General features: G+C 33.5%; 2 protein-coding genes across 2 annotated transcripts; both read right to left on the bottom strand.

Annotated features, from left to right (window-relative positions):
* Positions 1 to 22,423: 22,423 nt before the first annotated feature.
* On the bottom strand, positions 22,424 to 31,794 carry LOC120177574 (diacylglycerol kinase 4-like; the record flags this gene model as incomplete). Its single annotated transcript, XM_039183673.1, is given in 12 exon segments — positions 22,424 to 22,625; positions 22,731 to 22,847; positions 22,983 to 23,070; positions 23,261 to 23,338; positions 24,323 to 24,393; positions 25,197 to 25,216; positions 25,219 to 25,278; positions 25,792 to 25,867; positions 30,664 to 30,751; positions 30,952 to 31,037; positions 31,122 to 31,259; positions 31,651 to 31,794. Coding segments are annotated over 12 exon segments (1,125 nt in total), but the record flags the coding sequence as incomplete, so codon positions are not given.
* Positions 31,795 to 31,820: 26 nt separating this feature from the next.
* LOC120177575 (diacylglycerol kinase 7-like) lies at positions 31,821 to 32,250 on the bottom strand. The gene has a single exon (XM_039183674.1). It carries the CDS (start codon positions 32,220 to 32,222, stop codon positions 31,821 to 31,823), a length of 402 nt encoding a protein of 133 aa, XP_039039605.1. The 5' UTR covers positions 32,223 to 32,250.
* Positions 32,251 to 72,089: the final 39,839 nt, after the last annotated feature.

Here is a 72,089-nt window from a genome sequence, read left to right on the forward strand (position 1 = left end):
AAATTGAGAAAAATGTTTACATCTCAAGAATGAAAAGATAGTAAATAGTCTAAGAAACCCAAGGAAAAAGAGATGTTGATACTATTTTGATACATTCCTTTTGGAACGGTATTGTATATGCATTGAAGTTAATTGGTCTTTTAGTTTGTATACTAAGAAAAATTGAGGGAGAGGAAAAAAGTTGTCATGAGATACAGATATGAAGTTATGGATTGTGCTAAAAAGCTATTGTATCTTCATTTAATGGAAATAAGTCCAAGTACTCTTAAGTCTTTAAAATTATAGACAAGAGATGAAAATCCCAGCTATTGGCCACCTTCTTAATCTTGAACACTATATAATAATCCTCGATCTAAGCAATGTGAAGAAGTTATAAACGGCTTGTATAGATGTATCCTAAGGTTGGTCCCTACAGAAGATTATGGAAGAGTTCACTACTTACAAGCAAGTACATGGACTATTTCGGAATTCAATGACTATTAAACATAGGAAGTCTAAGGCTTAGAGTAAAGAAACTTTAACTATTTACAAAACTTTATCTAAATCTAATTTTTATGTTGTAACTGAGAGGTGGAAATGTTATAATTCTTCAACAACTGGTTTACAACAATTTTCCCTAAAAGTTTGAAGCCTTACCCAAAGTCATCTCATACATTTTCAGGGCCCTAAGCGAAATCTCAAAAATATGCATTTATAAAATGAAAGTATATTTCATTACATTGAATAATTAATTTAATATTACATAGAAAAATGATTTACTGAGTTAATCGATTAACGGAATCGGCCAAGAGGGGGTGAATTGGCAATTAAAAATTTGGTGGAAGCTTTTGCAGAAAATTGAAAGTAATTGCACAGCGATTTAGAGTGGTTCGACTTTCTCAACCAAAGTCTACGTCCACTACCTTAGCTATCCACACTAAGGATTTTCAAACAAATTCACTAATTTGTTCTTTCTTTTGAGGACAAAGAGTAACCTTACAACTCCCTCAAGAATTATACCCCAAATTCTTGAGCACACTCTTTTTCAAAGAGAAATACACAAATTTGCAAACTTACAAGGAAAACCTCACAAGGTAAGATGTTTGCACAATTCTAGAACAAGAAAAGAACACTAAAAAATAATTACAAATGAGCACAAATGGTGTTCTTGAAAGAAAAATTGGCTTGATTTGCACAAACTTGGTGTTTGATACTTTCTCTCTTGTTTTTCTATAATTTCTTGTTGATTAAAGGCTTCAGAACTTGTTTAAATACTCTCTCAATTGATTCTGAACGTTAGGAATGATTAGTGGAGTCAATGGAGCCGTTTAAGTGTGAAAACCATTAATACAACAGCTTGGAGTGTGGGGGAATCGGTACCCCTCATGGGGAATCGGTTCCCTAAGTGTAAAATTCAAATATTTCGACCGTTAAACAGGGGGGAATCGATACTCCCTGGGGGGAATCGGTTCCCTCCGAGCATTCTATTTTTATCGGAGCAAAACCATTCAGGGGGGAATCAGTACCCCCTTGGGGGGGAATCAGTACCCCCTTGGGGGGAATCGGTTTCCTCTGGACAATCTGGAATTTCTGGCTTTGAAACGGTTTGAAATACTTTGTAAAATTGTTTTGAAATTATTTTAACATTAAAACTTAATTTTACACCTGAGTAAAGATTAAAAATGACATTTGAAAGATTTGGAGTAATATTTTGATATTCTAATAATTATATCGAATATACTTAGAAAATATTTTTGGAAAATCTTAAAATTCATTTATCTTAATTTGTTATATCGAAATATCAAAATGTTTTCAACAATCTCCCCTTTTTTGATATAACAAAACATTTTAGTAATTTTAAGATTTTGAAATCAAGTTTTGAAATTACTCCCCCTTACTCTAACACTTCTCCCCTTTAAAAATCACTTTAATATTTCTCCCCCTTTTTGTTAAATCAAAAAGACCTTTAAAAGATTTTAAACAAGTTTTTGAAAAACAATTAGCCAATTGATAACTAAATATAGCGTAAGCTGCTAAGATCATAATCAAGAGAAAGATTATCCATTAGTTCCATAATTCAATATTCATAAACAATGTGAAATGGCAAAAATTGGTCATAATGCAACTAGTATGTAAATGATGCAAAAATAAACATTAAGCTCAAAATGAAAGTGAAAATCAAACCAAATATATAAAGATGTAAGTTTAAATATCCAATTATTCAAAAAAAACACCCAAAATAAAACAATCCATGAACATCAAAATGTTTCACAATTAAAAGTTCTGAGTTCGGGACGATAAACACATTGACCTAAAGACCGAGTTTGATAAATAAATTACTAAGGTGACAACCATAAACCAAGGTTTCTATATTCTTGGAAGGAACAATGTTTATAGAAACTCACTAAAGATTATATGTGGTAGATTAATCTTCTTTTTATGTTGGATACAATATATTCACTACATATCTATGTTCCTAAGGGAGGAGTACCTACCTCCGGATGGTCTAAACCACCAAGAGATCAAATAATAAAGGAATCTATCACGATGAGTTCTTAGGGTACTCTCACTATCCTTAGACTTATAGGGTGAATCCTCAGTCTCGTTTTCATTAAACCTGAGTTATCTAGTCCAAAATGGGTAGCGATTGTGCCGGAGTCAATAAAAATGAATTGTCCTAAAAGATAGGATCGAATTCTTAAAGTTTCAGATCGACGCTCGTTTTGGACACATACCACATTGGAATAGAAAAATGCGGACTAATTGATGATAAACCAAAGGTTTGAGTTTAAAGAGTTTATCAAACTTCTAGGATTTAAGAGTAGGAAGATATTGGAAGTTCATATCTTCTATAGCTTGGATCGAAGGGATACGTTCTTCCCAGATTTTGTATGACTCAAAACAAGTATGGTACATACGGTATAGATCTTGTCCACAACCAGGTCCGTTGAAACAAGAGTTCATAATGGTCATATTTGGGTTATTTGGATTGGGTGGAGGAATAAGAGGTCGATTTTGACTTGAGCTACTAGACAATGTCCTAGGTCATTTAGGATTTGACATGGTTTAAGAATCAGAATAGAATATGTAACCTGTAAATTTAAACACATGTATGCAATATAATCAAAACTCAAATGAGTCCTCAATATTTCAAGGTTCTCTAAACTGAATGTTAAAGGGGAATGTTTTGAAAAACTATTTGGAAAATAATGTTTGAAAATCATAATACGCATAGTTTTTATAAAAACAACATAATTGAATAAAAAACATCAATTAAAGCAACAATTCTTTATTTTTTTTATTTCGAAATTTAAAGATAGTTTTAAAAAATTGAGTGTTTTTGACGAAATTGGTTGTAAAATCATCATATAACCAATGCCCGATGTAATGTTCATCTTAGAACTAATCAAAACTAGTCCTAAGTTCAACAATCAATGAAATAGAGGATTTTGAAATATTACCTTGAAAATTTGGATTTTATGAGAATATGATGTTGTTTGCAAGGATTAGAAGTTGAAGAACGATCTAATTCTGACTTGTATTTGATGATTTTAGCAAAAATGGAGATTTAGAGAGAAATAGAGGATGAACGACGTTTAAGAAAGAAGAGAGGTTTTGAGAGAATGGGTTTTCTGGTCGTGATATATCCAGAACCTGTGAGGGGTATCGATTCCCTCAATGATGGAATCGATTCCCATTCAAAGGGGGAATCGGTTCCCTTATGGGGGTATCGATTCCATCTGCCAAATATTTAAAAAATCTGTATTTTAAACATCCCATAGTGCTAAAATAATTAATCCTAGTGGTATTGGAAACTCATATTCCGAAAATTAACTATGTTCAAATAATCAAATTTGTCATTAAACATCATTTGAACAAACAATTAATTTTCACTAATAATCATAAACTCCCCCTAACTAATAACAAGAATGCAATCAAAAATATTATTTTAAGCATTTTTCATTTATTCTTAAAAGTGCTAAAAATTATTTTTAAACACTAAGTGAAGATAGGTCAGTTAAACCTAATTCTCTCCTAAGTGTCCAAAATCATTCCTTATCTAAAGGTTTTGTAAAGATATCCGCTAATTGATGCAAAGTATCAACAAATTCTAGAACTACATATTCCTTAGTGACATGGTCTCTAATGAAGTGATGTCTTATTTCAATGTGCTTAGTTCTAGAGTGTTGGATGGGATTTTTAGTGAGACAAATAGCACTAGTATTGTCACACTTGATAGGAATGGTACCTACTTCAATTTCATAATCAAAAAGTTGTTGTTTCATCCATAAAACTTGTGCTCAACAACTACCGGCTGAAATGTATTCGGCTTCAGTGGTAGATAATGCAACACAATTTTGTTTCTTTGAAAACCAAGAAATCAGCATATTTCCAAGGAATTGGCAAGTACCGGAGGTGCTTTTCCTATCTAATTTGCATCCTCCATAATTCGCATCAGAAAAGGCATGCAAGCTAAAGCTAGAGTCTCTAGGATACCAAAGTCATAAACTAGGAGTGTCCTTAAGGTATCTAAAGATTCTCTTAACAGCTAGTAAATGTGATTCCTTAGGACATGATTGAAATCTAGCACATAAGCAAACACTAAACATAATGTCTGGTCTACTTGCAGTTAGATAGATCAAAGAACCAATCATTGACCTATATAATTTAACATCCACACATTTACCTCCTTCGTCCAAGTCAAGCTTTGTAGAAGAGCTCATTGGAGTGTCATGAGGTTTCCCATTTTCCAGACCAAACTTCTTGAGCATATCTTTGACGTACTTAGCTTGATTGATGAAGATGCCATCTTTTTTTTTTGCTTGATTTGGAGTCCCAAGAAAAATGAGAGCTCCCCCATCATGCTCATTTCGAATTCGCTTTGCATTAGCTTAGAAAATTATTGGCAAAGAACATCATTAGTAGAATCAAATATTATATCATCAACATAAATTTGAACTACTAATAAATCTTTACCTTTATGCTTTAAAAACAATGTAGTGTCAACCTTCCCTTTTGAAAAACCTTTTTCAATTAAAAAATTTGACAATCTTTCATACCAAGCTCTAGGAGCTTGTTTTAAACCATAAAGTGATTTTGTCAATTTAAGAACATGATCCGGAAATTTTGAGTCTTCAAAACCTGAAGGTTGTTCCACATACACTTCTTCTTTTATAAAACCATTTAAAAATACACTTTTAACATCCATTTGATATAGTTTAAATTCATGAAAACATGCAAATGCTAATAACATTCTAATTGTTTCCATCCTAGTTAGGGGAGCGTATGTTTCTTCATATTCTATACCCTCTTCTTGAGTATACCCTTGAGCAACAAGTCTAGCCTTGTTTCTCACTATATTACCACTCTCATCAAGCTTATACCTAAATACCTATCTAGTACCTACAGTAGATTTATTACTAGGCCTTTCAACTAATGTTCATTCTTTACTTCTCTCAAATTGATTTAACTCTTCTTGCATAGCCATAATCCAATGTTCATCATTTAATGCTTCTTTAATATTCTTAGGCTCTATGCATGAAATAAATGCAACATAATTACAAATATTTCTAAGAGAAGATCGAGTTGTTACCCCTTTGGATGGATCACCTATAATCTCACCATCCTTGACATAGTTGTACTCTCTTGGATAAGATACTTCCCTTTCTTCAATGGTTGGATTCTCGTGAGGATCATGAGTTTCCTCATCTTTCATTTCTTCCTTTGATGATGATTCTCCAACGTCATTTCTAACGTCATTTGTATTTATAATACCTACATCATCATTAACACAAGAATCCTTCCTCAGAAGGAGATTATCATCGAAAACAACATGTATAGACTCTTATACAACTAAAGTTCTTTTATTAAATACTCGATAAGCTTTAGAATTTAATGAATAACCCAGAAAAATTCCTTTATCACTTTTAGCATCAAATTTGCCAATATTGTCTTTACTGTTGTTTAAAACAAAACATTTACATCCAAAAGGATGAAAATAGCTAATGTTAGGATTTTTATTTTTAAAAAGTTCATATGGAGTTTTGTTAAAAAAATAGGCCTAATCATTACTCGATTAATAACATAACAAGCGGTATTTGTGGCTTCTGCCCAAAAATATTTTGGCAAATTGTTTTCACAAAGCATGGTTCTAGTCATTTCTTCTAAAGTTCAATTTTTCCTCTCAACAACTCCATTTTGTTGAGGGGTTCTAGGTGATGAAAAATTATGGCTAATACCATTAAAATTACAAAACTCAGTAAATCCAAGATTTTCAAATTCAGTTCCATGATCACTCCTAACACTAGTTATAGAGTAACCTTTTTCGTTTTAGATTACTTTTGAAAACGTGATGAATTTTTCTAATGCTTCATTTTTAGTACTTCAGAATAGAACCCATGTATATCTAGAATAGTCATCTACCAAGACAAATGCATATTGTTTTCCACCCAAGCTAGTAGTCCTAGTTGGCCCAAAAAGATCTATATGGATCAATTGTAATACTATACTAGTTGATACGTCATTAATGGATTTAAAAGAAACTCGCTTTTTTTTTCCTTTAGCACAAGCATCATAGATTTTATCATTATCAAATTTCAGTTTAGGCAGCCCTCTTACTAAGTCTTCTTGAATTAACCGTTGCAAAACACTCATACTAGCATGTCCTAGTAGCCTATGCCATAACCAACTATCATGCTCATCCTTTGCAACTAGGCATAAATTATTCATTTCTATAGAGTCTAAATGCACCATGTATATGTTTCCTATTCTATGACCAACAAGCATAATCCTATTAGATGCAATGTCAATGACTTTACAACCATTAGTTTCAAATATGACATTGAATCCCTTATCACATAATTGACTAATACTCAAGAGATTGTGCTTTAATCCATTCACATATAACACATTTTTAATTTGTATGGAAGAGTTATTACCTATTGTACCTATACCTTCAATGTGACCTTTTGAATCATCACCAAAAGTCACTTCTCCTCCATTTTTGGCTTTAAGCTCTATGAACCGGTTTTTGTCCCCGGTCATGTGTCTCGAGCATCCACTATCAAGGTACCATGAATTTATATTTGTTTCCCGTGCCTTGTAGCAATGCTCCTTTTCCTACAAACATAGATTAATTTTTGATTTTTGGTACCCAAATTCTTTTGGGTCCATATTCATTAGTTTCCAAAATCCTAGTCCCCTTAGGTATCCATTTGTGTAGGATATCTTTATCTTTAGTAGTAATGAGTTCTTTAGGAACCCACATACTTCTAATGATTTTTCCATTAGAGGTTCTTCAGGGACCTCTATGATTGTAGTTTTTAAAACTTTTTCTAACAAAGTTGGATTTTGAATTTTCTCCTTTTTCAAAACGTTTTGTTCCAACTTTATCAAAAGAAGCTTTAAGATCATCAATTTTCTTTTGATGATCATAATTGATCTTTGAAAGTAAATTTTGCAAAACTGAATTTTTCTTTTCAAACTCTTCTAGTTTGATTTTCAAATCTTTGATTTTACTTTCAAGATCGTTGTTGGTTTTGGATATGAGTTTATTTTCATTTTCAATTTTGAAATATCATTTTTATGTTTTAAAAACAATTTCTCATAATCCGAAACCAACCCATTATATTCCTCTAATAGCTCATCATAAGATAAATCATCAAAATCAGATGAGTTAGAGGTTACCTTAGAATCTTCCCCGAATGCCATCAAGCACAAGTTTGCTACTTCTCGTTCCTCTTCATCGGAAATGTCTTCATCGCTCCATGTAGCCACATGAGCCTTGTGCTTATTCTTTGATTGACCCTTTCTCTTTAATTGTGGGCAATCATATTTGACATGCCCTGGCTTTTTACATTCATAGAAAATGATCGGGTCCTTCTCTTTTGGTTCATTTTTGAGGCCTTCATTTCGTTTGAATTTTCTTCCTTGGTAAGGTCTCATCATTTTTCTGAACCGTTTGGCAAACAATGTCATTTCCTCATCATCGTCATCTTCATTCGAATCACTCTCATCTTTTGTGGATTTGAGAGCAACTCCAATGTTTTTCTTCTTCTCCTTCTCCTTTGGTGTCTCGTCAATCTTATCGAGGTCCACCTCATCTTCAAGCATCATTTCATGAGTGAGGAGGGAACCAATTAGTTCTTCAAGAGTTAAGGACGTTAGGTCCTTAAACTCGATGATTGTCGTCTTCTTTGATTGCCATGATTTTGGAATGGAGTAAACTAACTTCCTCACAAGCTTTTCATTTGAAATGATCTCTCCATATGATTTGAGACCATTGACAATCGTTGAGAATCTATCCATCATAGCTTTGATATCTTCATTTGGTTTCATCCGGAAATTTTCATAGCTGTGCGTTAGAATACTAATTTTAGATTTATTTACCTCATCGGTACCTTCATGAGTGACTTGAAGTTTATCCCATATTTCTTTGGCGGTTGTACAAGATGAAACTCTTTCGTATTCATCTGGTCCAAGAGAATAAAATATGATATGGATGGCTTTGGAGTTGAGCTGGAACATTTTTGTCTCTCCTTCACTCCACAATCTTGGATGAGTGAGAGGTTTGATGTATCATTCTTCTACGACATTCCATGTTCCCATGTCACTTGCTTGAATGAAGTACATCATCCTATTTTTCCAATAGGCATAGTTAGCCCCATTGAATAAAGGAGGCTTGTTGACAGGCATCGAATCGAGACCGGAGTCGAAGTTTAAAGTAGAGGCCATTGATGACTTTGATTATCGATGTAACTCTTCCCGAATCGACTCAAGAGGAGATTAAACCTTCAAATGAGTTAGGCTCTGATGCCAATTGTTGAGTTAATCGATTGACGAAATCGGCCAAGAGGGGGGTAAATTGGCAATTAAAAATTTGGTGGAAGCTTTTGCAGAAAATTGAAAGTAATTGCACAGCGATTTAGAGTGGTTCGACTTTCTCAACCAAAGTCTACGTCCACTACCTTAGCTATCCACACTAAGGATTTTCCAACAAAATCACTAATTTGTTCTTTCTTTTGAGGACAAAGAGTAACCTTACAACTCCCTCAACAATTATACCCCAAATTATTGAGCACACTCTTTTTCAAAGAGAAATACACAAATTTGTAAACTTACAAGGAAAACCTCACAAGGTAAGATGTTTGCACAATTCTAGAACAAGAAAAGAACACTCAAAAGTAATTACAAATGAGCACAAATGGTGTTCTTGAAAGCAAAATGAAAATTGATAGGAAAATTGGCTTGATTTGCACAAACTTGGTGTTTGATGCTTTCTCTCTTGTTTTTCTATAATTTCTTGTTGATCAAAGGCTTCAGAACTTGTTTAAATACTCCCTCAATTGATTTTGAACGTTGGGGATGATTAGTGGAATCAATGGAGCCGTTTAAGTGTGAAAACCATTAATACAACAGCTTGGAGCGTGGGGGGAATCGGTACCCCTCATGGGGAATCGGTTCCCTAAGTGTAAAATTCAAATATTTTGACCATTAAACAAGGGGGAATTGATACTCCCTGGGGGGAATCGGTTCCCTCCGAGCATTCTGTTTTTCTCGAAGCAAAACCATTTAGGGGGAATCGGTTCCCTCTAGACAATCTGGAATTTCTGGCTTTGAAACGGTTTGAAATACTTTGTAAAATTGTTTTGAAATTATTTTAAGATTAAAACTTAATTTTACACTTGAGTAAGGATTAAAATGACATTTGAAAGATTTAGAGTAATATTTTGATATTCGAATATTATATCGAATATACTTAGAAAATCTTTTTGGAAAATCTTAAAATTCATTTATCTTAATTTGTTATATCGAAATATCAAAATGTTTTCAACATGATTAAATTTTGTAAAAATATATTATTTTGATAAGAAAACACCTTAAATACAATAAAAGAGAATAAATATAAAAACATTGAATGCATGTATGATACATAGCTTGATTTTGAATAATAAATAAATAAAAAGAATTGTATAGTATTTTATTGTTAGATTGAGAATGAAGAAGACTAAAAATTAAAGAATATCTGATAAATTGAAGAGTAAGATTTGGAAAAACAGAAAAATGATTAGATTTAATTAAAAATTGAATGAATAAATAAGAGAAATGAAAAAAGATGGTAAAACACTAAACATTTTATGGAATTATAAAATTAAGGGTCCTAATTATAAATATAAAAAATTGGTTAAATTTAATTCAAAATAAAATGAATTAATAAGAGAAAGGGAAAAGAGGGTCAAAAACTAAAAATTTTATGAAATTATAAAAATTAGGGACCCTGATTATAAATATAAAAATAAGGGCCTTAATTATAAATACAAAAAAATTGGGGACCTTGAGTGGTTGCTCAATGTGCTTCCCCTTAGAGTCAGCCTTGGGCTTACCTGTACTGCATCAAGATGTGAGAGATACTGGAACATTTTTTAGCATATGAGTTATTGTTGTTAACTAAATTTATTAATTAGAAATGTTAAGTTTTTTATCTTTTGATAATTATAAATTGAATAAAGTTCTCTCTTTGTATCATAGATTCATATCAAAAGGAGAAATAGGCTCACACAATCTAGGCTAAAAGACTTGGTGTATGTCAAATATAATCGAGCATTGGTTCAAAGATTCAAGTTATGTGATGAAATTGACCCAACAGCTTTGAAAGTTTTGATGACAACAATGAATGGTTGACTGAACGGATATATAAAGATGTTCAAGAAGAGTTTGTATTTGAAGAGAATGAAGAATTTACATAGGGACAAGTTGTGACTGATCATTACAAGAAATAACATCTTTAGTGACCATTTAATGGTGACAGAAATTATATTTAGGCAAAAAGGCATCAGAGCCCGTTGAACTTTAAAAAATCAATGTAGCCCCAATCATTTTTTTATCGATGTGGCCCTCCAACTTGAAAAAAGAATTCAATGTAACCCTTTGACCAATGTTTTATGTCGTTAACCAACATCTACGTTACTTTATGCTGACATGGCACGTCAAGCAGTCCAACATCATATTTTTAGCTATCAATTTGGCCCTCCAACTCACAAATAACTCAATGTAACCTTTTGACTCCATTTAATGCAGTTGTAAATGGGAAAATTACATCATTCATCTCTCAATTATCTTCTTTCTCCCATTTTAGTCACTAAACTTTAAAAGTTTTTAATTCTAATCCCTCAAATTGCTTCTATTTTAATCATCATGACTTATTTTAATAATATTTATGTATGATTTGGTATTCATTATTCGTATTTCATTAATATGTGATTAAAATAATATTAATTAAATTAAATTTTCAAAATTGTGATTAAATTAATTACCATAAAAATTTTAATCATATGGGGTTTAAACTTTTCTATGAAAAGTTCATCTTGTTCTTCATCATTTATTGGAATCCAAACCCAATTCCCATCTAGACTTTGTCGCGTCAACCGTCGCTCACCAGTAACGGAGAAGAGAAAGTTAGTCTTTTCCGAGAGTTTATAATTTTGAAATTTTAATTTAATTATAAGTTTGGGAATATTTTTTATTTAATCACAATTTTAAAATTTTAATTTAATTAATATTATTTTAATCATATATTAATGAAATACAAATAATGAATGTCACATCATACAAAAATATAAATAAAATAAGTCATGATGATTAATAGGAGCAATTTGAGGGATTAAAATTGAAAACTTTTAAAGTTTATTGATTGAAATGGGATAAAGAAGATAATTGAGTGATGAACATTGAGTTATTTTATGAGTTGGAGGGCCAAATTGATCGCTAAAAATATGATGTTGGGTTGCTTAACGTGCTATGTCAGCACAAAGTAACGTAGATGTTAGTCAACAACGGAAAGCATTGGTCAAAGGGCTACATTGAATTCTTTTTTCAAGTTGGAGGGCCACATTGATCCAAAAAAATGATATGGGCCACATTGGTTTTTTTTTTTTTTTTGAAGTTCAAGGGGTCTCTGATGCCTTTTTTGCCTTATTTTTATCACTTTTAAAATGAGTAATTGTGATTTATTTATATTTGGTAGGTACTAATTTTGATAATTTTAGAAAACATTACAAGTATCTCGTTACTAATAGTGTTTTATTGTGACCAAAGCAAGTTTTCATTATTAATTAGTCACTAATAAAATGCTTAAATTGGCGCCAATTTATTTTTCATGGGAACAATTGTAATAGTGATAATATATTAAGTAGTCACTATTATTATTCATAATTATGATGAAAACATTTTGTCACTATTCTTAGTTGGTGATTTGTGACGACATTTTTTTTGTTATTATTGAAGTGAATTCTTATGTCCTATTTCTATTTTTTCACTATAAACTTTGATAGTGTGATTTAATATTCAATTATTATTTTTTCAAAAAAATTGATTATTTGTATATATAATTTATGATCTTTATTGAGATGAATGTGAATTTTGCAATATCAATTAATTATTAGTACTTTTTGTTTAATTTAGGACCTCTACCATTAGGGGTTAATACATTGTCAAATATTTTTATTTTATTTTAATAAATATAATTTAAGGACACTTTGATATTATTTTAGGTTTAAATCTTACATTTATATGTTTATATTTTAAAACCAACCTAATTATTTTTTATATTTTTTCCTCCACAAACAATTTCATATGATTAATCATAGAAAATTCAATTAAATTATTATAATAAAAATTAATATTATAATTAATATATTTTCATAAAAAAATAAAATTAATTTCTACAATAGTTTAACATATTATTTTATTTTGTAAAAAATAAATATTTATTTCTTAGCATGGTGGTTGGGTGTTGCACTCTTCACCTAAAGATCCCAGATTCAATCATTTTAAAAGTCATATATTATATAAATTTATCGAAAAATAACATGTGGAACCAATAACTTGTTAGTCTAGCGAGATGATGCACTAAATCCTTTAAGTAAATTAGGTTGAAAGCTCGCTCTCGCCTATGTAGTACCCGATTCAGATTAGTCGATTAATAAATTGAATATTGGTGGTTATACAAAAAATAAACATGTAGAAATATCACATCAGCTATCGTTAACGAATAACTAATTGATGACAATAATTGTAACGCAAATTCCTAAAGAAGATTGATACATCAAAAAATGTAATATATACTATAATTGATTTCATAATAATTTTTTAATCAATCAATTTTATTATGTTGTTGGGATAAAATATTTGTCACTAATAAGAATGATATTAGTTTCTAAATTTTTGTCATTGTTATTAATATTTTGCTTAATTAGAAAATAAGTGTCAAAAACTATTTTTTCCAAAGACGTGTCCAAACTTTTTTTCGATTCATCCAGGTGTCTAACGTTACAAACATTATCACTTTAGGTGCCTCGACCGTAACATTCGTTAAAAACTTTGTTAAGTGACACGTGTCATAATTTAGTAATTTTTGAGAATTTTATTTTTAAAAATTTAAAAATATTATTATATTTTAAAAAATAACCTTAATTTCTCTTAAATTGAAAAAGCCCTAAATAACTAAAAAAGCTAAATCCCTAACCTTAAGCTGACACCGATGTTCTTGTCGGTCATGACCACTGCCGCCAACATTGTCCTTACCATCTTCCTAGTCTAACATTGTCATCCTTATCACCAATTGGTCGTCGAGATTGTGTGGGGTCGCAATTTGTAGTGTTGAGGTTTGTTGAGGTGCACACATCAATAGACTGTCGATTGGCTCCTATTTTGGTATATTTTCATGGGGTTATCGATCTTCAAGTGGAGGTTCATCGAGGAAAAAGGGTAGCTGTCAGTGTAGGTTTAGGGTTGAAATTAGAAATTTATAAAATTTTGGGTTTTTTTAAAAATTTTCAAAATCTTGGGGTTTTTTAAATATAATAATATTTTAAATAACATTTTTAAAATTATCATAACATGACGCATGACCTTTAGCAGCAAAATTTAACAATCATTATGGCCTAACCTACAATGGTATGTTTGTAACGTTAGACACATGGATGAATAAAACAAGTTTGGGTACCTATTTGGGGAAACGATATAGTTTGGGCATTTATTTTATAATTAAGTCTTTATATTTATATATAAAAAAATATAGTCGTAAAAAACATAAATAATCATGAAAAAAATTCATTAAATTCGTTACTAATATAATAGTAACAGAGTTATTAGGGACGACAAGTGATGACTCAAAAATAATTACTATGATATTCAGTGACTACATTCGATAATTTTTGTGACCAGTCTTAGTGTCACTGAAAATGCAATTTCTTGTAGTGGCTGCTGGACTTCATAAAGAACGATTTAACTTGAGATAAAAAAGGAGCCCATGAGAATCCCCAAGACAAGGAGATGAGGAAGAAGATGAGGAAAACTACGAAGGCTACCACTACGTGGAGTTTATATGAAGGAAAATTTAGCCAAGATATATGATTATATATGATGTCATATTATCATATATCATTTTGACATTATTATTTAACTAACCTTGTCTATTTAAAGTATAAAAAATTTCATATTGCATGATATAGAGGCAAATTTAGCTGAGAAAGATGATTATATATGATATCATATTATCATATATCAATTTTAGATTATTATATAACTAAATTTGTCTATTTAAAGTATAAAATTTTAATATTACATGATAAAATGAAATATCATATGCTTTCTGATTAGAAAGTTAAAGGTAAATAAATGAAGAGCTTTTCTTGAACTTATAGTCCTTTTTAAAGTGCTAAATTTTCTTTCTTGTTTAGTACTCTGCTTTATACATTCTTCTTGATTGGTTCATATTGAAGTTGAATATTCAAAGAATCTTATTATTTGTATCACTCAAAATTTTATTGAATGTAAAGAATTTTGAAGTGACACTTAATACATGAAATACTGATGATGAATACTCTTTGGTGTTTACATTGCATGAATTGTTCTTATTACTTGACTATAAAACTAAAAAAACATGTATATCTTTTCATTTAAAAAATTACGCTTTACTTCAATAAGGCATGTGTGTTACGTCTTGGCTATAAAACCTCTATCACCTCAGTGTGTCTTACGTCTTTTTTAACATTTTTTGCACCTTGAGATATTGTATTTTGATGAAATAGGGCATTGGTTTCAAAACTCATGAGAAATGTAACACCCTCATACCGATGCAGGTGACCTAATCCAATCTGAGGTGTCATATTAGGGACATCAGAGTGACCCAGACTGAAAATCCTGGAAATTTTTAAAATTTTCATTTATCCATTTAAAACTGTAAAATAATTTATAGATAAAATACAAGTTCATAACAACATTATTTTATTAAAAGTAAAATTCAATAATATCCAATAATAAACCAAATTTTAGACTCTAATATAAAAACATAATACAACCTACATGTCCCCTAATCACATACACCATACTCCGCAAGCAACGCTGGTGGAACTCCTTTATTGATGTCGATAGCTACACTCGATCAATTTTTTTAACCTGAAATGGTGAGTAAAGAGTGAGCTTAGGGAAGCTCAGTAATACAGAACTACTAGATGAATGCAATAGGTCATCGGGTATATGGTAAAGCATAAATTCCTTAGCGGGACAGTCATCATCAGATTCTAGCGATGAATTCAAATTCCATTAGCTAAGTCTTCAATTAAAAACATGAATTTACAGTATGAATGAAGTATTTAGAGAGAGAGACAAGTTCAAAAGATTGAATTGGTTCATGTTGAAGTTGAACATTCGAAGAATCTTATTATTTGTATCACTCAAAATTTTATTGAATGTAAAGAATTTTGAAGTGACACTTAATACATAAAATATTGATGATGAATACTCTTTGGTGTTTACATTGCATAAATTGTTCTTTTTAATTGACTATACAACTGGAAAAAAAACATGTATATATTTTCATTTCAAAGATTACGTTTTACTTCAATAAGTCATGTGTCTTACGTCTTTTCTTTAAAACCTCTATCGTTGTAGTGCGTCTTACATCTTTTTTAAAAGTTTTTACACCTTGAGATAGTGTATTTTGATGAAATAGTGCCTTGGTTTCAAAACTCATGAGAAATGTAACACCCTCAGACTGATGCAGGTGACCCAATTCGATTTGAGGTGTCACATTAGGGCTATCGAAGCAACCCAGCCTGAAAATCCTGGAAATTTTTAAAATTTTCATTTATCCATTTAAAACTGTAAAATAATTCATAGATAAAATACAAGTTCATAACATCATTTATATATTAAAAGTAGAATTCAATAATATCCAGTAATAAAACAAGTTTCAAACTCGAATATAAAAACATAATACAACCTACATGTCCCCTAATCACGTGCACCGTACTCCGCAAACAACGACGGTTGAACTCTTTTACTTATTTCGGTAGTTGCACTAGATCAATTTTTTTAACCTGAAATGGTGAGTAAAGAGTGAGCTTTGGGAAGCTCAGTAATACAGAACTACCAGATGAATGCAATAAGTCATCGGGTATATGGTAAAGCATAAATTCCTTATTGGGACAATCATCGTCAGATTCTAGCGGTGAATTCAAATTCTATTAGCTAAGTCTTTAATTACAAAGAGGAATTTATGGTCTGAAGGAAGTATACAAAGAGGAAGTATTAGCTAAGTACTCAGAAGATTGAATTGGGGAGTTTAGTGTGTTCCAACAAAATAGACAAATGTGTACATATCATTTAAATACATTAGTATTTTAAAACATATTTTTAAAACCACAGTAATACCCTCCAACCGAACACCGATATGCAACTTCTCTAAAACTGCATCCATAAGTACTTACCCTAAGCACACAACAAAAGAGCCACTATAAGGGAATACCTTGGGGCCTATGGGCCTGCCCAAGGGTTTCCTTAGGTCCGTAAGGATTTACAAGCATGATCAGAGCTGAACCTCCGTAGTCTAGACTCCTACCCATACAGTATCCAGTAGAAATTAGATTGAGCAATAACTTTAATATCAAAATCATGATCCAACAGAATGTTGTAAAAATGACAATGCAATTATTTAATATCAAAATCATGATCTAGTAGAATGTTGTAAAAATAACAATGTAGTAACTTTAAATGTTGTGATTGATTAACAGGGTTATTTTTACTTTTAGGGACAAACCTTGTTTTTTTCATCATACAAATATTTTTGTAGTTTCTTATCCAAGTATTTCTAACATTTAACCTTTAACGAAATTAATTAGAATTTATGAGTCATGAGATTAATTGATTTACTCATTAAATCATTGAACTTAGATTTATCTCTTTTCGATCTTTTAGTGCCTTACTTGAGCTAATTGAGTCTTTTGGGGTTTACTATCTTTATATTGTATTCAATTCGAGTCCATCAATAATTAACTCTATGTAAGTGACCAATAACTCCAATCATGCATTAACAAAACACCAACATGGACCATAAAACATGCATAGGATAGTAAAGTATTACCTCGAGTTACGAGCCACATCGATTAACCAACTAAACTTCGTTTGATCGCCCTCGAACTTTAATTCCACGTTCCAAAATATCTCGGATACATGGCAAAACCAATTACATTATAAACGAAACTTAAACGTGAAAATTTGTATTGAATCGGGAGATAAAATGCTGAAAAACAGCTTACCAAGTTTGAATTGGCAAAACAAACTTCGAAAAACATAAAATATGGCTTTTCAGAAAATTTAACTTTTTGGTCAAGGTCAATGCTTGTCAAATTCAACGGTCAGTCAAACTCAGTGAGTTGACTCGGATGGTCCCGGTTCGATCTTACTGGACTGGTTCTAGAAGGTTCCTATATCAACAAAGGAGCCACACGCGAACTGTCGGCACGTGGCGGCGCATGTGGCTATGATAGGGCCATTTTCAACGGTCTGATTGCTCTAATTACATTACTACACTACAAGCAACCCATTTCAAACCAGATAACAAGTCAAATCCACACTGAAATAACTGAAAAATAATCAAAAGCTTACCCTGGTGTCATACGAAGGAATCAGAGATGGTGGAACAACCCATCAGTTGGGTTTTGCTCAGAACGACATGAAGAGTTCCATGATACAAGCGATGAGGCAAGCGGACGGTCAATAGGGCTGAAAATTGCGAAAAATAGTACAGTGGTCGAGGTTTACTTTGAAGCTTCAAACTCCTATTCACGACTAACGACAGTGAAGCTCGACAATCAGCTAAAGGGGCTTTGGTCGCGCGACAGCAACAAGCGCGATTTTAAGGGCGATGCACAACATCGCCGGTCGAATATGGTTCATCAGAGCTTCAACAGTGATTAGGGGGTTTTAGTTTTTGGGATTTTGTTTTGAAAAAAGCTCGATTTTGATTAGAAGGTTTCCAATGTCTGATTCGAATCAGACTTAAAATAAAATTTTCATAATAAAATGAGTGGAATAGTGCCTAGCCTAAATGGTAAGGGTATGACACCTGACTACTTATATGGCCTAGGTTCAAACCCTTGAAACATTAACTATTCATTTTATTTTTTTCACTACAGACAGAAAATGGGGAATTTAATGTTTAAATCCCTAAACTTCTTGTATATATTAAAACGAGCTACAAAATTTGAAACTTTGAAATTTGGTCCCTAATTTCTTTAAATTAATTTTTATTTCAAAATGGGGTTGTGATAAGAAAGGTTTTGAAATTTTTGATACAAATTATTTTGGGTTTTGAAATCACTACTCAAGATTTCGAAACCTTTGAGACATTCTATCCAAAGCTTTAAAACTCATCTTGAAGATTTTGAAACTCTCAACCTAAATTGGTTAAATTGCTCATTTAATTCTCTTTTGATGTTTTGTATTGTTTAGGGACTTCCAAGTTATTATAATTGATAATTCATTCCTTGATAAAGTAATTTATGATGTTTTAAATAATGAAATATTCCTTTTTTTCAATTAGAGTAGGATCAAGTTACAATAAATTAATTTGATATATTTGACTCAATTTTTAACTAAGGGTCTGTTTGTTTGAAGGAAACAATTTATTTTCCCGTTTACCAATGTTTGGTTTAAAGAAAAGTAGTTGGTCAAAGTAAAACGTTTTATGGTCAAAGGAAAACAATCCCTTTTTTCCCGTAAAACAACTCATGGTCTTGATAATGGTAAGTCATTTTCCAACATGACCTTCAAAGCTCTTACCCAAAATCATCCGATCAAATACAATCACCGACTTCTCACCGGCGACATTTTTTTAGGCCAACGTTCATCTTCTCATGTAACAAAATCCCCTTTTATATATGCCTCCATGTTTTAATCTTAAATCGATTCTTCCGCCCAACGTCTCACCCCTCTCGTTTCATAGCCTTCTATCCCTCTCGTTTCACAGCCTATTAACCCTTTCTTCACCTGGTCAATCTCATAATACCCTCTTTGTCAATGTCTTTAGTACCTTCTCCATCGGTTAGCAAAAGCTTTCGCGATTGAGTCATATGCTAAATTTTCCTCTTCTTTCTGAGTGGCTGTGAACCAAAATACAAGATTGAGTTCTATTTGAAGACTCTCCCTATCATCCCGTAAGTAGCAGTCGAATTTAAATACTTTTTTTCTTTAATCCTAGGTTTGAGGAAATCTTAATGAACACTTTGAAGTTTCTAATGTTCTATTTATACTTTGCATTCAGTCTTAATTACTTATTTTTTGACAAATCTATCTCATGAAGAGTTGTTTTAAACATGAAAAAAGAATTTAATTTGGATCTCGTCCTTTTAAAACCTTAGTACATGATGAATTTGTACAATGAATTTTTATGAAAGTGTTTTTTATGAAGTTACAAAGCATCTGAGTGGTCATTTAGGCTTTATGTTGACTAACGAAGAAAATTTATAAATAGTGAAAATCTTTCAATGTATACCTTAGTGTGATATGAGCAGGAATTCAAATAAACTAGCATACTTTTTATCTAACAAAACACTTCAGTATAATGATTTATTTTCTACGTTCGAATGCTTGAAAAAAATTATATAGAAACTGAAATGGTTGTGTTTAAACCATGAGAGGATTGAAACTTGATATTGTTTCTATGAAAGATGGTTATAATGTTATGAAAAAATAAAAATCTAGCGGTGTCTTGACCTTGTCATAGTTCTTCATGGGCAAATAGATTTAGTAGGCTGGTTTTCTTTACAGTGTGAATTGTAAAACTATCAATTTCCAACTGAACCTGTCAATTTTAATGATTCAATATTACAGTGCCTGAAACATTTTATAGGATGATGATCAGAAATCGAAGAATTTGAGTTGATGATGTTTTTTGCCTAAGGTGGAGAAAATGAAGACCGTAAAATTAATTACTCAATAAAACACTAGTAACAGGACCGTAGAATTCAAGGGGTTAAACTAAAGACTCCTCATGAACTGCTGGAAATACTAAAAGATTGATGCTTTGTTTGTTTGATGTTCCCTATATTGAGTTGATGATGTTGTCATTGAACTTTAATGCAAAGAAAAGGAATGCTTTGTTCTTCCTTGGAATAAATGTACAACATAACTCGCATCATTTTCTAGTGTTTATGTTGTGAGCTCTGTTTTTGTGCAACAAGGTTGGTGGTCTATTTATGATTTTACTATCAAAAGCAATGTGGCAACTTCATATGGATCATTGAACTTTAATGCAAAGAAAAGGAATGCTTTGTTCTTCCTTGGAATAAATGTACAACATAACTCGCATCATTTTCTAGTGTTTATGTTGTGAGCTCTGTTTTTGTGCAACAAGAAGGTTGGTGGTCTTATTTATGAATTTTACTATCAAAAGCAATTGTGGCAACTTCATATGGAATATGATAAGGTAGTTTTTTTTATTGAATTTAGGTGCTCATATTACATTAGACTCGTATTTTTTACTAGGGTGTGAGTTCTTTCTGTAATGTATCCTTTAGTGATGTGGAATGTCATTATTTTCTAAAATGAATTGCACAAAATATGACAAACATGCTCAATCAGCAGAACTTATTATGGATACTCAACTTGCTATGTATGTTTTCTATGATTTTGGAATTGTTGCAGGTGGTTCAAGAATGTCTTTGGTGTATATGATGAAGAGGTCATTGATGCTATCAATGTATTTTTAATAAATTATCAATATAAGTATATCAATTGAAGCTACCTATAACATTAATTATAAGCTAAAATATAAATTTATAATAATAATTTTAGAAAATAGAAAAACACGAGAATAATTTATAAAATATGTATGTTTGTTAACGGAAAATAGATTTTCAAAATTGTTTTCAGAAAAAATTACCAAACAGTGAAAAACATTTTACACTGCATCATCCAAACAACAGAAAATGTTTTCTGAAAATGTTTTCCATAAATGTAACTCATTTTTCAGAATCAGTTTTTCGGAATTCATTTTGGGTGAAACAAACATACCCTAATATTAGATCGAGGGTGTTACATAAGATGACGAAACTGGGATGCCCATTTTGACTTATGATGACCCTGTTTTGATTGATAATAACCTTATTTTAATTGATGATGTCCTTCTATCATATCAACCTCTATTTCACACGCATGGAATATATTATGGTGCAATAAGGGTTTTTGAATTCTTAAATATGATATATTTAACTCTATGTCACTTGACTTTTTTCTTGGTACACTTAGATGAATTGTCCATTTGAAATCAATTTAAAGAAAAAGATGTTATGCTGGAAATTAAGGGTTATTGCAGCAAAGGTTATGTAGATTGTTATGTTAAGCAAAATATAATGATGTTTAGTTTTGATGATTGAGATAAATTGTGTAATAAGCTTCTAGTATTATTACAAACAATGAAATGATTCATCTCAAGAGCTATTATGAACTATTTGAAGTACATATTGATGTACACGTACACCCCAAAAAGTCAACTCTTCCATGATAAGAGAATATTCCATCAATTGTTCTGGTATTCAAATCATACATATTGATATCCATTCTATAAATGTATGATCCAAGTCAATGATACGTAGTTGTATGAAAAATACAAACAAATATTATTCTTGGCAATTGCAAAAAATGATGACTGAAATATCTTCTAAATTGTTTTTGTCAAAGTCCATCATCCAATAAGATGAGATTTGCTTGATATCTGATACATCAAAATATATTCCATCCACAATTAAATGATTATGAAGTCGTTGGATGTCTTTACATGCATATCTTGTATTTTTTTTTGTCATATTGCAATAAATAGTATACATCAATTTTAAAATAAAGAGGTTTTGTAATTAAATTTTAAACATGAATAATTTTTAGTTTATAACATTCAATTATATGTGCGTATCCAATTTTTTTTTTTTTTTTTATGTTTTCTTTAGTTTTAACTACATATATTGAAACATGATATGAACTGGTTCAATTAAACTTCGATACATGGTTAGACAATATAAAAATTCACATATTTTTGGCTTAAGCCACTGTTTGGGGAAACAAATACAATTTACAACTTACAAGCCCAAGGTGAGAACCATGATGGATGATGCTTTACAGAGATGGTGTTAATGATTACCCAATTGCCACTGTCATTCTCCACTTATCATTACTGACTGAAATGGCACTCTTTTAATTTCCACTATGGTGGAATTCTCCCTACTCATCGGCTGTTTCCATGGCTCCCCATCCATCTGCAAAAATGTATCTCTCCATTCCCCTCCCCTTAACTCCAGTCGAATCGATGCCGCCTGAAACACCAAAGGAACAAAGTTTAGTCCATCCCATTCTTTTACTCCAACATTATTTTTAACCAACTTCGATTCGTTACCATGAAAACTTCCTGGTTACAGTACCTGTGCGATGTGTTTTGCAGATATCAGTTCAACCATTACAAATGATGCATGCCATCCTTGCTTTAAGCAAAAAATTTCCAGAAGACCATCATCGACATGGGCCTCAACAAAGCCTCTCTGAAAAAAATAAACAATGAAAATTGGGGCCAATTGTTTTAGATTTAGAACTCAATCAAGCTACTCCATTATCGTAAGTCGTACATTGATCCATACAAGAGTATTATCAAGTAATCTGAACAAAATGTACCATACTTTTTCCAAATACTCTGGCTTTAGATTGCCCCATGGGTTTCGTCCACTTCCATAACTATGAAGATTTAAAGCAACAATTGCCCTCACACTAAAAGAAAATAGCATACTATTAGCGAGTGATAAATCATAAGCCTAGCAACAATTTCCAATACAGTTTGTTATGTATAAGCTTCGTTAAAAGAAATATTTATGGATATACATGATAAATGTGAAGACTAAAAAATGAATGATTAGGGTGCTTATGCATCACAAGGCAAAAATAAATACTTGAAATGTACCTTCCAGGTATTGTAATTGGCTCCCACTCTGAGCAGTTGGCCCTTTTAATGTGGATACTTAAAATGTTATTGAGTCCCCTGCATTCGAAAACATCTTAAGAATATATTTACCAGAAAAGGAATGGATGTTCACTGCAGAACACCATTAACAAGAAAGAGAGTTTCTTCATAAAATTCATAGTTTACTTTCTCTCATAAAACAAATTCTATTAAAAGATCTTGGGGTAAATGTAAACAAGCATTTCAAGACCACATGCATTACAACAACGATGATGTTTTACGAGTTTGAGAAACGTTTAAGACACAAACAATGTGTTAAAGGCAGAAGAGACTGCCAATGCACATAGACTTTCTATTAACAAGTACGGAAATACATTTGCATGAGAAAAGCAATGTGCTGATATAATGCAAATATAAATGGAATCCTTTTAGGTTTTGTATGAACACATGTACTATCAATTCCGAGTAGAGTTTTAAAAAACATAAAAATTAAGGAACACTTCACAGAGGCACTCATCTGTCAAAACAATGTGCCTAAGCATCAAGGCCTTATCTTATGTAAATGCTCTTTTCAGCATTATTCTAAGGAACAAGGAGGCAATGTGCTGATATAATGCAAATATAAATGGAACCCTTTTAGGTTTTGTATGAACACATGTATTATCAATTCCGAGTAGAGTTTTCAAAAACTTAAAAATAAAGGAATACTTCACAGAGGCACTCATCTTTCAAAACAATGTGCCTAAGCATCAAGGGCTTATCTTAGGTAAACGCTCTTTTCAGCATTATTCTAAGGAACAAAGAGGCAAGGATGCCTTAGCTACACCTTCTCCAGATGATTCAAACCTTAGCCAAGTGCTATTACATTTAAGACACTTCATGTCTTGTGCCTCAGCACCATCGTCAAGGCCTTGGTTACACTGTCTGAGGAACAATCGCATCTTAAACAAATGCTAGTTACACACTAACATACTACAAATATACGTAGCATTTTAATTTAGAAATTGGAATATGCTCTTTATTGGATAAGGAATAGGCCATAAAACTATCAGAATATCTAACCTTAAAGATGGATCACTCATACAAGGTGTGAGAAACCAACCCTGACTACAACTGTAACAGGAGTAGATAATCTGCCACAAAAGATGGACCAGTTACAATCTAATATTAGTTTTAGCAAAGCAAACCATTGACGGGAGCAGAGAAACTAATTTGAATTTCAAATGCTATCCCACACACTGAAGTTTAACTTAAGTGATATTAGTAATACATTTTGCGCAAATCAATCCTAACGTGAATAATAAGACAATCAAGGAAGTATTGCAGATATTAGTTCATAACATTATCAGTGGCGATGTTTGTGTGGGAATTACTATGAACAGATTTAAGTGACGAAAGAGGGGGAGCTGAGCCCTTAGCTTGGCCACTGTTTCTCAGATTATCTGTGTTATCGATGAACTTCTACAGCAGTAGTTATATAAAAATTAAATTGTTAAATGATTTTTTCCTGGACTTTGAATTGGCAATATATGTATGTTTATACAATTCAAAAAAGAACTATGAAACAACCTCTTTAAAAGAAATATATCAAGAGAAGAACAAAATGTGTGGTCACAAAATATATAATATATGTTCAGAAAAGATTCAAGCAAGACAAATCTCTTCCTATATATATATATATATATAGTGAGAGATAGAGAGAGAGAGATTTAATTTATACAGGCAAGACGATAATTTCTTACCCTCCTTTTGGCTATACCGTAACTAATATCATAACATGGTTATAATCTGTAGTTATCAATATAGTTTGATAGATAGCAATATAACCGTTATGCACTTCAAACTAAAAAAGCTACATCACAATATAATGTCAAGAGATTCAAGACAAAATGTTATCGAACTTGCAGTCAAATTTGAAAAAACGAGATCCATATACCTTATTTGAAATAGGACCTTTGCAAGGTAAGGTTTGTCATTCCGTAAATTATGGAATCCGTAAGCCACTTGTGCATCCATTCCTGAATGTAAAATGAAAACATAAAGATTTGTAAGAGCCCAAAAATGGTCATAATAATAATACAAAAACACCATAAGCAAGAATGAGAACGGTGTTGTTCCCAGCAAGACAACTTCATATATGATTTGCGAACTTTTCATGACTCCCAGCTTTTTCTATACATTGTTAATGAGTTTTCTTGATCCCTCAACTTGTAGGAGTGTGGATCTTCTAGAATATTTTTGTGATTGTAAAAGGAAAATAAAATTTGGATGATTTAGAAGTTAAAATTTATTTTAATAAAGCAAAAGAATCTTTATAAAACTCTAATCATCCTTGGACTCTACTAGGGATTTGGTTCAGAATGCTACCACTCTATTCTGTTTCTCTTGAAATAAAATTGCTAGCCTTGATATTAGCTAGGATGCTGATGATTATGAAGCTTCTAAGATAAAAATGCAGCTACCTACTAAGTTTATTTCCACATGCATGAAATTAAAAGAACCAAGATCTTAAAGTAACCGGTATAATATACCTATGCTGAAGTAATTATAGAATACTCCTTGATAGCAGTTGACTTTGTCTGGAACATGCCCTTCAATCTTCAGAGTCTGCAGTCAAACAAGAATTTCCCTACTCGAATTTGAAATTCCAAATCATATGAATAACAACTGGTAATTAGAGCTTTTTGGTTGTGAATTTTATCAATTTTTTGCGAGGTTACTATTTATTACTGTTCACGTGAATAGTAAATTTCGTGAATAGTGAAATTTTGTCGACGATACGAATTTGTCGACGGAGGTGTTCTAATACACGGTGGTTCGCAAGAATTGTCAGAAACGATCCAAACAAATCCAGATTCGAGTGAGAGCGATGGCTGCAGACGAAGGGAATGTGAAAATTGAAAAGTTCGATGGTGCGGACTTTGGCTTTTGGAAGATGCAGATTGAAGATTTTTTGTACCAGAAAAATCTATATCAACCCCTCTCAGGAAAGCAACCAGAGGGCATGAAGAATGAAGACTGGGCTCTTCTCGATAGACAAGCCCTCGGAGTTATCCGACTGACATTATCCAGCAATGTTGCTTTTAACATAGCAAAGGAAAAGACCACGACGGGTCTTATGGCGGCTCTCTCCAGTATGTATGAGAAGCTTTTAGCCTCAAACTCAAACAAAGTTCATTTGATGAGGCGATTATTCAATTTGCGGATGACGGAAGGGGCATCGGTGGCACAACACCTGAATGAACTCAACAAAATCACAACCCAGTTGAGTTCAGTGGAAATTGAATTCGATGATGAAGTTCGAGCTTTAATTCTCTTATCATCTCTACCAGACAGTTGGAATGCTACTATTACAGCAGTCAGCAGCTCGTCGGGAAACAGCAAATTAAAATTCGACGATGTTCGGGATCTGGTATTTAGTGATGAAATTCGACAAAGAGAATCGGGTGAAGTGCACACGGAGTCCAGAGGAAGAACTTCAGAAAGAAATTCAAATCGTGGCAGATCGAAATCCAGACGGGGAAAATCAATAACGGGAAAGAAAGATTTTAGCTGTTATAACTGCGGCAAGAAGGGTCACTTTAAAAGAGATTGTCGAGCACTGAAGAAAAATATCGGCGCACAGGATTTTGCCAACGTGACAGAGGTGACAGGAGATGTCATGATTCTAAGTGTCAACAGTCCGATTGAATCATGGATCTTGGATTCATGGGCATCTTTCCACTCCACACCATGCCAAGAAATCATGGAGAACTATGTCAGTGGTGATTTTGGGAAGGTTCATCTAGCTGATGATGAAACTTTGAAGATCGTCGGAAAAGGAGACATCCGACTAAAGCTGCCAAACCAGACCACCTGGAAGTTGACAGGAGTGAGACATATTCCTGGCCTCAAAATAAATCTGATTTATGTTGGACAGCTTGATGGAGAAGGATATAATATAACCTTTTCAGGTTGTGAATGGAAGATTACCAAAGGAGCACTCGTCATTGCTCGTGGTAAGAAGACTGGTACTCTCTATGTAACTTCAAATTTAGAGAATATCATTGCAGCAGCAGGTGCTGATGGAAAATCAAACCTATAGCATCAAAGGCTTGGCCATATGAGCGAGAAAGGAATGAAGATATTTCTGTCAAAAGAGAAGCTGTCGGATCTAAAGAATGTAGATGTCGGACTATGCGAGGATTGCATCTTTGGCAAACAAAAGAAAGTCAGCTTTACAAAGATTAGCAAGACTCCCAAGGCAGAAAGGTTAGAATTGGTTCATACTGATGTATGGGGACCATCCTCAGTTTCATCTCTTGCAGGCTCACTTTATTATGTCACCTTCATCGATGATTCAACAAGGAAGGTATGGGTTTATTTTCTGAAGAAGAAATCAGAAGTCTTTGATACCTTCAGAAAATGGAAGAACATGGTGGAAAATGAGACTGGTTTGAAAGTCAAACGATTGAGGTCTGATAATGGAGGAGAATACAGAGACAGTAGATTCACAGATTTCTGCGCAAACAATGGGATCAAGATGGAGACAACAGTTTCATAACACCGCAGCAGAATGGCGTAGCAGAGCTCGTGAACAGAACTCTGAATGAACGTGCCAGAAGCATGAGGATACATGCCGGATTGCCCAAATTGCTATGGGCTGAAGCTATCAACACTGCAGCTTACCTGATCAACCGTGGGCCCTCAGTTCCTTTGGATGGTGGAATACCAAAGGAAGCTTGGAGCAAGAAAGAAATAAACCTTTCACACTTAAGAGTGTTTGGTTGTATTTCTTATGTACACATAAACTCTGTTGAAAGAAGTAAACTTGATGCCAAGTCCAACAAATGTGTCTTTGTTGGTTACGGTGGTGATGAGTTCGGTTACCGGTTTGGGGACTACGAAAATCGAAAGATCATCAGAAGCAGAGACGTCATTTTCAATGAAAATGTGATGTACAAAGACAGGTCAACTGCAGAATCGAGTAATACCGAGGCTGAAACAAAGGAATTTGCTGAGTTCGAGGAGATTTCTGGAAATGATATCCAGATCAATCCTGAAGCAGTTCAAGAAGAACCACGCACACCATAACTGAGACGCTCCTCCAGAATTCCTAAACCAACCCAACGTTATTCGCCTTCTTTGCACTACTTGTTGCTGACTGACAATGGTGACCAGAGTGCTATGATGAAGCAATGCAAGTGGAGGATTCAGTCAAGTGGGAGTCTTCCATGAAAGATGAGATGGACTCGCTTATGTCAAATCAGACGTTGGAATTAGCTGAATTACCATCAGGCAAGAAAGCGCTCCATAACAAGTGGATCTACAGGATCAAAGAAGAGCACGATGGGAGCAAACGCTACAAAGCAAGATTGGTTGTCAAAGGTTTTCAGCAAAAAGAAGGTATTGACTACAATGAAATTTTCTCTCCAGTTGTAAAACTGTCTACAATCAGACTGGTGTTGAAAATTGTAGCTGTAGAGAATTTACATCTTGAGCAATTAGATGTAAAGACAACATTCATTCATGGTGATTTGGAGGAAGAAATCTATATGAGGCAGCCAGAAGGTTTCATAGAGGCAGACAAGAAAAACCTGGTATGCAGGTTGAAGAAGAGCTTGTATGGTTTAAAACAAGCTCCTAGACAGTGGTACAAGAAGTTCGATAACTTCATGAGTAGCAGTGGTTTTACCAGATGCCAAGCAGATCATTGTTGCTACATCAAGAGGTTCAACAACAACTTCATTATTCTATTGTTGTATGTTAATGACATGCTCGTTGCAGGCTCAGACATGCAAGAGATTATAAACTTAAATCAAAAATTGTCGAAGCAGTTTGCTATGAAGGATCTGGGCGCTGCAAAGCAGATTCTTGGGATGAGGATCAAGAGAGACACAAAGTCGGGGACTTTGATGTTATCACAGGCTGAGTATATCAACAAAGTACTCTCCAGGTTCAACATGCAAGATGCTAAACCAGTAAGTACACCTTTAGGTGTTCATTTCAGACTCTCCAAAGAACAGTCACCAAAGACGGAGGAAGAACGTGCACACATGGTAAAGGTGCCGTATGCTTCAACAATTGGAAGTCTGATGTATGTCATGGTTTGTACTATACTAGATATTGCTCATACAGTGGGAGCTGTTAGCAGGTACATGAATAATCCAGGCAATGTACACTGGGAAGTTGTCAAATGGATCCTCAGATATCTGCGGGGTACTACAAACAAAGCACTTTGTTTCAAAGGTGGAGATACGATACTGACAGACTATGTAGATGCTGACTTAGCCGGAAATGTTAACATCAGAAAGAGCACTACAGGGTATGTTTATACTCTAGGAGGTAATGCAGTGAGTTGGGTTTCTCAACTACAGAAGATAGTTGCTCTCTCCACAACTGAAGCAGAATATGTCGCTGTTACGGAAGCCAACAAGGAGATGGTTTGGCTCCAAAGTTTCTTGGAAGAGTTAGGCAAGAAACAAGAGAATAATGTATTGTACTGCGATAGTCAAAGTGCTATACATCTAGTAAAGAATCCGTCTTTTCATTCTAGGACGAAGCACATACAATTGCGATATCATTTTATCCGGTCTCTTCTGGAAGATGGGATTTTGAAACTTGAAAAGATTAGCGGAGCTCAAAATCCGGCAGACATGTTGACAAAGACGGTGACCACGGACAAACTGAAGTTGTGTTCAGCTTCAGTTGGCATGCTAGAGTAACAAGACCAGAAATGATGCTGCATTGATCAAGGTGTGAAGTCAGATTAAAATCAATCTTCAAGTGGGAGATTGTTGGAAAAGTCAAGAAAATGGAGATAGAAAGGGGAGCTGATTTTTTCAACAATGGAGAGCACATTTTCAGCAAAGGGGGGCACCGAATTCGGTGCCCTAATTTTTAATTATAATTGAAATATGATTAATTACAAGATTAGTCCCTTAGCTTCAACTATAAATATCATAGCCCATTTAGCTTCAAAATCATCCCAAAATCTTCCACTTCTCTCTCAAGTGTGTTTTGTAAACACCTGTAATTTTATCTCTTAGTAAAAGATCTGCAGCAGTCCGGAGACGTAAGCACAATTGGCTGAACTCCGTTATCAATTTTTCGGGTATTATTTTTCCGCTTTTATTTCGCATTCTCACTAATCTGGTTATATAGAAATTACTTGTTACTCGGTTTATTCCCCAACACTCTCCAGTGAAGAGAGAGCGGAACACAATTTTTTACACAATTACCTCACTACAAGAGATTTATTATCATCTACTTGGTCAATTGCATCAATGCCAAATTAAAGAACTTGATGGTCAAAGGTCATAAACTACAATCAATAAAGCATCAATGTTCACATGTTCAAAACTAGCCACACAATAGAAGTTGATTGAGTAAAATGGAGGATTTATAGTCGAGAATTTCACTACCTGATCAACATCACACTCTTCAGCAGGCTTCAAAGAATGAGGAGGATCGACAACTTCTCCGCCAGGCATTTGCACCACAACATGCCAACTACATCATCAAACAAACAATTACCGATATAACATAACCACAAAGTGGGATTTATACAACGATGATGTCTTATCCAAACTCATTTTTGGAGTTAGGAAACTAAAACATACAAAGTCCTCAATAAAGGATTATGGAACTTATAAAACAAAAGGCAATAAGTACTCCCCATAAGTAAAACATAGAACTAGCTGTCCAGTTACCTATCTAAATGGCAAATTGGACCGGTAGTAGCTCTCTGCAGAGTTCTTTTAATAGCTGATTTCCAGGAAAAAGGAAATGAACCTCCCTGCAATTAACATTCAGAGAAGGAGGCAACAAAAGAAGAGAAGAAAAACAGTAGACAACATCAAATTTAAAAAAGATATCTTACCCAGCCTAAACTTCTAGACAAGTCATTACCAGTACCAAGCGGAATGATAGCTACAGGAGGAACCGGCAACCGACCCTCTTGATGAAGCTCTCCAAGACATCCAAACACCCAACCAACTGTACCATCACCACCAGCAACCTGCCCAGTCATCCAGAGTCTTAAACCATCAGCTTGGAATGTTTTTTTAAAGTTAACTTCGTTATTTGTTTTACACTTCCTAGAGAATCGTTAAAAGCCAAATCATAGTTGATCAAACATGAAACCCAATACTATTAGTTCTGTATAAAAGCAAATCATGTACTTCTTTCTTACAAGAAAAGTTTTGCAATTTTATCTTTAAAAAAATTATTTACTTGTAGATCTAAAATAGTCTCCTTTTTTAACTCTTTCAGAAGTTAAATAAAATAAAACAAAGACGAAAACCAAACTGTAACTAAACTAAAAACATTAAAAATACTAATAAGAGGAAAAAAAAGAGAGAGAATATTGAAGACAAGTTTGCTAGAATAAAAAGCTGGTAGAAACATACCACAACTCTGATGTTCATCCTTGTCTCTTTGGCACAAGCGTCTCCACTTTCAGCCCACTTCTCAAGGCAAGCCAGTCCATACCGTACAAATTCATGCGGTTTCACATCATGGAGGTCAAACACCTGAATATCCAAAGTAGAATTTCTTTAAAAGCTAAAGCAACCCAAATTCAAAAACATACACATAAAACAGGGGAGAAAAGAAGTATTGCCTGTTCTTCGCTGATCAAGTTCTGGAGACGCTCTTTAAGGACGGGGCCATGGCGGCCGCCACTTTTGGGATTAATAAAAACGACGATAGGGGTTTCACAAGAGGGATCATCGTCGGAGCGAGGCATTTGGAAATGCTGGTCACCGCCGTCGACGTCCTGTTTTCTAATGGAATCTAGTATAGCTAAGCGTAGATATTGAGGCATGGCAAGCCTTGCGAAATCTTGCTTCTCCGCCCTAAATGTTGTGAAATTGGAAAAGCCGCAACCCATGGTCGCCGTCTCCCTCGAGATGATACGCGTACCGGTCCGTGACGTCGAAGAATCACCGGCCGGCGTTGGCTTATCCATATCTTTTTCCATAAATTTCGACCTTTATTTTACAAAACATAATAAAAATATAAGAGTGAAAGGTGTATATGAAATATTTAAAGATTTCAGTGCCAGAGAAGAAGGAAGGAAAGGCAGAGTTTTTAATTTTTTTTCTTTGAGGTTAGTTTTTTTGAAAATTGAAAAGCGTTGCGGTTGTTAAGATGGCTCAAATTAAAAAGGAGTAGTAAATTACGAAACTGCCGGACAATTGTTGATGGTTTTCTGGCAGGCAGTTCATTTTCGATCATATTTGACTCGGACTTTATAGGAATAAAATATATAATGAGATTAGGGAAGGAGTAACGTTCAACAAATGGGGATGAGATCAAATATAATGTTCGGAATTGCATGTGCGTCACATAAGATTTTCTCCTACTCCCAAAGCTTAGAATCTGCCCTCCCCCACAACTTTTAGGGTTTGGTCACTCAACTTCTAGAGTATCTGCACTCTAGTCATCGAAACCAAAAATATTTTTTTATCACTCGACCGTTAACAGTATCATATTCATAAATTTTTTTAAAAGTAGACACAATTAAAAACACAAAATTTTATAATTGTGTCACAGCACAAGTGAAATTTCAGGACGGACACAATTAAAAAAATGAATAACTAATAGATGAAATTTTAGATTTTTAGATAGACACTCGCGAATCTCAATTGTGATAAAAATATGTCGTTGATGGTTATACCATTGATAGTAATTGATGTGTCACCCGTAATCGTTTTTCTTAATAAATTAATGTCATCCGACAAAATGGCAATATGTTTCATTATCTTTTAGATAAGAAAATGATGAGAAAATAATCTAATTCTTAATTTCATCTATTCTTCGCAAAGTAAGGATTCCTATAAACGATATGAAATCTAGCCTGCAACATTCATAATTGATATAAAAATCAAAGGCATAGGGCCATCGTTGGCACCACCAAACTCAAAAGAACATGATAGGGCCATCGTTGGCAACAGCCAGCTCAATGAGTCATGTACGTTGCATTTGGCAGTTTTCACAATCTTTGACACCGCCCAATTTCAAAAGCTGGAACTCACAGGCAGACCATTCATTTGGGGTTCGATCGGATACAACAAATGGGGGAAACAATGGCATTCCCAGAGCGTTTTCGAGAGCAAAATCGGCCGAATGGTGGATCAGCAGAAGGGTGTTTCACATCCTTTGATTGCATGCTTTATAAGCCATTGTGGGTGGAACTCGACGACTGAAGGTTTGAGCAATTGCAGATGAGTTCTACAACCAGATTAAGGTATATCTCTGGAGAGGGATCCTAAGGAGAGATGAAATGAGAAATGAGGTGGAACAGGTGGAGGGCACAAAGCGACGTCTAACACTGATGCGCAACATAAGAGAAACCGTTGGATCTAACAAAAACTTTATGTATTTTGTTGAATTGTTAAATGAATAGATGGATAAATATAGTAAGAAACATCTTTTTGTATGTCCAATTGGTGATTCAAATCATTGTTTACTAATGTATATTTATTTATAAAACATGTTAACCACTTTAAAACGGGTAATTAAGAGTTATCAGTTGATATATCTTCTTTATCTTAAACTATAGGTTCAATATCAATTAAGAGTAAAATTCTCCACCCCTACGTAGAAATTGTTAAAATAAATTATGTATAAAACATTTATATGCCCGAATGAGATTCAACTTACAATCAAAACCTGAGAGAGATAGAATTGTTCATGGTTTCCATCATCACACGTTGGAAAATACTAGTATCACCTAGGATGATTATTTTATTTGCATTCAATAGATTTGAGTCGATTTAATCTGATTGAGTCATTTTTTATTTTAAAATTTTAGATTTGAGTTGATTCAAATTTTTTAGGAGTGGAGTTGGGTTTGTGGATTTAAGTCGAAAAAAACTCATCTCGATTAAAAACTTAATGGACATGTTGTCGGGACAGTTCTAGTGGACGAACAATCATTCCAATCGATGGACCACAAGAGAACGATGAGTCGACCAACATAGTCCAATTTTAGGCCCATCAGACAGTTGATAATGGAGATCAGAGAATGAAGAATTTGAAGAGTCCATCATTGATTTGGGATGATTGAGGCATTTTTCGGTGAAACGGAGGTGGAATCACGTTTTGGGTGTCGAAAAGGTGCTAAAACATACTAAAATTGATAGTTTAGGTAATAAATATGTAATTTACCCTAAAAACTACCCCTTCCTAGCATGGATTTGTATTGAACTATTTTAATAAGGGTAAATTATAAATTTTGTAACTAAACTTTATCTCCTATTTCATCCGTTGTACTTTAAATATTTTCAATTTCCTCGCTGAACTTAATACATTAGATTCTTTTGGTCAATTGTTTCCTCACTAACGACGTATAAATGAGCTTTTATAAAGATGCATAATGAAGTCATTTTGGTGAACATTTTGTTTTTCTTTAAAACGACGTCGTTTTAACGCCGTTAATTATTTAACTGTGAAGTGACCAAAAAGCCTAATGTATTAAGTTCAGTGAGAAAATTGAAAACTGAAGATATTCATTTTTTTTCATTTTAATTTTATTTATATTATTATTATTATTATTATTATAATTATTATGATTATAATTATAATTATAATTATTATTAATATATATTATTTATTTATTAATATTACAAAACCCAGAGTCCAATAATCAGGCCCATATTACAGGCCCAAATCCAGAAGCCCAATAGAAACCCTAAACCAGATTAGGGTTTCCCTCTATCCAGCCGCCTCAGCTTGCTGCCGTTGGATCTGGCATGATCCAACGGTCCAAGAACCTCCAGATGCAAACCCTAGGGTATGATACCCTAGGGCCACGCGGCCGCCGCTGCTGCTCTCGCCATCTTCACCGCTGCCACGTCCCAACCGAAGGCTCCAGAAGCTCCAACGCCAGCTGTCCACGCCATGGCTATGGGGTGAGTCACCACTGGGAGTCCGGTGACTCACCGAAGGGTATTCTTTTACCCGGTCCGATGGCCACACCGGTGATGGCTATAAAGCCATCACCACATCTGCGAGCAAAAAAGGAGAAGAACGAAGAGACAAGGAAACAACAGAAACAGAGAGAGATACAAAAACTACCAACGATCCAGTCAACAACAACACAGCAACAACAAAAAAAAAGAGAGGAGAGAAGCTTACCAAAGAAGCCTTGACCATCGCCGGAAGCACTAAACATCGCCGGAGAACAGAAAATACCGAAGGTATTTTCATAGATTTACTCCGATTAGGAGTCTTTTTGGGGAAACAAAGGTCGGATTCGGTCTTAGGGTGTTTAGATCTACGTTTTAGGTGAATTTAGGGAATTTCCGACCATCGGAGGCAGTGGTCGGCGGCAGAATTCGCGGCGGCAGACGGCTGCCGGATTCCCTCCGGTGAGGGAATATAGAGAGAGGCCAGAGAGAATTCTGGCTCTCTCTGTTTGAGAGAGAAAAAAAGAAAAGAAAATGAGATAGCTGGCCCGAGGGGCCAGCCGGTTTGGGCATTAAATAGCCCTTCCCAAACGACGCCGTTTTGGGGAGGGCTATTCGTGTAATTAAATAATAGTTAAATCCTTTCCGCAGTCAGCTTAATTTGTAAACTTTACATTTTAGTCACTAAATCAATTTATAATCCTTTTAATTCGGTTCTTTAATTTTAATTTAATTTATTTTAGTCCTTTGTATTAAAATAATATATTTAGGATAAATGACAGATTTAATCCCTTAATTTTAATAAATAATATTTTAATCCCTAGTTTATATTTTTAATTTATTTTAATCTTATATTCGAATTTTAGATAAGTTTATTTTAGTCACTAAATTATTAAATAAGAAAATAGCATGTTTAATCCCTGTAATTTTGATTAATTATGAATTAGGCTTTTTAATTTTAATTTTACTATAATTTAGTCACTTATTTTAAATATTTTTTATTTTATTGCTTTTAAATATATAGCTCTAATTGTATTTTTTTAATTTTACTTGTTTATATATTTAAATATTTTTATTATGTAGCCATAAATATATATAATAAATAAATATTTATTTTAAATAAATTATTTTAATATTTATTTTTCAATATCGAAGAAAAGGACAGTCTTAATACAACTGGATGTCCTATTTTGGTATTTTAAAATTAAAAATTATAAAAAATATTATTTAATTTAAATTAATATTTATCAATATCAAAGAAAATAGTTGTCTTAAGGCACCTAGAAGTCCTTTTCTGATATTTTTATATAATTTTTATATAATTTTGAAATAGTAGGATTATAAATTAAATATATTTTGAATTTTTTAAATTTTAAATAATAGAGACAATTTATAATTAAAAAGTACCAATTTTGGGCGTTGTAGGGGTGCTAATCCTTCCCTAAACGTAACCGATCACGAATCCCTTTTTATTATTAAAAAGAATGAATTTTTGGTTATAAACACAGATCAGTTCATTTTTTTTAATTGATGTTTTCTTAAAACTCTTTTAAAAAATAATAATAATTTTTAAGTATTCGACCTACATGACCCAAAAGGCCGATGGCAACTCCCAAATTATTTTCCAAACCATTTATTCACATCCATTTTCCCGCCAAAATAAATATTTCGTGCCCGGACGAAAACCGGTTACGACAGCTTGGTGACTCCGCTGGGGACCGGTCAAACTTTAAAATCAATTATAAATTGTCTCTATTAATTAAAAATTAACAGTTAATATATTTAATTTTTAATTCTTTCTTTTCAAAATTTTTATTTACTTATTATTTTCATAATATTTATATGTTTCATTTTATTTGCAAGTATTTTATTTCATTATTTATTTTTCTGTCAAAGGTTTGAATATTTCTCCTCACGCACAACACTTGCATTGCATAATATAAAGCTCTATAATTGAGTTTATCCCTTTTAAGTGGGAGTGAAAGCGACGTCTTCGTGAGAATTTATTCTCCGTGTCAGACCTAGCAAGTAACTTTCGGGGTTCATATGCTCTATGTCTTCGTGAGAATTTATTCTCCGTGTCAGGCATATAGAAATGTATCCCCTCGAATTGAACTCGATCCACTTTAGTCTGTGATGGACTAGGATTGAGGGTTAGCAACCCAAGGGGGCACTAACAAGGACAATTCGGGTACCTTTATTCTTAGATCTGAAACCCTGCATATAATAAACCCTAGAAACTCTTCCGATCCGAAGTCATGCCGAAATTTTGTCCAAAATAGGTGTACACACAGGAGAAATGAATTCTAACTTTCCTGTTAATTTATTTATTTTCTTTACTGATTAAATTACATGTACATTTAAATTATTTAAATTTAGAAAAGCATGTTTAAATAAAAATATTTAGGTAAATGTTATTTCTTTATTATATAAACTAATTCATTTCTTTTTGTGTGTTCTTTATTTTTCTGTTTGCATAGCATCATACAGGATAAAAGGCATTGATCCTTGTGTTAATTGTCTCATTGGAAAGCCTTCATCCATGGATAAAAAAGTGTTCAAATCAAATAATTCTAAACTCAGAAGTAAGACAGTGGGCTGAGGACTTACAAAGACAAGAAGGAAACAGTTTGCAGGATGATTATGTATCTGACTTGGCCAGTTATGCTCCAGTTTCGCTAAAAAGAAATGATGTGCAAGATTTGCGAAGTATTTGGGAAAGTTGGGATTCAAACAAAAAATTGCAGTTTTATCAGACATACGGAGACATCCCATATTTGCTCTATGTCGAAGTTGATGATGACTTACTCAGAGCCCTAATTCAATTCTGGAATCCAGGGTACAATTGCTTCACTCTCAATAAGGAAGACTTGGTCCCTACTATTGAAGAGTATACAACTTTGTTACATATCGAAGGGGCTTTGGAGAATCGAATCTATTCAAAGTCAATTAAAACTCAACCCTTTCGAGTTAAATTAGCAAAGATTGCCGGGGTACGAGAAGAATGGGTGGCATCCCATACAAAACAAAAAGGCGAAAGCGAAGGCATTGCTTGGACCAACATAAAGAACTTATTCAGAGCCTCCAGATATTAAAGTACGATTCGATTTATTTGCTCTGGGTATGTATGGTATGGTCATCTTCCCAAAAGTATTGGGATATGTTGAAGCTGCAGTGGTAGATTTGTTTGAACAGCTACCGAAAAAGATTAATCCTGTTTCTGCAATCCTAGCAGAGACCTTCAGATCGTTAAATGCTTGTAGAAATATAGGAGGTGGACGATTCTCAGGGTGTACCCAGTTGTTATATGTTTGGATCCGTAGTCATTTCTGGAGGACAGAAAAGGTTTCATACCGACGCTTTAATACGGATTATTCACCATTAAAAGAATTTCTGGAGCAGAATGGCCGAAAGAAATTAAGAAAGATATGTGGATTAATGCCTTTCGAAATCTGCAAAGCAATGACATTGTTTGGCGAGCCCCGTGGCAAATCCAAAGGGAATTCTTTACAAATGTGAGATTACAATTGGATAATGCTGCTCGGATTATAGGGAGGAATTGGATATGCACCACTCTTGGTCATAAGACAGTATGAAGGCTACCAGATCAAAAAGAGGATATCTCTATGGAAGATCGCATTAAGGTGGTTCCATCATAGATTGAAATCCTGAGAGCTGAGTTTAAAGCAGAAAGAGAAGGCTGGTCGAAAGAATTAGAGCAAATGAGACAAGATAAAGCTATGTTGGGTGTTGACATTGACTTTCATTCATCACAATGTGCAATGTTGAGAAAAGATAAAGAAAAAGTTGATGATGAATTCAGAGCATTACAGAAAAATTACCAGGAGTTATATAAATCCCGGAAAGCATCAGGATCAAGCTAGGCAACAATACAGATGACCAGAGAATTGAACATTGAGAAAAGACGAGTTGAAGATCTGAAAGGAAAGAATAGCCGTCTACTCAAAAGCCTTGAGAAAGGAAAGCAAAAAAAGGAAGATTTTGAGGTTGACAGAAGAGAGCGATTATAAAAAACAAGGCTGAACACCGCGAGATCATGAATGAAATGCAAAAAGAAAGGGATCGAGCCAAAGATTTAGAAGAAATGAAAAATGACATCTTTGATAAATTTAAAGGTGAGAAAAATATCATGTTCAAGGGATTTGAATCTGAAATGAACCAGCTGATTGCTGAACTTGAAGTCAGAGGCCAAAAGATGGAAGAATCCAATATTGAAAAAGAAAAATGGGAGCTAGAAAGAAAAAATTTCAACACCAGACTTGAGGTAGAGCAGGAAGTGGCTAGCAATTGGATGCAAAGATGCAGAAACAAGGATGTTCAAATCCAAAAGCTTAATCAAAGAATACAAGAAGCACGAACAAAACTCGAAGAAGATCTGGATCAGTCTAGAAACAAAAACTCAGAGTTTAATGCTTACATTTTGCAACTTAAAGAATCATTGTTTCAAGAAAAGGTTCGTCTAGGACCTAATGATCTCAAAGAAAGTAATGAAGAAAGTGCTTCACTGCGAAGACGCATTAGAGATCTTGAAAAAATTATGCACAATTGTCAAGTCAGAATCACTGAGTTAGAGCAAACTCTTGAAGGAACGAATGAACAATGGCAAAAGTCAACTAATTTCTATGTGGAAAGAAGTGAAGAAAGAAGTAATATGGTGTTCGAGGCCATGGTACAAATGACCGAAGTTGCTAGATATGTTGGGGAATTAGCTGTTGAAGCCAAAATAATTGAGCATCACGTTGATCCAGTTTCTAAGATCGGAAAGAAGGTGTCATGGTTAATGAAAGAAATTATAGAGCTTAATAGGAAAGCTACGCCTTATCTGTAGTTATAAACTATTATAAAGAAACTTTTGTATGCCGATGAAAGTTGTTCTATGACAGTTAACTTTTTGGGATCAATACCTTTTTGCATACATACATTTTGCATACATTCATCATTCATTTCATAAATTTCTTTATGAATATTTTTTTATTTTTTTATTTTATTTATTAAGATAAAATTCATTAATTAAATTTTGGAAAAAATAATATTAAAAGATTTTTCAATCGCATTTATTCTGGCCAAAAGAGAAATACAACATCACTACGGTACTAGACAAGCTACTAAGAGAATTATGGAGGATAAAATACAACGTATTGAGGAACATCATAATAAAGAACAAGCAGAAATGAGAATGAAGCTAGAGAAAATGGAAGCCAATATTGCAAATTCACAAGACAGTATGATGCAGAAAATAGAGGATATGTTTAAAAGGCAGGCTATCAGTGGAAAATGCATGAAAATCCTGTATCTTTCGACCAAGAACCTATATATCCTCTAGGTTTTCCACCAGAACCAATTTATCACTCTGGTACTACACCCATACAAATCAATGCTCGTACATCAGCATTTCAAGAAGACAAACCACATGAAAATCGACAAGTGGATCCTGCATCTTCAAGTAAAAATCCGCTTATATCAGATGTGAAAATAGGGGATTTTAATACTGAGCATTTAATCCCAGATTTGAATGAGCTGAACGAGAAACAAAAAGTAAATGAAGAATTGACCAGACAGATCAAGAGCTTAGAAGAACGAATGAAATCCATGGAAAAAATGAATCATTTATGGGTTTGACGCTAGTGAGTTGAGTTTGGTTCCAGACTTAATCCTCCCCATCAAGTTCAAAGCTCCTGAATTTGATAAATATGACGGTACTACATGCCCTTCATCCCACATTACTATGTTTTGTCGAAGAATGACAGGATATGTGAAGGACGAGAAATTGTTAATTCACTGCTTTCAGGATAGTTTGACAGGACCGGCTTTAAAATGGTATACTCAATTGACCAAAGCCAACATTAGATCCTGGAAAGATCTGGCTAAAGCATTCTTAGAGCAGTACCGCCACGTAACAGACATGGTCCCTGATAGATGGACTCTCCAAAACTTGGAGAAAAAGAATAATGAAGCATTCAGACAGTATGCCCAGAGATGGCGAGACACGGCAACCCAAGTTCAACCACCTTTGTCAGAAAAAGAGGCCACAGTAATATTTGTCCATACATTGAAAGCTCCTTATTTAAATCATCTAATGGGGAATGCAACCAGAAATTTTGCAGATTTGGTCATTTCTGGAGAACTCATTGAAAATGTCTTGAAAAGTGGCAAAATTGAATCAAATAAGGGGTCTAGTTCCAAAAGACCTATATACCGGAAAAAAGAGAATGAAGTTAACAATGCAAACTCTTACAACAAGGATTTATCGAAAAGTGTTACAATAACCCATCCAAGGGTTAAGAAAGAGGAAACAAACACTAATCGAGCAGAGTCCAGAGGATCTCGAAAGGAAAATGAAAGGTTGTCTTTTACACCTTTACCAGTACCATATGTTGAGATCTATGATTCGCTGTTAAAAGTAGATGTCATACGGCCCTATCCTTTCGTTCCCATGCAACCACCATTCCCTCCTTGGTATGATACAAAGGCACACTGTGTTTACCATGAAGGAATTACGGGTCATTCTATTGAAAACTGTTTGGCATTCAAAAGGGTGGTTCAAAATTTGATCAACACTGGAAAGTTGGAATTCAATACACCATCTGCATCAAATCATCCATTGCCAAATCATGGAGATAAAAACGTGAATACAATTCAGGAAGAGAACAGAAAGAAAGCAAAAACTGACATTTCTGAAATTAAATCTCCTTTTGTTTGGGTATTCCAACAACTCTCTTTAGCCGGTATAATTCCACAACAATTCAGGCCAAAGCAGAATGAAGGCAAGAATTATTGTGAATATCATCAGCAGAAAGGGCATAAAATTCAACTATGTCATGAGTTTAGGGATTTGGTGCAAAAATTAATGAACAACAGAGAAATAGAATTCTTTGAAGAAGAACCAAGGAAAAAAGAAGATGATGTTTGCTCATCAGAGGATTCTAAACCTAATCAAAGAATAAATGATCCTGTGATCATTAATGTGAAATCATCTACGGTGATTCCTGCACCAATAAATCCGAAAGTAGTTATCACCACTCCTCTACCATTTCCATACAAAGATACCCGCAGGGTACCTTGGAATTATACTACCAATGTTTCAATGGTAGGAGGATCTGTTTCTCTAGAAAAAACAGAAGAGAAAATACAGAGTTTGGATACAACATCGACGTCTGAAGCAGTGAGCGAAGTCGGGTTCTTTACAAGAAGTGGGAGATGTTACTCTCCCGAAACATCCAATGCTTCAGAACAAGTGAAAGCAAAAGGAAAAGCCATGGCAATACCTCAGAAGGTATTTGATGATGAATCCCCTCCAACATTCAATGAGCCTGTGACAAGAAAACAAGCTCAAGAATTTTTGAAATTCTTGAAACATAGTGAGTATAGTGTGGTTGAACAACTACACAAACAACAAGCGAGAATTTCTATTCTTGATCTATTGATGAATTTAGAAGCACATAGAAATGCTTTGATGAAAATGCTCAATCAAACATTTATCCCTGAGGATATATCCCTCAATAAACTTGACAGAATTGTGGGACATATAGCCACTGACAATTACATAACGTTCACGGATGATGAAATACCGGAAGACGGAATGGGGTCAGTAAAAGCTTTGAATATCACGACACATTGTCATGGTCATGTGTTGCCAAGATATTGATTGACAATGGATCCACTCTCAACTTGATGCCTCTAGTCACACTACAAAGAATGCATGTGGATCAATCACACATGAAGAGTTATCAGAATGTAGTGCGAGCCTTTGATGGTACTCAAAAAGAGGTGCTCGGGAAAATGGAAATACCGTTGTTAATTGGACCAGTCGTGTACAATATTGACTTTGTGGTGATGGTCATCCACCCTACATATAATTGTTTATTAGGGAGGCCATGGATTCATTCAGCAGGAGTCGTTCCTTCTTCATTACATCAGAAATTGAAATTTATTGTTGATGGACAACTAATATGAGTAGGAGCTGAAGAAGAAATCATTGCGTCTATAACAAGTGATGTTCCATGTATTGAAACCAATGATGATGCACTTGAATCTCTTTCTGAGCTCTTGAATTTGTCAATGCAACCTTTATTGCAGAAGGAAGCAAAAATCCATATCCCAAATTATCTGATTGCACCAAGATGACGGTACAACAAACTTTAGGCATCGGAGCTAAAGCTGGGAAAGGTTTAGGAAAGAATCTTCAAGGGATTTCAGTTCCTGTCAGTATAAAGATGAAGAAAGATCGTTTTGGGCTTGGATTTAAGCCCAATTTTCAGCAAAAGAACAAAGAGATGGAAAGAAGATGTGAAGACAGAAAGGCAAAATTGAAAGGGGGAGAAATCCTTTGGGAACAGATGTTTTTTCCTCAGTTGAAGACCACATTCAGATCAGGGGGAACAATTAATGTAGAACAGCAGCTTGTTGAAGCCTTTAAAGAAGAAAAGTTGACGAAAGATCAAAGCATAGTTGAAGAAGCTATGAATGGATTATTTATCAACATGATCATGAATGACAACAAGATGGCCAAATACTTGGATAGGATTCACCCATGTTTTCCTGGAGAAACACTCAACAATTGGACCACTGAAGATCTTCCTATAGTTTTTAATATTAACGCAGAGTAATATTCAGAACTAATCTTTATGTTTAGCTCAAAAATATGAAAACTTTTGTTATCTTGTAAAGGAAATTATGTTAAATATAAGAAATTTTCTTTAAAATTTCAAATGGCAATCATTCTTTACATTTTCTTACATTTATACATTATTTATTTCATAAATTTAATATTCTTTCGGAAATATGTCCGACTTAAATTTGCAGGTGTCACCATGTTAATAGCATGTTTATTCCTAAATTTAATCAAGAGACAAATTTAGAGCAACCCATATGTCTGGAAGAAATCAATAGGTGTGAGGATGAACTGGAATGTGATGTTCCTACTGAACTATTAAGATTGGTAGAAAAAGAAGACAAATAAATTCTACCCCATAAAGAAGAGATTGAGACTGTGAATTTGGGAACAGATAAAGAAATGAAAGAGGTGAAAATTGGTACTACTCTGATAATCCAGATAAAACAAGAATTGATAAATCTCCTTCAAGAGTTCAAAGATATCTTTGCCTGGTCTTATCAAGATATGCCTGGTTTAAGCACAGATATAGTGATACACAAGCTTCCAATCAATCAGAATATAAACCGGTCCAACAAAAGCTCAGACGAATGAGGCCATAAATATTGTTGCAGATCGAAGAGGAAGTGATGAAACAGATCAATGCAGGTTTCCTACAGGCAGCTAAATACCCAGAATGGGTAGCCAACATTGTTCCCGTACCAAAGAAAAATGGGAAAGTTCGAATGTGTGTGGATTACAGAGATCTCAACAAAGCTAGTCCGAAAGATAGCTTTCCATTACCTCACATAGACACATTGGTAGACAATACTGCAGGATACGCATGGTTTTCATTTATGGATGGCTTTTCAGGATATAATCAGATAAAAATGAATCCTGAAGACATGGAAAAAACAACATTTGTAACCATGTGGGGCACATTCTGTTATAAAGTGATGCCATTTGGATTGAAAAATGCAGGGGCAACGTATCAAAGAGCCATGGTAACTTTGTTTCATGACATGATGCACAAAGAGATTGAAGTATACGTGGATGACATGATTGCCAAATCCCGAACTGAAGAAGAACATATTCAAAATCTGAGAAATCTTTTCCAGAGATTGAGGAAGTATCAGTTAAAGCTCAACCCCGCTAAATGCACTTTTGGGGTAAATTCCGGAAAACTTTTGGGATTTATGGTCAGCAAAAAAGGAATCGAGATTGATCCAGATAAAGTAAAAGCAATTCAAGATCTTCCACCACCCAATACAAAAAAAGAAGTTCGAGGCTTTTGGGAAGATTAAATTATATATCTCGGTTCATTCTCAATTAACTGACAAATGTGATCCAGTGTTCAAATTACTTCGAAAGAACAATCCTGAAGTCTGGAATGAAGAATGTCAAGAAACTTTGGATATTATTAAGGAATATTTATCCAATGCCCCAATTTTAGTATCACCAATGCCTGATAGACCATTAATTCTCTACTTGACGGTCTTCGAAAATTCGATGGGATGTGTACTTGGACAGCATGATGAATCTGGAAGAAAAGAAAAAGCTATTTATTATCTGAGTAAGAAATTTACTGATTGTGAAATTCGATATCCACTAATACAAAAATTATGTTGTGCCTTGGTGTGGGCTACTCGAAGACTCAGACAATATATGTTATACCATACTACTTGGTTGATATCCAAACTTGATCCTTTGAAATTCTTAATGGAATCACCAGCTTTGACAGGCAGAATGGCTAGATGGCAGATGTTATTATCTGAGTTTGATATTGTATGTCAACCAAAAAGCAATAAAGGAAGTGTAATAGCTGATTTTCTGGCAGTGTATATGAAATGATTATCAGCCTTTGAGTTTCAATTTTCCTGATGAAGATTTGTTATGTATATCCATGAATGAAGAAGTCAGAACAAATGACACATCTGCATCTTGGAAGCTTTACTTTGACGGAGCATCCAATGCTTTGGGACGAGGAATCGGGACATTGTTAATTTCTCCAGAAAATGTTTATTATCCCTTTACAAGTAGACTGGAGTTCTTTGCACCAATAAACATGGCAGAATATGAAGCTTGTGTCATGGGATTGAAAGCAGCTATAGAAAGAAAAATCAAATGTCTCAAAATATATGGAGATTCATCTTTAGTGGTGTATCAATTACGAGGAGAATGGGAAACAAAAGATCCCAAATTGTTGGAATACCGAAATTTTACCCTCGAATTAGTGAAAGAATTTGAGAGAGTTACCTTCAATTATCTCCCTCGAGAAGAAAATCAAATGGCAGATGCTTTGGCTACATTAGCTGCTATGTTTCAGGCAACTAAGAAAGTTGATATGATGCCAATCAAAATGCAAGTATATGAAATTCCTGCACATTGTTATAGTGTGGAAGAAGAGGTAGATGGTAAACCATGGTATCATGATATTCTGCAATATATCAAAAATCAAAGTTATCCACCAAATGCATCGGAAATTGATAAAAGAACCTTGAGAAGAATGGCTGCTGGATATTTTCTTGATGGCGAGATTATGTATAGAAGAAGCAATGATCAAATGTTATTGAGATGTTTAAATACCAGCGAAGCTAAAAGCATCATTGAAGAAGTACACAGTGGAATATGTGGAACACATGCAAATGGTCTTTCCATGGCCAGAAAAATAATGAGATATGGATACTATTGGGCTACCATGCACACAGATTGCATTGATTATGCAAGGAAATGTCATAAATGCCAGATATATGCAGACAAGATTCATGTACCCCCATCTCCTTTACATGTAATGACAGCACCCTGGCCATTTTCTATGTGGGGAATAGATGTCATTGTAGCAATCACACCAAAAGCATCGAATGGACATTGTTTCATTCTTGTGGCAATTGATTATTTTACCAAATGGGTTGAAGCTACTTCATATACCAATATTAAGAGGTCCACAGTCTGCAAATTCATAAAGAAAGAGATAGTTTGCCGATATGGTCTACCAGAAAGGATCATTACAGATAATGCTCTGAACTTGAACAACAAAATGATGACCGAACTTTGTGCACAGTTTAAGATCAAACATGCAAATTCAGTGGCGTATCGTCCAAAGATGAATGGGGCAGTTGAAGCAGCAAATAATAACATCAAGAGAATCATTACAAAGACCACTGAAACTTACAAAGATTGGCACGAGAAGTTACCTTTTGCTTTATATGCATACCGAATACTGTTCGAACATCTACTGGGGCAACACCGTTTTCTTTAGTCTACGGGATGGAAGCAGTTCACAATGAAGTTGAGATTCCATCGCTTCGAATATGAGAGAAACAAAATGGATGAATCTGAATGGATCCAAGCTAGAGTTGATCAATTGAACCTTGTTGAGGAGAAAAGATTGAAAGCTATTTGCCATGGACAGATGTATCAAAAACGGATGATGAAGTCTCATGACAAAAAAGTACATCCAAGAGAATTCCAAGAGGGTGATCTAGTACTAAAAAAGATCTTGCCTATACATAAAGATTTCCGTGGGAAATGGATGCCTAATTGGGAAGGGCCATACGTTGTAAAAAAGGCCTTTTCCGGAGGAGCATTGATCTTGAAAGAAATGGATGGAAAAATTATGAGAAATCCAATAAACTCGGATTCTGTCAAGAAATATTATGCTTGAAGAAAAAAAGAAAAAAAGAAAGAAAAGAAAAAAGAAAAAAGAAAAAAAAGAAAAAAGAAAAAAAAAAAAAAAAAAAAGAAGAAAAAAAAGAAAACGGGGGAAAAAAAAAGAAAAAGGGGGGGGTCAAGGTGAAAACTCGCAAAGGGCATCTTGTAACCAAAAGAAGGATTTGAGTTGAAAACCTGAAAAGGCGGCTCAAATGCAGGTTGATATTAGGCATCTGGCAATTGAACCCTCTTAAGATTTTGACAGTTTGGGAGAAAATTCACATCTACAAGCATTTTGACAACGTTTGAGATCTTCCAGATAAAAGCTTACATCATTTCTCTAAATTGTCAACTTGATTAATTTAGAAAAATTATGCTAATAATTTGTTGAGACATTTGAATTTATCAATCTTATGTTTGTCATAACTTTGAATACAATTCTATATATTTCAAGTCAATTTATTAAGATTCAATTTATTTTTGGAAATTCAATTTATTCTTCTATGAATTAACATAATTTTGAAATGAGTTAAAGATTTCTGAATATCACTTTATGTTAATACTTTTAAATACATGGAATACACATTAAGCAAATCATCACCATCTTAAAACCATGAACAATAGGGTTGTTATGCTAAATAAAACCAACAACAAGGTCGAATTCGACAACTCTACTCATCAATTGCTCCAACCGATCACCATTCAGTTCTTGCACATTTGTTTTCAAAGATATACTAAGACAGTAGAAGGCGACCTTTGCAGCAATGATTCCAGTAAAAAGAAACAAGACATTGATATCACCAGGAAACATATCTCTAGCAGATCCTTCTCCTCGTGTATGGTTTTTAGGGAAACCTAGAAGCATTTCCAACCCATCAGATTCAAGTGGAACAATTTTATTCTTTTCAACCCATACCAGATTCCATTTTCAGCACTTATCAAGAACATACTTCTGGACACTCGAAAGTGGTTTTTTGTCATAAGCTTCAAGAACCTTACAGATCATTTCTGTCAATTTGGCACTTCTTGTACATATTTATAAACAGTTCAACTTTGTTCTGCACTTCTTGTACATATTTATAAACAGTTCAACTTTTTCTTAGATTCCAAGAAAGCCATCATTTCTTTGTCAATGGAAAAGCATCAGCACATGGATGAAGCAGAATAAGAGAAGATCTGTTCTTAATTGGCAGAATTATGAATATAGTTTTTTAGTGTAGTAGCATGAAGATGCTTCGAATCTACAAAATCTGGCTCTACATCTAATAAATACTGTGATATCCCAGTCCAAACATTAACTGGAACAAATGAATGTGCTCATAGCATCTTCTGGAAATGTTCTTTGAGTTATCTGATCTGGTTTGGCAGAACCAATCATTGAAATTGAAAGATGAATGTACTCACACCATCTTCTGGAAGTGTTCTTTGAGTTATCTGATCTGGTTTGGTAAAACCAATCATTGAATTTGAAAGATGAATGTGCTCATAGCGTCTTCTGGAAGTGTTCTTTGAGTTATCTGATCTGGTTTGGTAAAACCATCATTGAATTAAAAGATGAATTGCTCATAGTAGAAATAAGGATACCCAATAGCATCTTCTGGAAGTGTTCTTTGAGTTATCTGATCTGGTTTGGTAAAACCAATCATTGAATTTGAAAGATGAATGTGCTCATAGCATCTTCTGGAAGTGTTCTTTGAGTTATCTGATCTGATTCGGTAGGAACCCCAGAACCGATCATTGGAATTGAAAGATGAACTGCATGATCATCTTCATTAAGAAGCTTCTTTTCAATTTTCCTCTGTTTCTTCCTTTCCCAAAAATCATAGCACAAGTTTCGCCTTTGCTTGTAACTGGGATCATTGCATAATGGCTTCCCATTTTTACCGGAAGAATGTGTCGGCAGCTTAGCCATTTGAGCAGTAATATAAAATTTGTCAATTCTGCAATGATGAATCTGGACCACATCTCTCCATGGCTATTGAAGTTTCAGCCTCTGAGAATCCCATTTTTGTCAAGTAACAGTTTATTCTCCTCATCAGAATCAGAATTCAAGATTTCTTGGTATTAAAAGAACTATCGATATCTGTGAAATCATCTTAAAGGTCATAATCAGATGAGTTGTTAGAATCAACATGTCACATGAAGGCAAGCTTTTCAAGAGCCTATACTATGAGTTTTATTCTCAAGAAGTTTTATCTACATCTACATTTGTCAAAGATGATAGTTCTTGATTTGAAGAAGAAAGATTTATGGGTTTTTACAATTGAAGAAATACTCAATTCACCAATTGAAATCAAATAAACTTAACATGCATCATTTAGGTGTTTGCAAAAATAGGTGCATTTTCATTCATTTTTCATACTGAATTTTTAACAGGAATTTCAAGATTTTAGCAAAGATAAATCCATCATTCGATGGATAGCTTTTCCAGAGGAAGTTCATGAGAAGAACTCATCTGGAAGGAAGAAGAATTCATAATGAGAAGAATTTGTTCAACTTTTGCTATCACTTGATGGATCCGCTTTTCCAGAGGAAGATCATAATGAGAAGAATCTCTGAAGAAGGCTGAAGAAGTTCATAATGAGAAGAATTTGTTCAACCTTTTGCTCAAATACATCACTTGATGGATCCGCTTTTCTAGAGAAAGTTCATAATGAGAAGAACTCATCTGAAGAAGGATGAAGAAGTTCATAATGAGAAGAATTTGTTCAACCTTTTGCTTAAATCTATCACTTGATGGATTATCTTTTCCAGGAGAAAGTTCTAATGAGAAGAACTCATTGAAGAAGGAAGAAGAGTTCATAATGAGAAGAACTTCTTCAACTTTTTGTTTGAATTCATCATTTGATGGATCAACATTGCCAGGTAGAGTTCATAATGAGAAAGAAACTCATCTTAAGAAGGATGAAGAAGTTCATAATGAGAAGAATTTGTTCAACCTTTTGCTCAAATCATTCACTTGAGGGATCAACTTTCCAGTTCGAGTTAAAGTTCATAATGAGAAGACTCATCTGAAGAAGAAGAAGAAGTTCATAATGAGAAGAACTTCTTCAACTTTTTGTTTGAATTCATCATTTGATGGATCAACATTGCCAGGTAGAGTTCATAATGAGAAGAACTCATCTTAAGAAGGATGAAGAAGTTCATAATGAGAAGAATTTGTTCAACCTTTTGCTCAAACTCATCACTTGATGGATCAACTTTTCCAGTTCGAGTTCATAATGAGAAGAACTCATCTGAAGAAAAGAAAGTTCATAATGAGAAGAACTCATTTGAAGAAAAGAAAGTTCATAATAAGAAGAGCTTATGCAACCTTTTGAATGACTCTATCACAGAAAGAAAAAGGTCAACATCATCCCCAGCGGAAAGTTCATAATGAGAAGAACTCACCTGACAGAAAGAGAAGAATTTATTCAACATCTCCATACTAATCAAGTGAAATCAAATGAAAAAAAACTTATTATCTTTTCATCTTTGCTCTATTCTTATTAAGAATAAGCAAAGAGGGGCAGCTGAAGATATTCATTTTTTTCATTTTAATTTTATTTATATTATTATTATTATTATTATATTATAATAATTATTATAATAATTATTATTATTAATATATATTATTTATTTATTAATATTACAAAACCCGGAGTCCAATAATCAGGCCCATATTACAGGCCCAAATCTAAAAGCCCAATGGAAACCCTAAACCAGATTAGGGTTTCCCTCTACCCAGCCGCCTCAGCTTGCTGCCGTTGGATCTAGCATGATCCAACGGTCCAAGAACCTCCAGATGCAAACCCTAGGTATGATACCCTAGGGCCACGCGGCCGCGCTACTGCTCTCGCCATCTCCACCGCTGCCACGTCAACCGAAGGCTCCAGAAGCTCCAACGCCAGCCGTCCACGCCATGGCTATGGGGTGAGTCACCACTGGGAGTCCGGTGACTCACCGAAGGGTATTCTTTTACCCGGTCCAATGGCCACACCGGTGATGGCTATAAAGCCATCACCACATCTGCGAGCAAAAAAGGAGAAGAACGAAGAGACAAGGAAACAACAGAAACAGAGAGAGATACAAAAACTACCAAACGATCCCAGTCACAAAACACAGCAACAACAAAAAAAAAGAGAGGAGAGAAGCTTACCAAAGAAGCCTTGACCATCGCCGGAAGCACTAAACATCGCCGGAGAACAGAAAATACCGAAGGTATTTTCATAGATTTACTCCGATTAGGAGTCTTTTTGGGGAAACAAAGGCCGGATTCGGTCTTGGGGTGTTTAGATCTACGTTTTAGGTGAATTTGGGGATTTTTCGACCACCGGAGGCGGTGGTCGGCGGCAGAATTCGCGGCGGCAGACGGCTGCCGGATTCCCTCCGGTGAGGGAATATAGAGAGAGGCCAGAGAGAATTCTGGCTCTCTCTCTGTTTGAGAGAAAAAAAAAAAAAGAAATGAGATAGCTGGCCCGAAAGGCCAGCCGATTTGGGCATTAAATAGCCCTTCCCAAACGACGCCGTTTTGGGGAGGGCTATTCGTGTAATTAAATAATAGTTAAATCCTTTCCGCAGTCAGCTTAATTTGTAAACTTTACATTTTAGTCACTAAATCATTTATAATCCTTTTAATTCGGTTCTTTAATTTTATTTAATTTATTTAGTCCTTTGTATTAAAATAATATATTTAGGATAAATGACAGATTTAATCCCTTAATTTTAATAAATAATATTTTAATCCCTAGTTTATATTTTTAATTTATTTTAATCTTATATTCAAATTTTAGATAAGTTTATTTTAGTCACTAAATTATTAAATAAGAAAATAGCATGTAATCCCTGTAATTTTGATTAATTATGATTAGGTTTTTAATTTTAATTTTACTATAATTTAGTCACTTATTTTAAATATTTTTTATTTTATTGCTTTTAAATATATAGCTCTAATTGTTTTTTAATTTTACTTGTTTATATTTAAATATTTTTATTATGTAGCCATAAATATATATATAAATAAATATTTATTTTAAATAAATTATTTTAATATTTATTTTCAATATCGAAGAAAAGGACAGTCTTAATACAACTGGATGTCCTATTCTGGTATTTTAAAATTAAAAATTATAAAAAAAAATATTATTTAATTTAAATTAATTTATCAATATCAAAGAAAGAGCTGTCTTAAGGCACCTAGAAGTCCTTTTCTGATATTTTTAAATATTTTTATATAATTTTGAAATAATAGGATTATAAATTAAAATATTTTGAATTTTTTAAATTTAAATATAGACAATTTATAATTAAAAAGTACCAATTTTGGGCGTTGTAGGGGTGCTAATCCTTCCCTAAACGTAACCGACCACGAATCCCTTTTTATTATTAAAAAGAATGAATTTTTTGTTATAAACGCAGATCAGTTCATTTTTTTTAATTGATGTTTTCTTAAAACTCTTTTAAAAAATAATAATAATAATTTTTAGGTATTCGACCTACATGACCCAAAAGGCCGATGGCGACTCCCAAATTATTTTCAAAACCATTTATTCACATCCATTTTCCCGCCAAAATAAATATTTCGTGCCCGGACGAAAACCGGTTACGACAAAAACTTTTAAAGATCAATGAGTAAAACAGGGGAGAGATAAAGTTTATTGATGAAATTTGTAAATTACCCTTTTAATAATTAAGGAAACCCATTGGCGGGCATTGAAGGGAAGGTAGGTTAACGAGCTTAATGGCCGTTGATACCGTTGCTGGCCCACGAAAAATGGCCGAACCTGGAGCCTAAGGGTCAAAGCCCGCCATTTTTGAAAGCATATGAAAAATGTCTTTCTAGAACTAAAACTGGAATTTCGAGTGTTGTTTTCATTGGGCATGTGAGGTTAATTCATTTAATGGAAATATGCTTGATGACTTTTTTCACAAATTAGAATATGACAATTTGTCCAATGTGCATGAAAATGCCAGCTTCTGCTTTAAAGTTTTTTGTGTTTAAGGTAATTAATAAATGATATCGGGTATATATATATATTTTAAAAGTGATACATCTATGTCGCTTTCATTCTTTTTTATGTTACGATTAAATTCAGGTGATTTTAATATTCGATGATTTTAGTTCAGTTATTTGAAATTCTTTTAAAATTAATTATGTTTTTATAATATTATGATATATTGATTTCAATGTAAAAAATTTCTTTTAACTATATAAGATGTACATGTAAAAACTACAAACCAATGCAGGTGACCCAATCTGATCCGATGTATCACATTAGGGCCACATTAGCGACCCACAGTAAAAGTCCCGAAAAAATTTAAAATTTCTGTTAAAACATGTAAAATCATAAAACAAATTATACTTAAAATACAAGTTGAGAAAAACATTCATATACTACAAACAGAAATAAAACCATACACGTTTCAGACTCGGATATAAAAATATAATACTACTTACATGCCCCCTAAACACATGCACCGTACTCCGCAAGCAACGTTGGTGGAACTCCAATACTGATATCGATAACTGAACTGGATCAATTTAATCTGAAATAGTGAGCAACAGAGTGAGCTTTGGGGAACTCAGTAATACATAACTACCAAGTGATGCTGAAGGACATGCAAATAATAGGCAAGCATAATTTTCCTTATTGATTCAGACATCTACATATTTTTATTCTGAGCAGAGGTCCCACTGATATCTCATGTAGTAAAAGACATTAAGCTTTCAATTCAGAGTAAACGTTTGAGGACTAGGTTCAAGAAATCGAAATAGGGTGTCTAATGTGTTCCCATAAAACCAGTGAAAGATACATACCTTTTTAAAACAGTATCACGTAGGTGCCCAACTGAGGGAGTGCCCTCAGGTCCATAAGGCCTTACCCAAAGAAGAGGTGCCACCCTAAGGGAGTTCCTTAGGTCCATAAGGGAACTGCATCCATAAGGACTTACCCTGGGCCCATTGGGCATAGGTGACAATCTAAGGGAACACCTTGGGTCCATAAGGTCTTACCCTAGCCGAAGCGTAGGTGCCCAACTGAGGGAGTGCCCTCAGGTCCATAAGGCCTTACCCAAAGAAGAGGTGCCACCCTAAGGGAGTTCCTTAGGGTCCATAAGGTCTTACCACTAGGCTCATTAGGCCTAGGAGCCCACCCAAGGGTCACCTTAGATCTGTAACGAATTACCAATTTGACCGAGTTAACCCTTCCGTAAGGAATTACCAGTTTGATTGGTCTGAACCTATATAAGGAATTGTCAGTTTGATCAAACTGAACTTGCAGAGACTTCATACCAGATCCCAGAGTACCCCCGAATCAAAACATTTTTCATACAAAAATTAATGGTAGCAGGAAATCAGAGTTCAGACATATCAATTAAGTAGAAACAGTATCTAGAGATCATAAATTAGACAGACAGACTTAAAACTTCAGTAACTCATAAATCTCGGTAAAACACTTTTCAGAACGGATAAAACCAATCATATAACATATAGGGAACATACTAGAGGATACAGTTATTTTTCGAATGTGCTTGGTATTTATCAAATAGGAAGTCATCAAACTTCTGTAAAATGATTAAATTCAGAAACGAGATCCCCATAAAAGGGTTTGATAGTTGACAGACTCATCAGTTATTCAAAACGTGATTTATCATATCATATAGTATTCTGATATTTTTTGGGGACACTATATAATCAAAAAGGTATTCAGAATCCTTTGCATCAGAGTTACTTGTCTTTTCAGATTTGACAAGAGTGATTCCATTATTCATGAAATCAGAGGCATTTTGGGCATTAGGTTCTTGGATAATTCTTAGTGATTTAAGGTAATAAGGGAGAAACGAAGATTCAGGGCATTTAAGATTTGTGTCGATCTATCGAAATAGGGTATTCACTCTTTAATACATGCAACTCTTGTCGAATTGATCATTTTCAGAATCATCGCTAAATAGATCTCAGAGAGACGCACAAATATTCCAATGGTCTTTATTTCATTTCTACATTGCAACGATATCAAGAAATGTTGATGTTCTTGATTCGTGGTTCAAAACCCTTATGAACGGTACAACATATAAGATCATTAGTGTTTCCATACTTATTCAAGTTATTTGCTTAATTCAAGGTCATTGGGGTACTTAAATCAATTAATATTCAAGTTTATCCCGGTCAATTTGGAGTTTACAGAGTAATTTTATCGTTTTAACAATTCGAATACAAACATTACTTCCATTCAGTTCAACTTTGTCATTTCGAGAAATTCAAACGTGTAAGGTACTTTTGGTAATTTAGTCTCCAGGTGTTCGCTCAGGAATTAGAAATTTTAAGTCTTTTACCATCTCAAAGATCATGATCGACTAACATGATTATTTTTACTTTCTGGGAAAATCCTTATCTTTTACATCATACCAGAATTTTCGTAGTTTCTTAGTCAAGTATTTCTGACATTTAACCTTTAACGAGATTAATCAGAATTTACGAGTCCTGAGATTGATTAACTTACTGATTGAATCATTGAACATAGATTTATTTCTGATCGGTCTACAATTTCTTTTACTAGCCGTCTGAGTCTTATACAATGTTTTGTTTTTATTACATATTCCGTATTGAGTCCAATGATAGTTAAATACACCTAATGGACCAATCATTTTCATTCATGCATTTACCATTTATCAATTAGTTCCGAAAAGCATACAAATGGTAGTAGAGTATTACCTTGATTTTTGTGCTACACCGATCGAACATTTAACCTCCATTCAATCACCCTCGAACTTTAATTCCACGTCCCATAATGTCTCGGATACATAGCAAATGAAATTACGTCAGAAACTGAACTTAAACGAAAAATCAATTTAAATCTAAAGAGAAAATACTGAAAACGACATAGCAGGTGCGAATTTGGCAAAACGGACTTTGGATTCAAAATCAGGACGACAAAAAACATAAACTATGACTTTTTCAAAAATTTTGGCTTTTTTGGTCAAAGTTAACAGTTAACGGTCTGAGCGTTGACGGTAAACGGTCAAACTAGTTGACGGTCAACAGGTCAGGTCGAGTCGGGTTAACTCAGTTCGGGTCAAACAGACCCGGTTCAAACCAATTTGGGTCAGTTCAGATCGGTCAATATCGACTGGACCGGTTCTAGAAGGTTTCTAGGGCTGGGGGACAAGCCCTACGCGCACGAGGTGGCTGGTTTTTCTGGAAGCTCCAAAACATCATTTACAAACTAATTAATCAAAAAATACTCAAAAACTGAAACAAAAGTACACGGAATTAAAACCAAACTTACCCACGCTGGCGATCGACAAAAACGACGACGATGACGGCGGTCTTGGTCGGGTTTTGGTCGGAAACACATGGGAAGTCAGGTGCTCGGGGCGGTGAGGCTCGACGATGGCCGAGGAGACTATAATCACTAAAAAATCAAACGACGAGGTGAGGGTTTTGACGGGACCTCATTGGCTTAAATTATGATGATCGACGGTCGATCTCATGAGAAATATGAGGGTTACGGTCACGAAAGGTCATCGATCACACTAGTAAGGTTAGGGCACGGCAACGACGATCTGAGCGGGGTGGTTTGACGAGAAGAAATGGTTGGTTCAGGGGAATAGGTTTGGGGTTCATGGGTTAAATTACTAGATAAGGGGTTTTATTTTCACTACTAAGGAGAAATGGAAAAATTCAGGGTTAAGTCCCTAAACTTCTCAGAGTTTCAAAATTGAGCGACAAATTTCTAGAACTTGCAATTTAGTCCTTTAAATCTGCTTAAATTAATAAAATTTAGCCCCTAAACTGGGGTATGATAATACATATATATATATATATTTATTCATGGGATGAGTTTGCAACGTTTGATGAACATTGCTGAGCATCACTAACGATGAACACCATTAGTTTAATTTATAAAAATTTAAAATTCTAAAATTCTAAAATACTCAATGTATAATTATACATTAGTTAAAATTTTAAAGGTAAATTATTTAAAATAAATTAATAATTTTTTTGGGTAAACTATACAATTGACCACATAACTATAGCTCCTTTTCATTTTGATCTTCATTTTTTAATTTTTGTCAATCAGGTTACCCAACTATTTAAGTGCATTCAATCAAACCATTTGTCGTTAACATTTAGCGAAAGTACTGATGTGACAATTAAAAAATTATTATAATTACACATTTGGTCACTGTTACTTATATATTATATCAATTTAGTCCTAATTTTAATAAATTAAAATAAAGTTAATTTCCAAATCAGATCACGCCACATGCTATTAATGCCATATATCATGACATAGGTCGCCACCCGATTAGAGGATTTAATTGATTTTAATTTAAGTATTATTCTATTTTTGTGTTTTCATATCCATTTCAAAGTTCTTACCCTCCTGAGTTTAATTCAATGAAACAATCCAATGCACTTAAGTGTATTTCTCATTCATTAATATGTCTATTTCAATTTTATAATTATAATTTTTCATGATTTTCTTTTTATTCGTGTTTTTAGTTATTTTTGGAGACTTGTACTTTGAAAGTGAATATAAATTGTTGCAACGATTGTCGAACGAAAGCAAAGGAAAACCTGCAAAAAAATGGTAATTATATGATTCGAATTAAATATGGAGTTAAAATAATAATATAATTGCTGATGTTTGTTTCACTTTTAACAATCAGGAGTGGAGTCTGTCGACTATGATTCCAAAGGAGTAATTATATTATTATTTTAACTCCAAATTTAATTCGAATCATAAAATTACCATTGATTTTTTTTGTAGCTTTTCCTTTGCTTTCGTTCGATCGTTGCAACATTTTATGTTCACTTTCAAAGTACAAGTCTACAAAAATAATTAAAACCACGATTAAAATGAAAATCATGAAAAATAATATTTATAAAATTGAAATAGACATATTAGTGTGTGAATGAGAAATACACTTAACTGCTTTGGATTGTTCCATTGAATTAAACTCAAGAGGGTGAGAACTTTGAAATGGATAAGAAAACACAAAAACAAAATAATATTTAAATTAAAATAAATTAAATCCTCCAATCGAGTGGCGACATGTGTCATGATATTTGACATTAGTAACTTGTGGTACGATCTGATTCGAAGATTAATTTATTTTAATTTATTAAAATTAGGACCAAATTGATAGAATATATAATTAACAGTGACCAAATGTATAATTATACCAATTTTATTAGTTGCCACATCAACACTTCTATTAAAAATTAACAACAAGTGACTTTATTGAATGTATTTAAATAGTCGGGTTAATTGATTGATAAAATTTCAAAAAAAAAATGTGGTCAAAATGAAAAGGAACTATAGTTAGGTAGTCATTGATATAGTTTACCTAAAAAGGTTTATGGAAATAATGTAATTAATATTTTATTTTAAATAATTTACTTATAAATTTTTCACTAATTTACAATTATACGTTGAGTCCTTTAGAATTTTAAATTTTTATAACTTAGATTAATGGTGCTCATAGTTAGTGGTGCTCAACGATACTCATCGAGTGTTGTAGATTTTTTTCTTTATTCATATTATTTTTTACATGTGTAAGTAAGATTTATTTTGTATCTCCACCAAACATCCTCTACATATCATATTTACGCCTCAAAGCCTACAGAGAACCCTTCCACATTCAAAAGTGACTCCTCGTATCTTGAAATAATTTTCTAAATTTTTCCATAATTTTAAGACAAGAGCATTTTTAGCTTAGTTTACCCAAAAGTTTTGGGTTAACACCTATAACCTCGTTTCAACATTCTTTTCTATTTTTTCATTTTAAAATTCTCGCCGCTCATTCTCTCTCAACTTTCTCTTTCAACTACCTATTGTTATGGTTTTTCTTTGATTCATCCTAACCGTGTGGTGGTGTGCGATACTTCTGGAACCATTGTCTTCATATCATCGACCCCGTTCATTCAGTGTACTTAGTTCATCATTCTCTATCACTGTTTATAATTAGTGAAGGTTTAAATATTTGAGTTTCGTTAAAACCCTATTTTCATCAATCTTTTTGAAAAACCGATGTAGGTAAGTGACCTATTTTATCTAATATTTTTTTTAATTTTTCCATAATTTTTTAGCCATCAAAAGAGGCCCCACACACCTCACACACTTCCGTACAAGAGTGGGCTTTATCTTGGTAGTCCAAACAGAGAACTGATTTGATTGAACCAGCCAAGAATCGATCTAAACCTTGAACTGATCTAACTGAATCAAACCCTAACCTAGACTGTTAATCGTTAACTTTGACCTGTTGGTCATTGATCGTTGACTTTGACCTGTTGACCTTTTTTAAGACTTCTGTCTCTATGTTTTTCGACGTCCTGAGTATGTTTCCGCAGTCCGTTTTTTCAAATTCTAACCCGAAAGCCTTTTTTACTTCATTTATTGCTTAAAGTCTTATTTATGTTAAGTAAAATGTGAAATTTCGGACTCGCCTTTTGGTATTATTTTCTGAATGTACTCTCGTGTCTTCGGATCACTCTCCAATAGACTCTGATCACTCTTGTTCTTCTCAATTTGATTATACTCACTCGTCACGAAATACGCGTAAGTATTATTTAGTGGATTTATAGTCTATTTCTGTTTAGATATATATGGTTTTCCTAATCATAGAGTGGTATTATTTTTACGTTCTCGTTTCGCATGACCTAGTACTATTAAGTGTGAGAAACACGTAAGGGTTAGCTGATATTGATTAGCTACTATAGGTGTGTCCCTTTACATGTTCGATACTTTTGATATGTTATGCTACTATGTTATATGTAACTGTTTGAAAGCATGTTCGTAATCTGATTATATTCATATGTGTGTCCCTTGTTACTCATTTGTTATCAATAACAATTGGTGTGGTGAGCGTAAAATGTCTCTTACAAAAACAATCAATCAAAATAAACCCAAAAGACAAAATAACCAATATCAGCCTATTCTCTTCCTAAATATTCCCCAATGAACTTTGTTATTTTTGCCCTATGATTGCAAAAAGAAGTTGCAGATTTTGTATTTCATGCAAATAACTCTTGCCAGACAGTAATGATGACGTAACACACTCTACTTACTGAATTACTCTTTCTATAAGTGTAGGATCATATAAACAATACTAGTCAATGCCTTGTTTTTACATGCCTTCAATGTAAGCCCAATAAAACTATAGCTAAAGCAGTGGCCCAAACATATGGATGGAGAGGCTCGTTAGCACCTTCATCAAGCATTATTATTGCCACACGAAAAAATAGGCTAATAAAAAAAAATGATGAATGACGTTAACACAAATGTTCATCACAACAACAACATCATAACACCTAAGGTAACCTCAAAAAATATATAAGTTACTAAACTAACAATTGTAGGAGTTGCCTGTAACACCCAATATTTGAGTCAACAGTGCTGAGTTCACCCTATAGGTCTACATACCGAGTTTTTGGTGATATTCAAGTGATTGGATTAATTTTAAACTTATTTCAATGAGAATTAAGCTTAAATGGTCATAAAAGATGGTTTTTTCTTATAGAAAAAGAATTAGAGACCAAGACGATAATTAAGTCCTTGAATATTTCAAAGGCTAAATCACATTAATATGGGATGATGTAATTGGGCAGGAAAGAAAAAGTTGAAATATCCTTTCTCATTTTTCTATCCAACTTATATTCTTCCTCCTTTCATATCACTTTTATCCTTCTAGCATTATAGTTATAAAGGAAATACCTTCATTGTCATGTATTTCTAATCTAGATTTGTGAAGGTAATAGCGGTAATCTTCACCATATATCTTAATTCAAACTCTATTTCTTCATGATTCACAATGGTAGCCTTGGTGGGATTTTAGAAGGATTTTGAAACTCTTAAGCTAATCAGTTTGTTTTAGTCTAATTTCTAGCATCTAAATACATTTTTAATGTAATACCCCAAACATCGGGTCAATGAATATAATGAAAGGATTTATAATATGGTGGGATTAAAATTAATAAATTGAAAAGTACAAGGATTGATTTAGGAAATTGTGTTTAAGACTTATTATTAAGAATGGAAGATTAGAGGGGCATTATGGTCTTTTAGGAGTAAATGAATTTAATATTAGTTCTTTTATGGATTTATTAAGGGATGGATAGGAGAAGAAGGATAAGAAAAACACTTTGGTTCTTTACTCTTCTTCTTCTTGTCCCCGTATCTCTATAGCAAAGGTAAAATTTCCTCAAGTTGGTTTTTCCTTTCATTTTTGGGTTTCTTTTGAAGCCTTAAGTGATATAAAATCTTAAGGAAAACTTAAGAGTGAATAAAACTAAGAGATTAGTGATTTATTAGTGATTTAGTAAAATGAGTTTTTAAGTGATTTGATGAAATATTGTCTGTTATTGGAGTTTAAAAGCATTTTTGACTTGTAAAAAATGTAAATAAGAGATTCGGATCTTTAGAAGTGATTGGAAACATGTTTGAAAATTTTAGGGTGATTCTTAGTTTTAATTGTTCTTTGGAGATTTTGGATATTATAAGGAGATTTATGGATGTGAGTTAGTTTAGATAAGTGATAATGAGTTTAATGGTATGGTTGGAGATAAGAGTAATAGATTTAGATGAAATTTGGGTAAAAATCGAAGTAAAATAAGAAAAATCTGGGTAAGGGTATACGTACTAAAAGAACAGTACCGATACTATAAGGTTAAATTAGAGGATTCATATGAAAAATATCGATACTGATTTAAAGAAGTCTCGATACTAAGGTTTAGGTATCGATACTAAGGGGAATGTATCGATACCGTAATCAAAAATGAAATTCTAGAATGCTAGAATGGTATCGATTCCGAAGTGGGTATTGGTACCATAGACGAGAAGTATCGATACTATAGGAGGGGTACCGATACTATTCAGCCTGAAATTTTAAATGAGGATGAATTTTAATAGAATTCGAAATTAATAATACTTTTAAGTATTATTACTTTGGATAAATGTTAGTAAGTATACTAACATCATATTTGTATGTGTGATGATGGATACTTGTGTAGATCGTAATCAACCTCCTGAGTCAAGCAAACAGAAAGTCAAGGATAAAGTAGCAGAATAGCCGAACATAATTAAGGCATAATAGTGAGGCATACCAGGTGAGTGCATTTATTATGGACTTATTTTACGAATAAAATTTAGAGTGTGAACTGCTCTAAAATAGATGTATGTACTTCTATATTATTTTAACGGCTATCGATGTTCAAATAAATGTTTAATATGTGAAATTGTCTTAAAGGCCCATTGTATGTGCATTGAGATTTATAAGTGCATTTCGACATACTTTGTGTATGATGTTTATCGATCGATTTTGTTTAATGTATAAGTTGTATTTTTGTATGATGGTTATCGATCGATTTTGTTTAATGCATATGTTGCATTTTCGTATCAGTACTATATGTACTTTCGACACTATGTGTGCACCCTTGGCATTCATAATGAGTTTATGAATGACCATTTCGGCACTATGTGTGCATCCATGGAATTCATAATGAGTTTGTGAATTACCATTTCGGCACTTAGGTGCAACTCATGTACCTTGCATTCTCATTCAACATACATTGGGCAAATGAAAGGATAATTTGGAAAATTACTGTTTGATAGGTATGTTGGGCGTACGAAATATAGTTTCGCTGGTTATGTGAAAGAAACTTGGTTTACTAAGCCAATTCTAAGTATTATTATGATTTGTACGATTTAATTCATATTTTGACAGTTTATGATATATTTATGTATTGCTTACACTTCATTTATATTATTATGCCTCACTAAGTGAAAACATAGCGTGTGTTGGTTTCACGCATAGGTCTTAGTACGAACGGAGTAAGGAGTATAACTGATATCATCAATCAAAGGTTACCCATCAGTAACTGAATGACAAATATATCTACTTCTGATATTATTAGATAGCATGTAATAGATTTATGATGATGCTCTGAAACGTATGGGATTCATAAATGATTGTAATATTTAATATATTGGAACTTTAAAACTATTTTACAAATTAAAAGTTAATGGATACTTTATTATTATTACATTAAAACATTTTATTTATAGAAACATATTTTGTACTGGTTTACAAATACAAAAATGTTTTAAAAATCATGGGACAAATGTGATTTGTGTACAGAAACGTATATGGGAGATGGGTGTTACATTTATTGGTATAAAAGCTACATGTTTAGCCGATTCTCGGCCGAAATCGGGTGTATTTTACTTTAAAAAGGGTTTACATGCCACTAAGATGTCAAGGTTACTGATATAGTATCGTTAGAATATGATTGATGTTACTCCTTACTAACTTGAGTTGTTATTATTATGTATATTCTATTAGATTTCAGAATCTGTGAATTAGCGAAGAGCATCTGAACAAGAAGTTCCAGAAGGGTTAGGTAGCAAGATAAATGAAGTTAATAGTGAGCATCCGATCCAGTTTGAAAATGATAGTGCACATATACATCAGGGTATGCCAGTGCTAGAGTTTGGAACTTTTATGTGGGCTATCGATGCAATCTTGACTTGATTTCAACCCCCTTAGCCTCCTTCTACTCCTCCAGCACCACTGATGTTAATCCCAAAAGAGTTGAAAAGTTTGGGAGCCCTTGAGTTTTGGGGATAAGAGGATGAAGGTCCTATAGATGCTGATTTATTGTTAAACAACATTAAGGTGATTCTTAAAGTCTCCATTACTCAGATTCTGAAAAGCTGGGCAGAGCTGTATCTTTACTTCAAGGATCAACTCGAGTGTGGTGGACAAACACTACGATGTATGCACCACCTGAGCAAGTGACTTGACAGTTCTTTTAGGATGAATTTAAGAACAAGTACGTCAATGAATAGTTTAGGTGGGAGAACATCAGTGAATAGTTTAAGTGGGCGATGATGTTGAAGTTTCTTAATTTGAAACAAGATGATTGAGCAATACATGAGTACAAGGCTGAGTATAACAAACTGAGTCATTTTGTTACTGAAGTAGTTCCCAATGATAAAGCTTGACGTGAATGGTTTATCTAAGGATTGAAGCCTAAGTTGAAAGGGATGATGTTTGCTTTAAATGTGCCAATTCTGCAAGAAGTCATAAACCGAGCTAAGGCCATCGAAAGAGCTCAAGAGAAGACTTTAACCATGGAATAGGGTATGAAGATGGGAAAAAGAGTTAAAATGTCTTCAACTTCCATCTTGCTAAGAGAGGAAAGGGTTTGAGTTCACGATTAAAAGAGATGGTTCCGCCGTAGCTTCGCAGAAGAATAAACAATCACAGTCTTTTGCTGGTAGCTCGGGTAGAGCATTTGGAGAAAGAAGTACTCCATGTCAGACGTGTGACAAATTTCACCGTGGAGTATTTAGATTGCTCAGTGGTGCTTGTTTCCATTGTGGTGAAAGTGGTCACTATGCTCGAAATTGTCAAAAGAGATCCGAGGATAGATCAGTACAAATTAAGATATCAGTAGCAACATCTAATAGAGGCAGAGGAAGAGGTAGATCCGACAGAAAATCTGAATCAATCTTGCGATAAGAGATGCAGGGAGTAGCCTGAATTTATAATATTATGACTAATGAGGATCAGGATGACCCAGAGATTTTAACAGGTACATTCCATCTTTTTGATGAACCTATATTTATTTTGGTTGACCTTGATTCTGCGCACTCTTATATTAGTACAAAGTTGATTAGTGCTAGAGGAATTCCTTTAGAATCAATCTTTAGTGAGATAATAGCGGTAAATCCTATGGGTCATAGTACAATGGTAACTCAGATATGTAGAAAATGCCCGATAAAGATTCAAGGGGTTGTGTTCCCGAAAAACTTGACGGAATTGTCTTTTAATGAATTTAAATTATTTTGGGCATGGATTGGTTGTCTCCATATCATGGATGAGTTGATTTTCACAAGAAGCAATTATTTTTGAATGATACAAAAGGCTTAGAAATCATAATAATTAGTGAAAAAGTAAAATCACCATCTAATGTGATATCGACAATGACTGCAAAGAAAATGATGTTGAAAGGGTGTGTAGCTTTTCTTGCTAACATAATAGACACTTGAATATTAGAAGCGAGATTAGAGGATATTCCAATAGTTAGGGAGTTTCCAGATGTTTTTTCGGAAGAATTATCGGGTTTACCTCCAGACCGTGAGGTGGAATTCAAGATTGAAGTTTACCCGGGTATTGAACATGTTTTTATGACTCCATATCGAATGGCTCCAACTGAGTTGATAGAATTGAAGGCTTAATTGTAGGAGCTGCTCAATAAGGGATTTATCAGACCTAGTATTTCACCTTGGGGGCACTTGTGCTTTTTATCAAAAAGAAGGATGAATCTATGTGATTATGCATAAATTATCGACAGTTAAATAAGGTAACAATAAAGAATAAGTACCCTCTTCCGAGGATTGATGATATGTTTGATCAACTGAAAGGCGCATCAGTGTTCTCTAAGATAAACATTCGGTCAGGATACCGTCAATTGAAGACTAAAGAGGAGGATATTTCAAAGATAACTTTCAGACTCGGTATGGACATTACAAATTTATGGTGATGCCATTTGGTTTAACTAATGATCCTACAACATGTACAGATTTGATGAACCAACTATTCCAACTTTACCTAGATCAATTTATGGTGGTATTTATCGATGATATTTTGGTGTATTCAAAGTCAAGAGATGAGCATGATGCTCATATTCGTATTGTTCTTCAGACTCTTCGAGGGAAGAAGTTGTATGACAAACTATCCAAATGTGAATCTTGGTTAACAGAGATTGCTTTTCTTGGCCATATAGTCTCCGCAGAAGGCATAAGAGTAGATCCCAAAAAGATTCAAGCTATAGTGGATTGGAAAACCCCAACGAATGTTTTTGAAGTTCAGAGTTTCTTGGGCTTGCTGGTTATTATCGAAGGTTTGTGAAGAACTTTTCGATGTTAGCTTCACCGCTAATTAAATTGTTATAGAAAGATGTGCCTTTTGTGTGGTCGAAGAAATGCCAAGAAAGTTTTGAAATGCTAAAGAGGATTGTAACAGAAGCATCAGTACTTGTACAACCTGATTAGGGTACAGACTATGTGTGCTTATGCAATAAGGGAAAGTTGTGGCCTATGCCTCGAGACAACTGAAGATTCATGAGAGAAATTACCCTATGGTGAGCTGTGCTATATTTATATAGATCACAATAGTCTAAAGTACTTGTTGACTAAAAAAGAACTAAACATGAGGCAGAGAAGATGGATCAAGCTTTTAAAAGATTAAGATGTGATTATCGATTATCATCCAGGAAAGGCTAATGTGGTAGCTGATGCACTTAGCCGAAAGAATTTTACAGCTTTACGAGCTTTGGATGCACGTATATCATTAAAGGATGATGGTACCTTGATCGCTGAGCTTAAGTTAAAGCCGATGTTGCTGAATCGGATAAAAGAGTTACAAGGAAAAAGTGAAAATGTTTGGCAAGAATTGTACAAGTAAAAATATGTGAGACTAAAGACTTCGAAATCAGGACTGATGGATGTTTATATTATCGTGGAAGACTTTTCATTCAGTATAATGAAGAATTGAGGAAATATATTCTCTCTGAGGCACATTATAGTCCTTTGACTATGCATCTAGGCGGGAATAAGATGTATCAGAATATAAAAAGCCGTTATTAGTGGCCTGGTATTAAAAGAACTATATCATAATTTGTTGCAAAATGCGTGACATGTCAGTAAGTGAAAGCTGAACATCAAGTGCCTTTCAGATTGCTACAACCGATATCCATTCCTGAGTGGAAGTGATAACGAGTAACTATGGATTTTATTTTAGGGTTACCTTTGTCACCTAGTAAAAAAACTCAATATGAGTAATTGTGGACATATTGACCAAGACAGCTCACTTTATTCCAGTTCAGATAGATTACTTGATGGAAAATATGCATAATTTTATATAAAATAGATAGTTAGACTACATAGATTACATGTATTGATAGTATTCGACCGAGATCCAAGGTTTACTTCCAGATTATGGAATTCTTTGCACAAGGCATTGGGTACTCGATTGAATTTTAGTACGACTTTTCATCCACAGACAGATGGTTAGTCATAGCGAACTATATAGGTATTGGAGGATATGCTAAGAGCATGCGTGGTTCAATTCAAAGGATCGTGCGAAATATATTTTTCTTTACCAGAATTTGCTTATAATAACAGTTATCAATCGAGTATTAATATGGCTCCGTATGAAGCCTTGTATGGGAGAAAGTGCCGAACACCATTAAATTGGTTTGAGCTAAAAGATCAAGATCTTGTTGGCCCGGATTTAATGAAAGAAATGGAAGATAAAGTGAAAGTTATCCAAGATAATCTTAAGATAGCTTCCGATCGACAAAAGTCTTATGATGATCTAAAGAGAAAAGAGATTGAATATCAAGTGGGAGATAAGATATTTTTGAAAGTATTTCCTTGGAAGAAAGTATTGCGGTTTGGGCGCAAAGGAAATATGAGTCCGAGATTTATTGGACCTTATGAGATTTTAAAAAAGGGTTGGACTAGTAGCTTATCAATTAGCTTTCCCTCCCGATATGGACAAGATCCATAATGTTTTTAACGTATGGATGCTCAAGAAGTATCGATTCGATCCATTGCATACTATCACACCAGAGGAAATAGAGATCCGATCAGATTTGACTTGCAAAGAAGAATCAGTACGGATATTGAATCAAGAAATAAAAGAACTACGTAACAAGAAGATTCCTCTTGTTAAAGTGATTTGAAAAAATCATAAAGTAGAGGAAACTACTTGGGAAAGAGAAGAGGACATGAGGAAGCGATATATACACCTCTTCATATCAGGTACGTTTTAAAATTTGAGGATGAATTTTCTTAAGGACATAATTGTAATATCTCAAACATTGGGTTAGTGACTATAGTGAAAGGATTTATAATTTTGTGGGATTAAATTTAGTAAATTGAAAAGTACAATGATTGATTTAGGAAATTATGTTTAAGACTTATTATTAAGAATGGAAGAATGGAGGGGCATTATGATCTTTTAGGAGGAAATAAACTTAATATTCATTCTTTTAGGGATTTTTTAAGGGATGAATAGGAGAAGAAGGATAAGCTAAACACTTTGGTTCTCTGCTCTTCTTCTTCTTGTCCTCGTATCTCCACAGAAAAAGGTAAGATTTACTCAAGTTAGTTTTTCCTTTCGTTTTTGGGTTGGTTTTGGAGCCTTAAGTGATATGAAAACTTAAATAAAATTTAAGATTGAATAAAACTAAGATATTAGTGATTTATTAGTGATTTAATACAATGGAGTTTTAAGTGATTTGATGAAATATGGTTAGTTATTGGAGTTTAAAAGCAATTTTGAATTGCCAAATATATAAATAAGAGATTTGGAGCCTTAGAAGTGATTAAAAACATGTTTGAAAATTTTGGGTGATTCTTAGTTTTGGGTGTTCTTTGGAGATTTTGGATGTTATAAGGAGATTTATGGATGTAAGTTAGTTTGGATAAGTGATAATGAGTTTAATGGTATGATTGGAGATAAGAGTAAGAGATTTAGATGAAATTTGGGTAAAAATCGACGTAAAATAAGAAAAATCTGGGTAAAGGTATCGGTACTAGAAGAACGATACCAATATTATAAGGTTAAATTGGAGGATTCAGGTGAACAATATCGACACTGATTTAAATAAGTATCGATACTGAGGTATAGGTACTGATACCAAGAGGAAGGTATCGATACCATAATCAAAAATGAAATTCCAGAATGCTAGAATGGTATCGATACCGAAGTGGGTATCAGCACCATAGACTAGAAGTATTGATACTATAGGAGGGGTACCGATACTATTCAGTCTGAAATTTTAATTGAGGATGAATTTTAATAGAATTCGAAATTAATAATACTTTTAAGTATTATTATTTTGGATAAATGTTAGGAAGTATACTAACATCATATTTGTATGTATGATGATGGATACTTGTGTAAATCGTAATCAAACTACTGAGTCAAGCAAACAGAAAGGCAAGGATAAAGTAGCAGAATAGTCGAACATAATTGAGGCATAATAGTGAGGCATACGAGGTGAGTGCATTTATTATGTACTTATATGATATGAGGATAACTCGCGATGAGTCAACCTCAAATGTTTTGATAAAAGAATGTTTTATCATATCTTAACATATTTTCATAATGTTTATAGAAATGATTTTACGAATAAATTTTAGAGAATGAAATGCTCTAAAATAGATGTATGTACTTCTACATTATTTTAACGACTATAAATGTTCAAGTAAATGTTTAATCTGTGAAATTAACTTAAAGGCTCATTGTATGTGCATTGAGATTTATAGGTGTATTTCGACATACTTTGTGTATGATGTTTATCGATCGATATTATTTAATGCATAAGCTGCATTTTCGTATGACGGTTATCAATCGATTTTGTTTAATGCATATGTTGCATTTTCGTATCAGTATTATATGTACTTTCGGCACTATGTGTTCACCCATGGCATTCATAATGAATTTATGAATGACCATTTCGAGAGTATGTGTGCATCCATGCAATTCATAATGAGTTTGTGAATTAACATTTTGTCATTTAGGTGCAACTCATTTACCTTCCATTCTCATTCAACATACATTGGGCAAATGAAAAGATAATTTGGAAAATCACTGATTGATTGGTATGATGGACATACAAAATATAGTTTCTCCAGTTATGTGAAAGAAACTTGGTTTACTAAGCCAATTTTAAGTATTATTATGATTTGTACGATTTAATTCGTATCTTGACAGTTTATGATATATTTATGCATTGGTTACACTTCATTTATATTATTATGGCTCACTAAGTGAAAACTTAGCATGTGTTGGTTTCACGCATGTCTTAATACGAGCGGAGTAAGGAGTACAACTGACATCATCAATCAAAGGTTGCCCATCAGTAACTAAATGAAAAATATGTCTACTTTTGATATTATTAGATGGCATGTAATAGACTTATGATAATGCTCTGAAATGTATGTGATTTATAAATGATTGTAATATTTAATATGTTGGAACTTTAAAACTATTTTACATATTAAAAGTTAATGGATGTTTTATTATTATTACATTAAAATGTTTTATTTATAGAAACAAATTTTTTATTGGTTTACAAATACGAAAATGTTTTAAAAAGTCATGTGACACATGTAACTTGTGTATGGAAACATATACGGGAAATATGTGTTACATTTGAAGTCTTAAGAAAGTTAGTAACTCTTTTTTTACTTGTATGATTAGCTAAAGAAGTTAAGAGGGATTTCTAATTGTTTTGGAGTAAGGTAACATACTTCGAATTAGGGTTGCACATTTTCATATATCATATATTATCTGACATGAAAATTCAGTTCACTAAAAATTACAATCCATATTTGGCCCGAAAAAATTGAATATCCAAATTTTTAGATATTCAAATATTTGTTTATTTATAATATTTTAAAACTAATTTAAAAATTTGTGATCATCTAACAAATATTTGTAAAATTATTTTTATTATCGATGATATATCAAATACTATAAAGTTATTATTTGATATATCATATTAACACCTAAACCCAATTGGGCCTAAAGTATCATATTAGGTTGCCGAGACAACCTTTGATTTTCAAAACCTGTTTATTTTCATTTTTAAAACACAATTTATGGTACCAAGAACAAACACAATTAATTATTATAAAAACATTTTATAAATCGGAGCTCCATGACACATAGTTTAAATCAAAATAGTACATCTTGAGATTTACAACTCAAATACATAAGTAAGGTTCTATGAATACACATGCTTTACATCTAAAACGTCATTTAATCATGAAATCAAGTATAAACCCTAAAATGGTCAAATTATTAGCACAAAGAAGATTATAGGAAGTATTAGGGATGAATATCTAGTTTACTGAAGTGAGGAAGAAAGTTCTTACCTTCCACTTTGATCTATGGAGCTTAGAGGAGAGGATGGAAGAAGGAAGGAAGAATGAAGAAGATGAAGAGGGAAAATGGGACAAAACCCACGCCCAACTTGATATAAAACCTTAAATAATCAGCCTTGTTTTTTTAATGGGAATTATTACACTTTTGGTCCTTTTCATTTTCTCTTTTATGTAAAAATTCTCTTTTTGTAATCCTTTTGGGCTCAATTCTGAATCAAATTAAGCCCAGTTTGGCCCAACGACTCTAATTATGAATTCTACGAGATCCACATGCCTCTCGGGTAAACCAAAAACTAATAGTCCGAAATTTGGGGTGTTACAATCATTGGAAAAAATATTTTTAATCGATACTCAAATGATGTCAAATATTCTATTATTTATATTTAAAAAATTTAAATTTATTGAAGACGACATTTGACATCATATAAATATTACTTATAGAATTATTATTTTTACCACCAGTGTAAATAATAGTAACACATATATGATTATTAGAATGTATGAGTTAAGAAACACTTACAATGTATACAAATTCTCTAATTTTATATTGATTTGAAAATTATTAAATGAATAAAAATTAATGTTTGAGATTTAAATTCTATGTATTTACATTATTCACTTATTTTATATGTAATTTTTTTATTTTCAACTTCATATCTTAAATATTTATTCACATTGATCTAATAATTTTAAATTAACATAAAATTAAAGAATTATATACGATG

This window comes from Hibiscus syriacus, unplaced genomic scaffold (genome assembly GCF_006381635.1).
Source record: "Hibiscus syriacus cultivar Baekdansim isolate YM2019G1 unplaced genomic scaffold, ASM638163v2 tig00112293_pilon, whole genome shotgun sequence".
NCBI classification, from domain to species: domain Eukaryota; kingdom Viridiplantae; phylum Streptophyta; class Magnoliopsida; order Malvales; family Malvaceae; genus Hibiscus; species Hibiscus syriacus.

What these genes read in the sequence shown, in the direction of transcription:
- LOC120177575 (XM_039183674.1), bottom strand. Translation starts at nt 32,222, where the DNA reads ATGGAAAAAGATATGGATAAGCCAACGCCGGCCGGTGATTCTTCGACG.